The following is a 72,089-nucleotide window of genomic DNA, read 5'->3' on the forward strand; positions in this document are numbered from 1 at the left end:
TATGATGGAAAAAGCCCTCTGGGGTTACGAAAGGAAGGCATCATGGAACCTTTACAACCTGAATTGACCTTCAAAAAGGAATGCTCGAAAGGACTTGGTTTCTTAACTTCCAAGGTCCACACCAAAAGGACAGAAGAAGCTTTACAAATCAAAACTGCCAAAATGCAACAAGAGGATCGCTATTCCACAGATTCTAATGAATGGGAATGGGGTTCAGACAAGTCTTCCAATGACTACGAGCTCAACGAGATATTCAGAGAACCAGATGAACCCACACAAGAAGAGAAATTTTATAACAAGTTCAGAGTTTGTCAAGAAACAACCCAGGAGGATTCCACACAGTCCTTGTCTCAAGGTTCGAGGTTGAAATCACATAGGATGAGAACACCTGTCCCCGAAGGTGCTACTAGTGATGATAATTTGGATTCGCTCATGATCAAGACTGATGAGGAGAGTGCCATCAATGACCTTGATAATTACCTTGACATACCCGAATATAACTCCATCTTCACTCTTAGCTCCCCAAACTTCGAAGACATTAATGCCCTTCCCCTTGTCCACCACCAACTCATTGACTGGGATCATGAAGGACCTGCACAGTTTGATACATTCCAAAAAGATGAAGCTTTTATTGACTATCTTGGCATACGGGATGATCTTCCCCCTAGAGACCATAAAGCGGGATACACAATAGAACTCAATAGCGTGGCATATTTTGGTGAGGGTGTCGAACCTTCTAGTCACAAAAATGTGAAAATAAGAACAAATCAAGGGTCTTACGACGAAAACCACATTGTGGCCCTGTCTAACCCCAAAAAAGTAAAAAGAAAGGACATATCTGAGGGTGAAAACCTCTCTGAGGCACCCGAAGATGGAAGGCTCGACATTCTCCCAGCATCATATGAGGAAAAGTCATCCATGTTGGTAGAGGAGACTATCAAAACAAACATTGGTACATAAGAGGTTCCACACAACATATTCCTAGCTCAATCATTGACAGAGTCCGAAAGGTCAAAATTCATAAGTTTCTTCAAAGAATGACAAATCAAATTTGCCTGGTCATACGCTGATATGCCTGGATTAGATCCGGATTTGGTAATGCATCATTTGACAGTCAAACCGGGGGCAAAACGAGTGAAACAGAAATTAAGAAAAATGCATCCACAAGTGGCATTACTAGTCAAAGCAGAACTTGAGAAGTTATTGGATGTCGGATTCATACACCCAATCGATTATCCTGAATGGATCTCCAACTTGGTACCTGTGAGTAAACCAGATCGCAGCATCAGAATATGTACAGATTTCAGAGACATCAACAAAGCTTGTCCAAAGGATGACTTCCCATTACAAAATATTGACTTGATTGTCGATCTCATAGCAGGTCATGAAATGTTATCATTGATGGATGGATTCTCTGGTTATAATCAAATAAGGATCGCACCCGAGGATCAACACAAAACATCATTTACTTGTCCGTGGGGAACTTTCTGCTGGAATGTCATGCCCTTCGGGCTAAAGAATGCAGGTGCGACATATCAAAGAGCCATGACTACTATCTTTCATGATCTCATGCACATAATCGTAGAAGATTATGTTGACGACCTCTTGGGAAAATCAATAGACAGAAATACACACTTGGACATACTTTCAGTCGTCTTTGATTGGTTGGAAAAATACAAAGTAAGATTAAACCCCAAGAAATGTGTCTTTGGAGTAACCTCCGGGAAGCTCCTAGGATTCATTGTATCCAAAATGGGAATTGAAGTTGATCTAGCAAAAGTCAAGGCCATCTTGGAAATGCAACCACCAAGAAATATCAATCAACTTCGATCCTTACAAGGCAGACTCCAGTCTATCCAAAGATTCATAGCCCAACTGGCAGATAAGTGCAATCCTTTTCAACACCTGCTACATAAAAACATCAAATTCAACTGGGATGATAACTATCAACAGGCTTTCCAGACGCTCAAAGATTATCTTCTAAATCCACCAGTTCTGATGCCACCAGTTCCAGATCAGCCTCTGTTACTATACATATCAGCTACTCCAACAGCACTGGGGGCACTCTTAGCACAACAAATTGCTGAGGGCAAGGAAAAAGCAGTATACTATATCAGTCGCACATTGGTGGGATACGAGCTAAACTACACACCAATTGAGCGTGCATGTCTCGCCGTGGTCTTTGCTTCGCATAAATTATGACATTACATGCTCACTCATAAGACTAAGTCAGTTGCAAGGATAGACCCATTGAAATACCTTCTCAATAAAGCCACACTTACTGGGCGACTGGCCAAATGGGTAATGATCCTAAGTGAATTTGACATCGAGTATGTGGACAGAAAAGCAATAAAAGGACAAGCCATTGCAGATCAATTAGCAGATGCTCCCATGATAGATGACGTTCCTCTAAGTTCAAAATTTCCAGATGAATCCATTTTGATAGTGTCACATGCAAAGCCATGGCAACTGTACTTCGACGTTTCATACACACAGCATGGGGCAGGAGCTAGCATCCTCTTTATAACTCCTCAAGGAGATTCTATACCAAAATCATACCGCTTATCATTTCCTTGCACTAACAATATAGCGGAATATGAGGCATTAACAACAAGATTACGAATTGCAGTTCAATGGAAAATCCAGGAGCTTCGTGTTTTTGGGGACTCCCAACTTGTCATTCGTCAAGCAACTGATGATTACCAAACAAAAGATGAAAAATTAATGCCTTATAAACAAATGGTGGATGACCTAAAACAACACTTCACAAAGATAGACTTTGAGCAGATACCAAGAGAACAAAATCGCGCCGCAGATGCCATGGCTACAATTGCTTCCCTAATTGATTTACCTCCAAACGAGACATGCTATGAGTTCTTGGTGGATAACCTTTTGGTCCCTTCATATGAGATCATGCCTACTAAGACGATATGCGTTGTCGGTCCCGAGTCCCAGTTATATGGTTCCATTTTCACATACCTTCGTGATAATACTCTACCTCTTGATCTATCAAATAACCAACGTCGCACTTTCATTCGCCAATCCTCTTGATATGTCATTTTAGCTGATATCCTATACCGGCGAGGTCTAGATGGCACTCTTCTTAGATGTTTAGAAAGCGACGAAGCTCAGATTGCGTTACGGGAAGTGCATGAAGGGATATGTGGTCCACATGCTAGTGGTCCTACCTTGGCCAAGAAACTCATCAGGATGGGATATTACTGGCCCAATATGGAGAAAGACTCATATCAGTTTGTCAAGAAATGTAAGCAATGCCAGATTCATGGAGACCTCATACATGCGTCAGCACAATAACTTCAACCACTTGCGTCTCCTTGGCCCTTTTGTTAGTGGGGACTCGATCTCATAGGCAAGATTCACCCTCCTTCTAATGGTCATAAATTCATTATTACTGCCACAGAGTATTTTACAAAATGGATTGAAGCCGTGCCTCTCACACAAGTTACGGGAAAACAAATTGCTACATTCATCCTTAACTATATCATTTGTCGATACGGTATTCTTGTGTCCATTATCACTAATAACGGGCGTCCTTTCAAAAATTAGGATGTTCATGAACTCTGTGATCGCTTCCATATCTCTCATCGTTTCTCCACACCTTATTACCACCAAGGTAATGGCCAAGCTGATGCATCTAACAAAAAAATCCTTAAAATCCTAAAGAAGACAGTCGACGATGCTGGTCGTAATTGGCATATCCAACTTAATCCTCCACTTTGGGCCTACCGCACAAGTGTCCCCACACCTATAGGAGCTACACCCTATTCACTTGTCTATGGCGCTGAAACTATCTTGCCTATTGAGGTCGAGCTACCCTCTTTATGAGTTTCTTTGCAAAACATCATCAGTGATGAAGACTATAGGGTCTCTCGCTTACAAGAACTGGAACTACTGGATGAACGAAGACAAACTGCTTTTAATCATCTCAAAGCTTATCAACAATGAATGAGTCGTAGCTACAATCACAAGGTCAAGCCTCGCACATTTGAGGTAGGGGATTTAGTTCTCAAAGAAAATCCTAAAAATCAACAAGACAGAGAGAAGAAGGGCAAGTTCGAACCAAATTGGCTTGGTCCCTACATTATTACAGCAGCATATGGATCTGGTGCATATCATCTCTCAACTACAGAAGGTGAACCTTTGGAGGATCCTATCAACAGCATGCACCTTCGCAGGTTTTACACATAGCTCTTCAGAGTATCCTAATTCAAAAATACAAAAAAATCAAAAATTTCAAAAATACAAAAAAATTATAAAACAAAAAAAAATCGTTACTTGGTGAAAACCTGGTAAACAGGCACCTTGTGACACAAAAAACATTGAAAAAATCGAAAAAAAAAAAGTAAAGAGAAATAATTTCGTCCAACGGTGAAAACCACTTCAGTGGCGCCCTGGGCAAGTACCATGGTGAATACTAGGTCACCAGCGCCATGCGTAGAGACATTGCTCCTCCCTCCTTCAGGATTCACTTTCATCCTTTCACTTTGCACACACTCACAACCTGCTCATTCATAATTAAATTACCCATTCCCATCATGGCTTGTTATTGATCTACCTAAGATTGGTTAGCCATTCATAATAAACCTCCCTTTTCACCTCCCTTTCCATCCATAATAAATCAGATCCTATCTGTGGCTAAGGCAAATCCTATGTCTAGTGGTGGGTGTGGAACTAAGAACATCACATGTTTCAAGGAGTACAGTTTCTTCCAGCTTCTTTCAGGCTATCCGCGCACAATCCACAATAAAGCAACATTTGCATCACAGATCTGCAATAAAGTTCCGTCTTCTTCGCAATAAAGTATCAATTTCATGGATTCAGTCAATTTCAGATGAGACAGCAACAACAATGGGCTTCAACAAATCAAATCTTTCAACAGACTCAGACAACTTTATGGTTCAGTGCTATCTATCCTTTTGTGAAAGTAAACATTGTGACCACAATCAAATAAGACTCATACAAGTGACAAGAGACACTAAACTTGAGGACTAAATTGGATGTTGGTGTCGAGTCTTGGTTTTCTTTTGATTTCAACTTTTTTGGTGACATGTCTTTTAGCTTTTCCGGGATGTCTCTGACTAGAGATTCTATCTCCAGGATGTCTTTGACTAGAAAGGCGAGGATGGGGTATCATCACCTATTTGTATTTGCTGTCTATGGATTGTCTCTTAGTAATGCTATGACTTGTCCAAGGATATGAGGACATTGTGAGTCTAGTATGAACTAGGGCATTCCTTGTTTGGGACTGTCTTATCTCCATGCAAACAAGTACAATGACTTTCTGGGTCGAACATATGTCTCGATTGTCATAACCTACTTGCCATAATAAAGCTCAATGATGATAACGCACAAGAAGCTCTTTCACTTTCATATCTTCTGTCTTCCATCCCCCTTTTTTGATTGACTTCCATTGTCCTTCTCGAGTCCGCGTAGCCTGCTATCACACGACTGAGTATAATGACACACCAAAAACATTTGCATTTCATGTAGTTGCACCTGCATTACCACATATAAGCATTTCATACATACATATAGATATCACAATTGCATCACATCCTGCACACAACAACTGTTACCACAATTTACATTTGCATTATGATATTCATTCGCATTTTATACATTCACATTTGCATCATGCATACACATTAAACACATAAAAGAACAAAAATATGGCATTTCATCATGTACATATTTACATCTATATCACAAACAAACATCACATTACAACATCTCATCATATAGGTACACATGCATATAGCTGCCGCAAAAATGAATAATCTCATATATATAATCATAAAGTGTCATGATACAATGATGTCAAAATCATATGGCTACAAAAGCACCCATAGGTTTCTACAATACAAAAATGGTACAATACTGATACAAAGGGGAAGCCCTCTATGGCTATGATGAACTCCCTCCCTTGGAGCCGCCTGGCCTTGATGGAATCTGAGTCCCTGAAGGACCCGCCCCAGGATCATCCTGCCTGTCTCCTCTATCTGGTGGTGGTGGAGGACCCATAACCCCACCACTCGATGCCTGTCTCCTCCGGCTCCCTCCCGTAGCTATCGCTGTACGTGACGGTCTATGGAAGCTCCTCGCCCGCTGATCCGCTGGCACTGCACCATAGTAGAGATCTCTCCAGTAGGCTATCTCCTCCCCTGCTCGCAGGACATAAGCATAACCTGCCCCTGTATCCTCCGCTGCCTGTCTCCCGGCCCTCAGTGCTGTCTCAGCCTCTATATAGCGCTGGATAGCCTAATCTCGCTCCTGCTCAGTATCTCTGAGTCTCCCCCTGAGACGATCCCTCTCCCTCTCCAACTCTTGGATCTCATCTGCCTGGCCCTGGCAGATCTCCCTCAGCTCTAGCAGCTCATCCTCCACTAGGTCAGCCCCCTCTGCCTCTGCCTGTGGCTCCCCCTGTACGGGTGCTTGCCCCTGTGTCTGTACCTGTATCTGTACTGGTACCTGTCTCTCTCCCTGTCCCTGTATCTGTACCTGTCTGGGACCCTGTGCTGCTGGCACCTATAGCGGCAATCCACCGCGACCCCTCACTACCCGAGCCTGCCTCTCCTCGCCACCCTCCCTCCGAGGTGCAACCCTCCTCTCTCCAACTACTCCCCTCCTCCTCCATCGGCCTCTGCCCCCATCACCTCCACCATCATCATCATCATCACCACCCCCATCTCCATCCAATGCCTCTCCCGGATCCGTCAAGCGTGGGAAGGGATACTCTGCCCAGTAAGCTGTGTACTCGGCATCCATGCTGGCGTCCTCGATCTCTGGCCACATGTCCCAGGGTAGGGGCATCATCTCTACTAGCTGTGTCACTGCCTGATCATATGACAGCAAAGGCCCAAACTATGCCTGATCTCTAACTGTACGGGCATACATGCATGAGCCCCGGGGCATCCTCTGAATCCTGCCAAACTGTCGGCCAACCCTGTCCACAAGCTATCTCTCTAGCACATAGGGCGTCCGCCCAATCAGGTACCTACTTCGGAAGGTGTAGGGAAGCTCAACTACATCATCCTCCCACTGCTCACAGTCCAGGTATGGTCTCCATATGACCATGTCGATGTCGTCTATCACTCGCCGCCAATGCTCTATCCTGCCAATCCGTGGCTACGATGTGATCATGTCATACAAATGAACAAAACTGCGTCCATGACCCCTACGCCTGAAGTGTATCGGTCAGGTAATCGGCAGATGCTCATAGGCCCATACCTGCAGCAATGTCACTCCGCAGCCCAATCCTACGGATTCATGATACACAAACTGATGTAGCTCATAATACAAGTGTGCCAGCACACATGGTCCCTAGGCATATCTGGTGCGCTGTGTCACCAGTATCTCTAGTGCTCCTCCCCAACCCACAGCCAACCCCCGTGTCACCCTATCCGGACACAGGAACCCACTGATTGCTCCTCCTATTACTGTCGGCAATGTTAATCCTATGGCTATCAAGGTATCCCATGCCACGTGTCCTGCCCTCATCTCCAGTCCAAGGTCCTGGAATACTCATCTCAAGGCCTCTCTGTCTCCATCTTGATCATATGGGATCAGCTCTCCATCGATCGGTATCCTCAAAATCCTATATACATCCTCAAGGGTGACTGTCATCTCCCCCATCGGCAAATGGAACGTGCACGTCTCAGAGTGCCATCTCTCAGCTAATGTAGTCAGCAAACCCATGTTCGCCCGAAACTCAGGCACATACAACACATGTCTCAATCCCATCTCCTCGATGGCAGCTCTGTCCTTGAATGACAACTCAGGTCGCAACCTCTGAGTAGACGGGAATCTCTCCTGTGACTCTAGCATCGACAAATACTCCTGCAGTCAAGCAAATCAATCATGTCAGTCATCGTGACATTCACTGTTCATCACAAAATGCTACTTTTTATCCAAATGCATATTGCTATCTACCCTAGTGACACTCACTGTTCATCACAAAGTGTTGCTTCTATCCTAGTGGTACTCCCTGTTCATCATAAAGTACTACGTGTGTGACACTCACTGTTCATCACAAAGTGTTGCTCACATTTGCACTCACTATTCATCACAAAGTGCTGCTCATATTCTAGTACTCCCTATTCATCACAAAGTACTCTATCTTGGTACTCACTGTTCATCACAAAGTGCCTTGATCTATCCTAGTCTTCCTAGAGGACCTGCTTGAGTGTATCCTCTCAGCAGCTTATCCAATCGACAGCGTATGTTCATCACAAAACTGTCGATTTGACCTAGAAGATGCAAAGTCACACTTTTTAAAACACAAACACGCTTACCTGACATAAACGCGCCCAAAGACTGCACAGACGCGCTTGGAAAACACAGACGCGCATGACAAACACAGACGTGCCTATGCTCTGCACAGACACGCCTGGGCGACACAGACGTGCCTTCTTGGCACAAACGTGCCTACACATCACAGACGCGGCCGCAATCGACATAGACGCGGGTTCAGACATAGACGCGTTTGGCACAAACACAGACGTGCCTAGCGAGCACAGACGCACCTGACACCAATGCAGACGCGCCTGGACATTTTTTGACACTTTTTGAATCCTAGTCTAAGCGCATTTATTACCCTAGCTACTATGCATTAATGACAAAATTAAATGCGTCAAAGTATGAGGAGGTTTGGTGGTACTCACCGGCTCTCCTACCTCTGCTGGCCTCTGAAATCGGCAAACGCGATCGAATCTATGAATGAAGGCCATCGCTGCTGATTGTTGTTGCTCTATTTTTGCTCTGCAATCTGCTCTCGTGGATGTGTAGATGACAATGAGGATGTATTTTCCCTTGTGGTCTATCTTATAGCCTACCCTAGCCCTCGCCTTTGTTTCCCGAGTCAGTCTTCTTTATCCCGTGACTCTGTCACTTTATCTGGTCAATCCATTTTAGCCTCTCTTTCTTATTGAGAGATTGTCTGCAATCTTTTCAGACATTTTCATCCAATCTCTCGAGGAGGCATATCATTCCCATCTTGGGGCAACTCTGTATCAGTTCATATTATCTTCTTTGAAACAACGCGACAAGCCGCATTGTCTCAAAGAGGGGCAAAATGTAGACACCTAAAATTGCCATGTCTAATTAAATAAATATTTTATTTATTTAATTATCTAAGCTTAATTCTTCTATTAATTAAATAAATCCTTATTTATTTAATTAATTCATTTATCCTCTTCTAGCCTTATTTCTCATTTAAATAAATACATTTATTTATTTAAATTATCCTTTTCCTAAATTTAATAAATATCTTATTTATTTAATTATCCCACTTCCTCTATTAATTAAATAAATCTTTATTTATTTAATTAATTCATTAACCTTTTCTACCCATGACACATGTCATTCATCTCTTAATTCATACACTACCTTCCCCTTTCATTATTTTATTATTTCTTTTACCTACCCTCTAATCATAGCCGACCTCCTTTTACACCTCTCAATCTTATCCCTCCATTTCATATAGTGTCTTCTATATAAGGAGATGCTTCCTTCATTATCAACCCTAATCAATCATTCTAATCAATCATCCTAATGACCTAACTACTTGATCAATTGACTACTTGGCATATACGATCCTACTTGCAACCACATTTCGTTCTTTGTTGAGCTCTTGTGCACATAAAATCTGAGAGCAAATATATGAAGCAAGATCAATGGAGATAGGAAGAATGGAGATCAAAACCCTATTGGACATGTGATGGTATAATCTTTGTGATTTCATTTGATTTGCATTGTCTTAGGTAATCTTCATATGTTATGGTGGATCTTTGTTGTTGTTAGGCTAGGGTTTTTGTGGTTGAATTCATTTAGCCTTTCAATATTGTTATTCTTGTTATCCATTTTCACCATATACAATATTTAAATATGGTTTCTATTGTTTTGAACAATAATATGATTATGTTTATAAACTTTTCCTTGAAAATCTTCAAATATATTTTCTAGATGTAAAATTATACATTTAACATTAATTTAAATATAGTAATCATCATCTCTAATTAAAAAAATCTTCATGACCAGTTTTCATTTTTTCTCTATTAAACATATATCAAGATGAATATTATTTTAAAAACTAATATTATTAATTTTAATATTCAACAATTAAATCCTAACCATGAACCAAATTGAACCCTAAACCTAAATCTAACTCTATACCAAATTAAATCCTTACTATAAACCCTAAATGTGAACCAAGTTGAACCATAATAATAATCCAATTAGAATCATATTCATAAACTAAAGTGAACATTTATCCAAATTAAAATCTAACCCTAATCCTAATTGTACCCTAATTTTAACACTACCAAATTTAACCCTAAAACTAATCAAAATTTAACCCTAACATTAAACTAAATTGAACCATAACCCTTATAATAAACCAAATTCAACTCTAACCCTAAACCTACTTGAACAATAAATAAAATTGAACAATAAACCTAAACATGAATGACTGGCTTATAGCCTAGAGCACACTGCTCAATCACAAAAGGAGCCTCACTAACTACATACAAATCTAGACTACAATCCAGAGAAATGATTGAACTGCAAAGATAGCATCTTCTATGCATGAATACAGTTCCGGTTAAACTTTGTTTGTTTCAGTTTAACACCCTAAACCCTTACCAGAATAACCCCTTACATAAAGTTCGCATTAGAAAACATTATCACATTATCCTATCCATCCATATTACAAAAATGATCTAATCAACTGACCTATATACCCTTTACAAATTATCATGTCTTATGTCAGCTTACAAAGATAATTACAATATGAATATACATGTCGGCTAGATAACATAAATACATGAATATCAAAACAATTGTCGATGTTGGATCTCCAAAATGATGTCGGCCTCCAATACTGATAACCTAAATGTAAACCATGTCAACTTGCATTGCCGGTAACAAAAGAAATTCATCCAACCTGTCGGTGTCGGTGTCGATGTTGGTGAAGTGTCTGTGAAGTTCCTGCCCGTACACAACTGAACCAAAATATGAAGTCGGAACATGTTGCCATGCTGCCATCAATGACAACATATTGAAACCAACCAATTGAGTGTTAATTTCCAACAATCTCCTCCTTTGGCATTGATGGCAACACTCATGTGAAAAATGATCATGGTTTCCATCTACCAGTTTCATCTTGAGCCTGCTCCCCTTGAGCTGAATATCCATCTGAACAAAATACTCCATACCTCCTGATGCCAAGAATATATTTTTCACCTATACTCCCCCTTTGACATCAATGCCATCAAAAACTCCAAAAAATACCAAAAATCAGAATGAAGAATGAAAGATTGTATAATGAATATCCCAAAATACCTTATCGGAGCTAAATACAATTGAAATTTTCTGGATAGGCCTTCTCCAAAAGCTCTAGGTAGGTATCCCAACCTGATTTGAAAGTGTCAAAAAGAGATACAAGTCCATTTAACCTATGGGAAAATGACTCTTTCTCATTAAGCTTTGTCGGTGTGGACTTACCAACCATATATATACACTTCTTATGTACACTTAATGGATCCAACCGAGGACTCACCAATCCTCTAAGACTTCCAGCTCTCCTTATGATTTTATCTTTTTCTCTCTCAAGAGAAAAAATTTGGGCTTCCAAAACCAAAATCTAACCATCAATAGATGTAGTCAATTAATTTAATCCATCAAAAGAATTGACTATACCTACAATCTCCTCCTGGATATCCTTAATCCTTTTATCTATCTCAGCTGTGAGTAAACCTATGTTACAAAATGCTCTATAAATATTAGTACACTGCCTCAATGCATTATCGATCAATTTCAACTTATCATTAATCTCTTTCCTCCCCGACTCAATCATTTGATCAAATGTAGGTCACTTTGCCTATGCAAATTTCTCTAGTGCTTATCGGTTTGATATCTATTGCAAAGACTGAAAATCTTTGAAATGTGCTTAGTGATTATCTTAAGCTTACCAAATGGGCTTGCTTCATTGTCAAATTTGCACTCTGTGACAAGTCTATGCAAAATAATGATAAACTGATCAATAACACCTTTATCCATAGATCCTTCCTTCATCATTTTCTATGCAACCATCATCATGAGTTCAGTAGAACTCATCTCAGTTATGCTTTTATTTTTAACCTGCAAGGTATCAATTGACAACAATGATGAGGTGACTACCAGTTCCCTGTAGGATTCCCCTTTATTCTCCTCTAATGGTTTAACTTTTATAGCTTCCTCACTTGCATCGGTGGCTTCACCACTTGGTGCAGTCTCAGTAACTGTCAGTTCCTCCCTAGAAACTGTGACCTCATCCTGTACAATCTAATTCGAAAGACTATTATCCTCAACATTAGTAACCTGTACACTTGCAACCTTTACACTCTCTGTATTTGCCGGTATCTGAACATTTTTTGTACATTTGTATCTATAGAGGGCTCAATATCCACTATCTTAATATTTTTCAAACTTGAGGGTGAAGTACCCATAATACCTTTACCTTTCCCTTCAATCGGGATATCTGGAGTATCTGTCTTAGGTTCCAATGAAGTATTAAAACCATGGTTTGTTGCAAAGAACTTAACCCATGCCTTGTGTGTCTCCTTGATTATCTTATTGACCCTACCTAACATAAGACTGAATATTCTATGCTTGTTGTGAAATATTTTCCTATTTGCAATCTCAAGTGTCCTATCCATCTCCTCTAGAGTAATAGAAACACAAATAAATAACAACTCTTTAATCTTTATATGCCTGTCCTCTTCCATTGTTGATAATCTTCTAGCATCTAAAATGACATATAACTGTGCTGGTATTTGGTCTTCAATTTCTAACAAGGCTTTCTTATAAATATCCAAATACAACAAAACTGCTTCCTCTACTTCTCTCTGCTCATCATTATCTAAACGTTCATAATAAAACTATACATTCTTTAACATACCATCTTTAGTTATTTCATCAACTAATTTTGCACAAGTCTTTAGTGGAATAATAGTTACATTACCATATTCAAGTGCAAGATCAATGTCATCCTTCTTCTTTCCTTCTTCTAGTACCGGATGGGGCTGAAGGTGTTTCTTTTGGTGCTCGCTTCTGTGTCGGTACCTCGATAGTAACTTTCTTAACCGGTTGCTTATGAGCTTCTACCTTAGAATCTTTAGTTTTCTTCCTTAATACCCTTTTGAATGCCAAGGGTGTGTCATCATCATATCCAGACTCTGCTGCAATAGGCTCAATGAATATTTCTAGTTCTTTCCTCTTCCTTCCTTTCTTCAGAACAACATCAATTAATGCTTTGATGTCCTGTGAAACCTTTTCAACAAATTTACTTGCCTTTCCCTCCTACTTCTCTCTCTACTTTCGGTTGAACTCAACTTCAACCTCTTGCTTCTTCTGCTTAGCAGTACCAAAGGTTTTTATAGTTTCATCAATATGTGCCTCAATTAGTATTTGTGCATAAGCATCAAGAATCTATGCATGAACTTCATAACCCATTTCGTCAATCCAAATCTTTCGGGGCCTTACAGCGTTCATCAAAGTTTCATCTTTCTTGACGTTGAAGCATATGTCGTTTAAGTCTTCTCAACAATGTGCTTTGGAACCCTCACCCTAAAATTAATAGCCTTCTGAAATGCTTTAATGTAACCCCACACTTTTTCATCTCTCTGACTACCCAATGTAGCAATAGACTGTTTTAGTTGCCTCCCTATCAGGATATCGAATGTCCATTGTCTCTTCCCCAAACCAGGAGTCTCATTGATGAAAAACAACATTAAACAGACAATTAGGTTTCCATACCAGAATGTTCCATTCTTCTCTCCTTTGATCTTTCCTAGGTTAATCAACAACTCATCCAACATCAAACCACATAGATCTAAATTCTCATTCTCCCTCATCATTTAATGAGCTGCATAAGTGCAGGAGCTAGAAACAGAATTTTGTCAGTTAGACTAAGTTACCTTGTAACCGATGACCATGCTTTCGAATCTGATATTTCTATCAGTGATAGTACTAATCCTCATTGATCACTTTTCTGATGTTGCACTGGTGATCTTGTTGACCTGATCATTAGAAACTTTCTTCTCCAGATGTTGTCCAACCTGCGGTAAACCGATGATTGCCTTGATAACCTCCTTAGAAATCTTATACGATCTATCCAACCAGATAAACTATCCATGTACTATGCTCAAAACATACCTAACAATCTCATCTTCAAATTCTAGAATATCCAGAATGTTGGTAAACCCTAGATCCTCAAGATGTTTGTATTCGGGCTTAATCTTTCCAGAATATCCCATTAGCTCACTCATGTACATGTTCTTAAAATCACTCATTCCCAAATCCTCAATATGACAGTGGATGTAAGATCTGACATCCTCACCATACATGAATCCTTCCGAGACACGGGAAAAAGTACCAACCAAATCGTCCAAGGTAGCAACATGCAGATATCGCTTGAAAATCAGCCTAGGATGCTCCTTGACCTCAACTACAGTAGGATTTGCAATAAACATAGGTACAAATGATGATCCCACTTCCATATTTAAAGATAAATACCTGTGAATAGATGTCTGATAAAGACCCTAAAGAACTCTTCCAATCACTAGTGAAATCGCTCAAGATGATATTGATCGCATTGAATCACCTTAGACTTCCTCTGAATTGCTCTGAATGCAAAGTGATCAGAAATAAAGTGAATTCAACCTTTTAACCTTCAAGAAACCCTAATTTGTCATTGATATGAATGACTTCCAGTGGAAGATACCGGATCTCGATCAAACATCTCCATGTCGGATAAGCATCTCCAATGTCTGGAACATCTTCTAGAACCTTTTCCCGGGGCATATGCAACATCTTCGTGAATTTTGCCTACCCCTAAGGCATCTTCCTTAGTTATCAGATGAGCTCCCTGTCGGTGTAGGAGCAACCTCCTTTGTCGATTGAGTAACTGATGCATTTCCATCTACTGATTATTCTTCTGACTTCCTGACCCATCTCTGGGTATGATTTTGTCAGATTTCATTTACCTTCTCTTTTCCTTTCTCATTTGATCCATCATTACCAACTGGTGGATTTATGCTTCTACAAAACTTAGCAATATGTCCAACCTCATTATGTGCATAACATGTAACATTATTCTTTTGTATTGCTTTTCTAAAACCGGTGTAATTGCTTGACCTACACTGATTAGTCATATATCCAAAGTTTCCATATGCATACCATTTAACATTCATTCTTCAATTTTTTGTGACCATACTTATTAAATTTAGAACATTGACCGAGAATAGAATTAGGGTTATGATTTTCTCTATTTCTACATTGCCTATCCATGTGACCAAATTTATTACAAAGAAAGAATCTACCATTAAATTTATAAGCATTAACCTGCCTTATTGGTGCCTTATGGTTTTGATCTTCATTTGTAGTACCGAAACTCTTTCCTTGTTCATATCCAATTCTACTGAAATCTCCATTCTGCCTTTGTCTCTTCAATAACTCATCTAGTTGTACTGAACTAATCTTGAATTTTTCTTTATACTCACTTGCAATAGTTAGATCATCTCTTGGAATTATCATTTGTCTCTCAAGCTCATGTTCATTACTCTGGGATTGTACTAAATCATTTCTCAACATATCATTCTCATGAACTAACCTACCACATTCTTCAAATTTGTTTTTCAGAGATACAACAATATTTTCTTCCTTTTTCTTCTGGTCTTCAATCTCCTTAGACATGCTCATAGTTATAGCTTTCATCTAATTCCTCATAACCATGTTCTCCTGATTCATCTTCAAACATCTCTCATTATGTACATCTTTCTCATCATTATCCTTATTTTGCAAAAGTTCCTTCCTCCTAGCCTGAACAGATGACAACCTCTCCTATAGGACAAGAATGAATTCCTGAGCAGAATTCAATTCATCTTGCAGCTTCAATTTCTTCATCCTTTCAACATCATAATCTTCAAGTTCCACCTCAAGTTGCTTCTCCAAACTCATATCCATGGATTCTAGATTCGGGATCTTCCTCAAGCTGTTAAACTTCCTTCGAGGCACAAGGCTCTAATACCAATTGTTGAAATCCAAGAACACTGAGAGGGGGGGGTGAATCAATGTTCTATCGATCCACAATATCAATCCACTGGCCATATCAAGAGATATTACAAAATATAGGGGCCTACATTTGCAGGAAGGCTTACAACCTAGAGCACACTGCTTAATCACAAAAGGAGCCTCACTGACTACATACAAATCTAGACTACAATTCAGATAAATGATTGAACTATAAAGATAGTATCTTCTATGCCTGAATACAGTTTTGGTTAAGCTCTATTTGTTCTGGTTTGAAACCCTAAACCCTTACCAGAATAACCCATTACATAACTTGTTCACATTACAAAACATTATCATATTATCCTATTCATCCATATTACAAAATGATCTAATCAATTGGCCTATACACCCTTTACAAATCATCATGCCTTATGTCGGCTTACAAAGATAATTACAATATGAATATACGTGACGGCTAGATAACATAAATACATGAATATCAAAACAATTTCTGATGTCGGATCTCCCAAATGATGTCAGCCTCTAATATCGATAACCTGAATGTAAACCATGTTGGCCTGCATTGTCAGTAACCAAAGAAATTCATCCAACCTGTCGGTGTTCGTGAAGTGTCTGTAAAGTGCTTGCTTGTACACAATTGAACCAAAATATGAAGCTGAAACATGTTTCCATGTTGTCATCAATGACAACATATTGAAACAAACCAATTGAACCATAACGGTTACAATAAACCAAATTTAACCCTAACCCTAAACATAATCAAAATTAAGCAAAATTAAACACTAAGACTTAACCTTAAATGACAATAAATCCTAACCCAAATTCAAGCTAAATATAATTATAACCCTTAAACAAATTGTTAATCCTAATTTATTAACATTATGCCCTAAAACATTCAATCATGGCCCTTACACTAAACTAAATTGAACCCAACTCCTTTTTAAACAACCAAATTAAAGCGCAATTTAATTTAACAACAAAAAGTAAACTCTAAATCTAAAATAAGTTGAATGAAAACCTTTACCCTAAACCAAATTGAACCCTAACCCTAGACCTAATTGAATATTAAACCAAATTAACCTTGGCCCTAAACAAAATTGTACCCTAACCTTAATAATATACTAAATTAAACTCTAACCCTAAATTGAATTGAACTCTATCCTTAATCCTATTTGACACTAAACCAAATTGAACCATAACCATAAACCTATTTGAACCCTAACCGTAAACATAATTGAAACCTAATTCTAAAACTAAACCAAATTGAATGGTAAATAAAATTGAACTCCAACACTGTACCAAATTCAGCCCTCACACTAAACCAAACAAACCCTAACCCTATCACTAAAACAAAGTGAACCCTAACCCTAAACCAAACCAAATATAAATCACAAGCCAAATCAAACCTTTAACACTAAAACAAATCTCAAAATCCTAACCCTCAATAAAATTCAACCCTAACCATACTTGTAAACATAATTGTACCCTAACCCTAATAGTAAACCAACTTAAAAATAAACCTTAAAGTAAAACATATTGAACCCTAACTTGAAACAAAATTAAAAACTAAACTAAATTGAACCCTAACCCTTACTAAAACAAATGAAATCCTAACCCTAAATTAAATCATACACTAATTCTTACAATAAACCAAATCAAAATTAACTTAAACAAAATTAAGAATATGGTTCAATTAGTAACAAAGATTAAGGTTCATTCAATTAAATAGTTAACCCTTATTAAATAAGGTCTAATATTTTTATTAAAACCCTAACTCTATTTTTTTATCAAATCCTTACAAATTGAGCACTAAACCAAATTTAACCCCGACCTTAAACCAAATTAAACCAGATTCTAACCCTAACCCAAATTATAAACCATTTATTAATTATAATATAACATTATTATATATGGGCTAGGGGAAGGGTTATATTTGGTTTAGTGCTAATGAAACCCTATTTTAAATCAAAATGATCCTTAATCATAAAGCTAATTAAAACCTAATCATAAATCAAAATCAACCCTAATCATAAAACAGATTGAACCATAACCCTAACCTTAAATCAAAATAAATCGTACCCCTACCTCTAAAGTAAATCTAATTCTAACCCTTAAACAAATTACAAATCCTAAAACTAACATTAGGCCAAGTTAAACCTCAATACTTATAATAAATTAAATTTAACCCTAACTCAAAACCAAACTAAACCCTAACACTAAACTTAATTGAACATTCAACCAAATTAAATCATAAACCTAAATAAAAGGGTGGCTGCAAGAAGTTGAGTCCCACTTTTGGACAAAAAGTGGAAGTGTTTTCTTTGTTTTTCAAATTTTTTGTCGATTGATGTCAAAATTTGATGCACTTAGAGATTGAATCTCAAAAAACTTCAGTAATAGAAAATGTAGTGCTCAGAGTCTATTTTTCAAAGATGTAATTTATTTTAATACCCACATGGTATAAATTTCTTTTTAGTAGGCATGTTTAAAAACCGGTTTTTTCAAAATGCTTGTTTCAAGACCATACCACATGTGTGTACTGTTGGTATTCTGGTATGGTTTTGTCATTGATGTCAACACCTACTAAACACTTATCAACTCTGGAACTTTGGAGAATCAGCAACATTCACCGACAAGCAAGTGACTTATGCACAGTCACCGGTATCTGGTACACCGACATGATATAATGTTCATCGACACTTGGAATAGCATGGAAAATACCTGGTTATGTCAAAGACATCGTCTGGACACTTTGTCTTGGATTTTTGGTCATTGACATATTTCGTATTTGCATATTTGTTGTTACCGGCAAATAGGTCTAGGATATACACCGATAGGTTTATCTTTTCCAGATCAGCATGACACGCTATGGAGATGTCTCATTATTGTTGTAAATGCATCAAGCCGACATGTTGAATCGTTATTGCATCAGACATTGTTTTATTTGTAAATTGATTTTATTGTAATATCCTTTAGAGCCGACCTACTAAAATTGGTCTTAGGTTATGATATAAATGTAAGATCTTATTTGTAAGATCAGATGTGGAATGCGAAAAAGAATTGTGTGAAGGTATATGCGAGAATAAGCAGAGCTATACACACAGACATCATTTGAAGGTTGAAGGAAGGTTTTTGTGAAGACAGTCAGAACTACACTGGTACTGAATCCAACATAGAAAGATGCTAATTTGAGCAGTACATCCTTATTGGATTTAACCATCCAATTGTAGTCAGTCTGACTCCTAATTGTGTTTGAGTAGTGAACTCTAGGCGCTTGGCTTTTCTGCATGTGTAGACCCCATTTGTATACACATACTATCTGTAGTAGTATCATCTGATTGTGGGTAAGGTTTCCCACCGTGGTTTTTCCCCTTACAGGGTTTCCACGTATTTGTATTGGTGTCATGTGTTGTGGAAGACTTTGTCTTTTTGTTTCATGCATTGATCTTTACCGGTATTACAAATAACTGATAAAACTGTCTACCGACATTAAAGACTGGTTTACCAGTATTAAGCATTAAGTTGGTAAAGTTGTTTTTGGTTTGAATTTGTTAGACAACTGATTCACCCCCCTCTTAGTTGTCTCCGGGACCTAACATGTACGACCACCCTTTTTTGATGCAAATAGATGAATTTTTGCAAATCCTTTTGGGAAATGATACCTAAGACATCAAATATTGATGAGAATATTTTTGCTTATTTTTTATTGAATATATCTTTTTTTATTAATTTTTAACTGACAATAAAGTATATTTCAAAACATCGGGTGTACGACCACCATAATTTGATGAAAATTTCATAGTTTTCAAATTTTTTTCTTAATATTCAAAAGAATTGTATGTATATTGATTTCATATAATTTTTTTTTGTAAAAACATAAAAACAAAAAAGTTATTAAAGTTTTACCGAACCTCGGTGTTTTAGGTTTAGGTGCCACTTTTGATTAATAAATAATACAAAAATAGTAAAAATGATCTTATCACTATGAAATTTACATTTTTGAAATAAGGACGCTAAAAACTCTAATGGCTTTTCATTTCGTCAAAAAATTCAATTAGGAAGGCACTGAAAAAATTAGGCCAAGGTAGAAATCTGATGTCGTTTTACCTTAGCCATTTTTTTGGAGGTCCAAGCATAGGACCAAGCCTATACCAAAGCAAAAAACAAGGCTAAGGGTTGTTTCCTGCCCCTAATTTTAAAAAATGGGCACCCATTTTTTAAATTCAAAAAACGGGTGCTCGTTTCGCTTTGTACCGTTGAAAGCGAAACGAGCACCCATTTCATTAAATAATGGGTGCCCATTTATGAAAAGATCTGTTGGGCTAGAATCTGGCCCATAAGTACAAATCCCAATGATTGAATATTTTTTCAATCATTGCCTGACTGGTACGATTTGCAAAGAGAATGTTTAGATTAATCATTCTCTTTTTTTGTCTTATTATCGATTTGGTAAGGAGATCGATTCAAACTCCAAATTTGGTGCAGCCATGGGATGAAATCAATGCAGGAAGAGGAAGAGGAAGGTTCTGACAACTGAAGAGATTGCAACAAAATATGGAGAAGGAGGCAATACGTCAACGAGAGAGAAGAGCAAGAATGAGACAAGGAGCTTCAAGTTCCACAATCGTTTTAGAAGAGGAGAACATTAATGAGACCATAAATGCTGACGAAGGAAACACAATAGAACCATTTAATTCAGGTGCATCTTCTAATCCATTATTGGATACATGTATGTCTTCACAACCCTATGTTTTTTTCTCATGAAGAAGTTGGTGATTTAGTAGAAGTAGATTACTTATTGTTAGCAAATGAATTTGTCACTGTGTTTTCTTTACCAATTTGCCCAATGCAACATTGGATAAACCATCACGGAGAAGGATGATTTTCCTCTGCTTTCAAAGAGGAGCAACTCCCTCAAATGTTAATTTTATATTTCAAAATAATCCCTCCTTTCCAAGAAATAAACAATTGTGACTAGAATAAAATATGAACATTTATTAATAGTACAAAGTCTATAAATAATTTTGATATAATTAATATGGAAAATGAAATAAATGCTTGTACATAGAAACATATAAATGAATATTAACAACACACAGTCTTTCAATATTCATAAAATCCTCTAATGAATAATTGCAAATATTGACAAAACATAGTTTATCAATATTTTCTGCAAATCGGTGATACAAAGCCCACTCTCTTTGATCAACACAAAGACTTTCAAAGATAAATTCATGAGAGAAAGCAATTATTCTTTTATCAAGCCTGTATTTCAACTATGAGCAAAAACAATAAACTCTGGTTACAAATCTCCTTTTTTTTTTTTCGTAGAGGAGAGAATTCCTTCAACAATAAAAAGAATCCCCTTTTAAAGAATTCATCCATACTAGTTGGGTAACTAACCGTAACTTCCCTTTTACCCAACTTTCTTTTTCTTCAATTTTTCCTCCCAATTTTGGTTTACCCACTTACATTTCTTTTTCACTTTCATTAAGATTTCTACATATTTGTGTACAATAACTTTGCACATTACAATAAAAAGTGATTCTTGAAAGAATTAATTTACATGAAAGGTAAAAATCTTTGACTGAATTTCACCTAATTTTCAGTTGACATAATTTGATATTTAACTATTTTGCACAATATGATAATATTTCATTCTTAAATAATTAAATATTAGTACAAAATAATTTATTAAGCCCTTATTAAATGAAAGTATTAAAAATTTATGTCCATTTTTCATAATTAGCCAGTGAAAGGGTTACCTAAGATTTTTTTTTTAAAATCATAAGGTAACATTGGCTCTGCTTGGGGACTGCATTATGTGACAGAATGAAGAGAACTCCAGAATTTATGGTTTCCATTGATGAGTGCCTTCTCCTTTAGGTTGCAGAGTCATTATTTCATGCATTTTCATGTTGGTTTCATAGACGTGACATGAAACTTTACTGAGGCTGTGGCATTCCGTGAGACAACATTTCCTTAAGGCATTTTGTTAAAAATAAATAAAATAATCTAGAAAGCATATGTATGAAGAATATCAGAGGATTGACCTTTTCCCAAACACCGGAACCAAGTGTGCTATGTTCTCAAGAGTTCCAATATTCCCCAACCTGCCGACTAATAATTGTTAAGGATATCTAAATCCACTCGCAGGCTCACTGTTTTGCATTTAACTTTTGAAAGCCTCCTCAACATATCCTTTTGTGCACATCATACAACAAAAAACTGTTGCCAAGATTTTCCTCCAGCACGAGTATGAGAATACCAGTGAACTCTAGTCCCCCAATCTCTTGAAGGCTCTTGAAAAATGGGAAATGTATGGAAAGTTAAAAAAATATAAAATATAAAAAATATTAAAATTATAACTCAAATATTTCCCATTGAACTTTAATGCTTTGGATGCTAAAACCGCTTGAGCATAAGATGTCATAGTCCATTTGGGGAGGGCCTTCATTTCAAGGAAATTTTCAGATTGTGGGTTGATTCATGATAAATGGCAAATTCCAAAACTGTTGTAACCTTGTTGAAGACAAAAACACAACCAACAAAAAAAAAGAAGAAGTCAAAATTGGAAAGCAAAATGGGTTATTTACAATGGAAGGAGAGAAGAGAAAAGGCTAAATTTGACCATTTACAGGATGAGCAAAGTATGAGCCTCTTCTATTCAATTTTTTGTAATATGGAGGAAGAAAAGAAATGAGCAACAACATCAGTATAATACTTATCCCATCTATGAGAGAGGTTCAAGGCATGTGTGGGAAAATAAATATGGATTCAAGATATTCCTCATTGTTTACATTCATATCATCTTTCACAAAGAGAGTCCCAATGTCAATGATTTTTGTCATACCTTGAATATCTTGATCTTGTAACTGCTTATATAAAAATTATTGTGCTGATTCTCCCAAAGGTGCATTTGAGATGAGAACTTTAGAAGTCTGAAAATTACTGGAATTTATCTTTCAAGAATTGTGCTTCTTTTATTAAATCTCCTACAACTTCAATGATTTGATTCTCTTTAAATGATGGTATAAAGAGTGAGATATCTATTTCATTCTCCTTTTTTGATGGAATCCAATCTTTTAGTACTTTTGGATATCTCACAAAGGCCTTCTGGTATTCATCTTCAATAGAGCCGCCAACCTCCATCCTAGGGGAGGTACCTTAAAAATTTTGAAAATTGAATGCACAAGGCACTTCGATCCTCAACAGAGTCGCCAAAAACTTTTAGCAAATGAATTTGTCACTGTGTTTTCTTTACCAATTTGCCCAATGGACAACAACAAAACCTTGAAACATTAGATAAACCATCACGGAGAAGGATGATTTTCCTCTGCTTTCAAAGAGGAGCAGCTCCCTCAAATGTTAATTTTATATTTCAAAATAATCCCTCCTTTCCAAGAAATAAACAATTGTGACCAAAATAAAATATGAACATTTATTAATAGCACAAAGTCTATTAATAATTTTGGTATAATTAATATGGAAAATGAAATAAATGCTTGTACATAGAAACATATAAATGAATATTAACAACACATAGAATTGCAAATATTGATATAACATAGTTTATCAATATTTTTGCAAATCGGTGATACAAAGCCCACTCTCTTTGATCAGCACAAAGACTTTCAAAGATAAATTCATGAGAGAAAGCAATTATTCTTTTATCAAGCCTGTATTTCAACTATGAGTAAAAACAATAAACTCTGGTTACAAATCTCCCTTTTTTTCCGTACAGGAGAGAATCCCTTCAACAATAAAAATAATCCCCTTTTAAAGAATTCATCCATACCTAAAGTATTTTAACTACCTGTAACTTCCCTTTTACCCAACTTTCTTTTTCAACAATTTTTCCTCCCAATTTTGGTTTACCCACTTACATTTCTTTTTCACTTTTATTAATATTTCTACATATTTGTGTACAACAATTCTGCACATTACAATAAAAATTAATTCTTGAAAGAATTAATTTACATGAAAGGTAAAAATCTTTGACTGAATTTCACCTAATTTTCACTTGACATAATTTGATATTTAACTATTTTGCACAATATGATAATATTTAATTATTAAAAAATTAAATATTAGTACAAAATAATTTATTAAGCCCTTATTAAATGAAAGTATTAAAAATTTATGTCCATTTTTCATAATTAGCCAGAAAGGGTTACCTAAGTTTTAAAAAAATAAAATAAGGTAACACTTATTAAATCAAACGTTAATTGAAAATCAAACTCCAAATGAAATTATAACTCAAGTTGAAACTAAAATTGAAATCCAAATTGAAACCCCAAATAAAACTAGATCTCAACTTGAAACTGAAACTGAAACCGAAATTGAAACTCCAAATGAAATTGAAAATCCACCTGCAACTGAAACCAATAATGTGGATGTAGACATGGAAATGCCAATTAAAAATGAAACATGTTTGAATGATAATCAAACGAATAAAATTTTTGAAATTAAAAGTGATGTACTAGACAATCTTCCTAGCTTGGTTTCATGGAGACAGATTAGGACACATGCAAATAGATTGTTTAGACATTTTTTTTATAATAAGAAATTTTGGGTTTCAATGTCAATTAATGGTACAACTAATTAAAATGACTAAAATGCAAAAAGTGATAAAGAAGTTAGGCTTTTATGTCAAACCCAAGAAGAAGGATGAGTCTTTAAAACAAGTTGTATCAACTGTTACGAGCACCTTTGATACAATCGGAAAGAAAAGTCATTCTAAAGATAAAAGTGTGGCACGACGGGCAATAACAACAACTTTAGTAAGCCATGCACAAGAGGACAAAAATGACAATATGAAGGGTAATGAGGAGGATGAGATTCTAGAGGTGGATCGTGGTGAGGACATGAGTACTCAAGGATTGCAGAATGAGGGCCAAGAGAATAAAATAGGAAATCCTAGTGACTGTCATGGGGATAATGATAGTATTAAGGGATTTTGTGAAACTATTAGCAAAATTGTGAAAGATATCAGCAGCCGGAAGAATGATATGAATGTTATCAAAAATGCCACAATAGGTGAGAAGCCTCTTTCTGAAAATGTTAAAGAATTAGTGGTTACTATCAACAATGCTGAAGCTATTGAGGCCATGGTCGGTAAAATTCTTGAAATAGAAAAGAAGGTTAAAGAAATGGAAGGGAATAAAGAGGCGAATGGGCTGGAAACTACCATGAACAACCTGGTCAATAGATTCGACAAGATGGAATTAACTGTGAAGAGGATTCCCGAACAAAATTTCCAGATTCTTAAGGCCTCTGTGGATAATATGAATATTCTGGTCAACAAATTTGATAACATTAAAGATAAGGAGGGCAACAAGGACCAGATGGAGAAAAAGGGTCATGAGAAGAGAACTAGGGCTAACACTAGAAATCAGGGTGATATCAAGGGATGAGAGTTGGAGGAATTTAAAAACTCAGTGGACAACATGAAACAGATGGCGGTTCATGCAGAAGATATTATGAAAAATATTTAGTTGTCTCTGTCTCTGTCTTTGTCTTTGTGTTGTCCTTTTGCTATCCTTTAGTTGTCTTTGTGTGACTTTCTGTGTTTTGAGTTCCCTTTTTGTTTTGTTGGGAACTATTTTTTGATTGGGTGATTAGGCATGGTTTTCTTCCGCTTTAACGCTTTATCTTTCTCTTGATATGTATTAAAGTTCGGGTGCCTTTCAAAAATCAGTTTTTACTTAATCAAAACAACTTTAGTAAGCCAAACAACTTCTAATAAAATAATGATGAGTAACATAAGTGGATATCTTAATATTCATCATAAAAATTTGTCAAGAGTTGTAAAAAGAAGAGTTAACTTTGAAAGTGATCCGGCAAACAATTTGTGGACTTTTAGTGGTAGACTACCAAGGTCTGATATGAAACTTACTGGTGAAGTCAAAACTTTGATCAAAAAATTGTGGCACGATAATACGAGAGTATCGCCTAATGCTAGAGATGTTGTTAAATTAAGAGTTGGGTCAAAAATTCATGATCCACATCCAAAACACCTATTGGACATGACTCAAACTAAATTGTACAATTTTTTTTTGGATGATAAGGTGTTGACTATTAGCGTTTGTCAAAGGTCTTTTGAAAAGTGTAAACCTTGGTATGTTCGAATTAACAAGGAAAGAGTCACATGTTGTTGCAAAACTAATGTTCAATTTCGCTACCATTATGATGTATTTTGATATATACCTGTTACCATGCATAGTAATGGAATGTTACAAGAATGTGGTATAAATATACCACCTAAAACTATAAAGGATTTTATATCAAGTTTCTTTTGTAACCCACCAAATGAGAAAAATTTTCTTTTCAATGCAGGTGTTTTCAGTGTATGTGATATATGTGGAAATCTTGCATTGTTGGATGAATGTTTGCATGAAAATCTTTTAATTAATTTTAGACAACAATTAGTTTATATTAAAAGATTTGAAATTATCGAGTATGAAGGATGGAAAGGTTGGAAGACGGTGCAATCTAATCATTGAAAAAGTTAGTGTTCGTGCATTTATGAATGAATTTAAGAGTGAGATCGTACCTAAATATGTTAAACACTCTCAAAATGCTAGATGGATCGATGGTCAATTTTGAATATGTAAGGATACATTTCCTGTTGGTAGTATACTTTCGTTCGTTGACTTTGCAAAGAACTACAAGCTTGCACCATAAGATGAAGTCCAATCAAAATACTCCAATTTAGTGCAAGTGTCGATTTTTGTCCATATTGTCTATAGGCATGCACCAGATAGTACAGAAGATGATCGTAAAATATTGAGAGAGTACCATTTCTATATAAGTGATAATAAATTGCACTCATCTGAGTTTGTCCAGTATTACTTCAAGACCTGTTTTGAGAATTTGAGGGATAGAGAAATTCAGATGACACAACATCTAATATGGTCAGATAATTGCACAAGGCAATTCAAGAATGCTAGAATGTTTTATTGGTTGAGTAGGATTCATAATCAAACTAATATCGAACACATGTGAAGTTTTTTTTAGACTGGACACAGGAAAGGACAAATGATGGTGTCGGTGAATCTATTAAGAGATTCCTTTGTAGAGAGAAACTCAAATTTGAGGAAAAGGCTAAATTTAAAAATGCAAGTGCAATTATGGATTGGTGTAGTGCAACTTTATCCACAGGATCAAGTCAGAACTCTAAAATTAGATGTTTCTTTTGGCTAGTTAAAGAGCAGAGAGAGAGAGAGAGAATATATAATAAGAGAGAGAGAGAGAGAGTAGGTAATATGTGTGAGAGAGAGAGAAGGTAAGGAATCTTATGATATTAAAGGTCCTACTAAGGGGTAGTTAGGTATCTTAAAAGGTTGTAGGTTATACTAAGGTGTCCTAGTGTTAGAACATAATATTATTAGGGATCACATCCTTATAACATTTATATATAATGTTCTAATATAAGGTTATAAAACCTTATATATTATATGCTTTATAAGCATATCCCATTTGAAATAATTGTAACATAATAATTATTAGATTATTAATTATTTATGAGTGGGGGTTATTGAAAAGGTGTGACTAGTGAAGCTACCCTTCCTCCTATATTTAAGGAGGTTCTCTCTCATTTGATAGTATGTGAATTTGGAGCTTTTATGGTGAGTTATATCACTATTCACAAGAGGTATTATTGACCATGTGGAGGTATTGGAGGAGTATCCCCAAGTTCATGTCTATTTTATGATAGACTATATATGTAAGTGTTTTAATTAAATGATGCTTTATGAGGTTTTTTAAAGGGTTTTCCCAATGTATATCTTGTGTAATGTGTACATTTATGCATGTATGTTTCTCATTCAATTTACTTTATGATCTTGTTTATAATGTTAGTATCCTAAGATCCTAATTTCTAACACCTAGGATATCATTTTAACTTCTAACTATACATGTTTAATATTTGTAAATAACATTGGAAACATATAGAATGTAACATTTCAACACATGATCAATTTAAAGTTCAATTTAAACATAAATTAAACATCCAACTTTTACAAAAGAAACTTAATATTAAATACAACATTTAGAAATATAAATTTAAACATTCAAACTTTTACGCACGATTAATATAGAGACAGAGAGAGAGGGAGAGTAGGTAATTTGAGATACGATTTAGAGAGAGAATAGATAATGGGAGATAGAGAGTAGGTAATGATAGAGAGTGTAATTCCCCACTAGGAAACCCCGAAGGGATAAAGCTAAAACACAAGAATAGAGTGCAATTTTTTTTTAAAAAATTAAACACAACATAATGATACAATGAGTTATCATAAGCTCAGATTACACAACGAAAGACTTAAATAACACCTAAAAAGTTTCCCAACATGATTACTTGATTCGACACTTAATTTAACTCATGCTAATTAATCCAATTAAGTTGATTAACTTAATGACATGATAATACTTTAAACAAGGATACATTTCATTTGGTAAGATAAAAATATAGATAACATGAGAAGTTCATCCATTAAAATTTAACCATACATTACATCCAATCTTACATTCAAAGCATATGTCATGCATCTAATTTCCTTACATATTTCAATTGCATTAAAACTAATGAATACTTTCCATTATACCAACCTACATGCTTCATGATCCAAATTACTGCATTTAATAAGATAACTACATACATGCATTTAAGATTAACATCATCTAAACCACATTATACATTTTATCCATAATGCCATCCATACATGCTAAATAAAAAGGAAACAAATGAACACAAACACCACATAACACCGAATTGATATCAGAGTTCACCCCTCATAGGCTACATCTCTGGGTTTGCTCAACTGCAAGACCCCTCTGATAAATAATAGGGTGAAGAATACATAAGGTTCACATCATTTACATCCTACCATCAATGCATACATAAACCAATAATACATACGACCACATCGGTCTAATAGATACATGAATGATCCCTGAATAGGAAAAGGATCCAACTGAACATGATAAGAAACAAATAAAAAGATCAACAGGAGCACCCACAAAACTAAGTCTTCGCAACCCATCATAAGAAACCCATGGTCTAACATGAATATCAAGTTCTCCCAAGGGCATAAACAACAATATACAACTCCACAATAGTGCTCATATCAAAGACAACACAAACAACACACTAGCAAACATAAGGGACAAGTGTCATCACATAACTTGGTATGGTTACCATGACAAGCCTCCATAGGTTCTGGCCCCATCTACTGGATTACCTTGACAACCTATCCCGAACCTCTGGCCCATCCAAGTTTCATGTGGAACTAACACATCCTTTCGTGAAGACAAGGTTGTTGGTTTGCCATTTCAGGCCTTCTCACTGCATGTCGAGTTTGTACTAGCACTCATCCCATGCGTGAGGCACAATTATCTTAGTGTTTTCATTAAATAAACTCTCTAATATGTTATTAGGTTATCACTTATTTAGACACACTTTCGATGGGTTACCCTGCAACCACTTTGGGTGCGACCCCCACTCGAAAGCCACTTTCCCATGTGACACTAGACCATAATCAAACGAACTTCTAAACCAAGGAATACACCAGGACAAACATACTGAGTTCAATACGATAGGAATACCCACATGGTCAAACAAGTCTTCATATGAGGTGCACTAACTAACAGTTCTCTAACTAGAGACATGACCAACTATGGTCAACCACATACCAACATTTCAACACTGGCATAAAGGACATGACCAGATATAAAACCATCACATAAAAACAGTCAATACTCAAGGTCAAGGACATAAGCAGATAACCAAATCGACATATGACAATATCCAAAAATCACTATCAAGGACTTGCCATTTCCTAAGCAAATACGAATACAGAAAATTAAACATGCATAGGCATTAATTGGAAATGACAATCTTCCTCCATATTGTTTAAACATTACAATCGATCCAGTTTTCTAATAGATCTAATTAAATTGCAATTTGTCTACCTTGTCTAGGTACATGTCGCTCATGGTTTACTAACTCACTATAGTTAATTTTGCATCATAAAATAATATAAATACTTCATCATGAGTTTTAAACCAAAATCACATTAATATAATTATAATATATGCAAAACCTCCAAGGATATAATTATATAAACATTAATCAACTAAAATATGATATTCATTTTTCAAAATAAAATATCATTCCATACTAGTTCGAAAACAATTTTTGTAAACTTATCTTTTCCAGAACCAAGTTACACTTTTCAGAATATGGAAATATACATTTAAAGAAACTAAAATAGATAAACATTTCCCAAATTAACAAAATATTTCCCTGCGTATATTTAAACAAATATATAAATTAAAGATATTAATTAGTACATATATCTCTATATATATACCTTAATTAATAAATTCATAAATAAACAACAATTAAAATTATTTATTTAAAATTTAGTTTTATAAATTTCAATAAATTAATTGTTTATATTATAAAATACGTAGCTATATATGATTTAAAAAGAATAAATTGATTATATACTATCAAATATAAATATTATTTCAATAAAAATAAAATTATCTATGACAGGTTTTGTGGCTTCGGAAAATCCGTCAAATAAATGTTTTAAAAAAATAAATAGAAAAGGATATCTGCTTTTAGGTTTTAAAAAATAGATAAATCATATTTGCTTTTATTTCAGCTGTTGACAAGAAGAGAAGATATTTTAGGGTTTTGATATGCTCTGCCCTGTTAACCGCAAGAAGATGCAGATGATGCACAGCTTGAAGATATTTTAGGGTTTTGATAGGTAACTTCTCATAACAAATTCAATGTTAAGCACTTACTCATTCCATTATTGGCCTCTGTAAATCGGGAAACACAAACAAGGCCTAGGATCTCTTCCACTCAGCCCTAATTAAACACTGTCCTCTCGATGTCGTATCCTTCACTGCTCTGTTAGATGGCCTTGTAAATTCTGGTGATCTCTGTAGAATCAAACCCCTTCTTGCTGAAATGGGAGAGCTGGGAATACATCCAAATGTTATCACTTATAGCACCCTCATAAAGGCTTTGTGTAAACGGAATCAAATTGAGGAAGCGCATAAGCTCTTGCAGAGAATGAGGCATGGTCATTGTTTTCCTGATATTGTTACATTTAACACTCTGATAGATGGAAACTGCAAGAGTGGTAGAATAAGTGAAACTCTTATTTTAGTAGCTGAAATGATACAGGACGACCTTTCTCCTGACAACGTTACATACAGTACCCTAATATGTGGTCTCTGTAAGGTAGATAGGGAAGACGAAACTATCAGATTACTAGCTGGAATGAGACATGGGTACTGTTCTCCACATATTGTTACATATAACAATCTGATAGATGGTCTTTGCAAAGTAGAAAGAGTAGACAAAGCTCTAGAATTAGTAGCTAAAATATTACAAGACGGCCATTTACAAGGCTTATACATCCATACTTACACTAATCTGATAGATGGCTTTTACAAGGCTGAAAAAATAGACAAAGCCTACAATCTATTTGTACGCATGATGGAGTTTGGTCCTCTGCCCGATCAAGTGACATTTAATGCAGTTATTGATGGACTGTGCAAAGATGGCAGGATGGACAAGGCTTGGGATTGTTTTCATATCATTTCCAAAAAGGGTTTACAACCAGATGTAATTACTTATAGTTCTTTGATGTGCGGCCTTTGCAAATTACATGAGTTGGGATAAGGCTCAAAAGTTGTTCAAAGAGATGCTAAGGAGAGGTTGCTCCCCAAATGTTGTTACCTACAACATTCTAATTGATGGTTTGATTCAGGGTAACAGGGTAAAGGAAGCGTTTACACTTATTTCTGAGATGGAAAAAACAGGGGACATCTTTCTAATGTAATTACATATAACACACTAATAGGTGCATTCTGTAGAAGAAGAGACATGGATATGGTAGGCAAGCTGTTATAGGAGATGGCAATGAGGAATATGAAACCTAACGAAGTGACATACAACACAGTCATTGGTGGTCTGTGCAAGGCAGGGGATCTTTCTACAACTCATTCACTCATGAATAAGATGCCTGATGAAGGACTGACACCTAATGCAATCACTTATAACTGCCTGATTGATGCCCATTGCAAAATTGGTGAAATAGACAAGGCCTTGAAGCATTTTTCAAACATGAAAGTGGTTGGCATTTCTCCAACTGTTGAAACCTATAATATATTGATTATTTTTTTCTGCAAGGAAAACAAACTTGACATGGCTCTCTCAATGCTGAAGGAGATGAGAACAAAGGATTTGGTTCCAGATGTTTTTACTTACGACAGCTTATTTCGCGCCTTCAAGCAAAGACATGATCTTGTAAAAACATTCTGGTTGATGGATCAGATGAAGAAAGAAGGCTGTGCTCCAAGTGATGCAATTGTCAGGACACTTAGCTGGCTGGTTGATGTTGGTGAAATGAAAAAATTAAGTGACTTTGTAAATGATGATTCTTTTATTATTTCTAAAGGAGCGTAACTCACATGCCGTGGTAACTGCTAGCCATATCTTTGGAGTGTCCGTCATTTTCAGGTAATTGTATCTCATATATTTTAAAATGAGTTGCAGCAACCCAGAGTTTTGAACTTCTGTTTCAAGAGATGACTTCTGCTTCAAGTTTTTTTCTGTTAATAATATCTTATTCTATGCTGACTTCTTTAACTAAAAAGATTCCTAATGAGCAAAATATTATGCTCGGGTGAAGTTTAGTATGTGCATCATAGAGAGCAGAACATCACTGTCCTAATTGCCACACTAATTGCCACCATTGTTGCATAAGAAATAAGCCACCAGATGTCCATTAGATGAAATATAAGTATTTAGGGTATGAACAATTAAATGGATTAGAGAGCTTATTATTGGAGATCGAGGATACCTTACCAGGGCACATTAATTTAAAAGAGTTTTGGGATTGCGTTAAGAACCTTAACCGACATTTGGTCACATGGAAGCTAGTGGAGAGTGAAGCGGCAACATTCTTATAAAGTAATGGAATGCATCAACACTAATTGCCACCATTGTTGCATAAGAAATAAGCCAGCAGATGGGCATTAAAATTTTTATTGTTCACAGTATTAGGGATTTCAATTTCATCATCCAAAGCGGCCAAATTAAGGGAGAAACACTGCCCCTTTCTTTTTTCCTTTTTTTTAATTAATTTATTTTATTTTATTTTATTTATAGATTTGAAAGATAATTCAAGATGAAATATAAGTCTTTAGGGTTTGAACATTTAAATGGATTAGAGAGCTTATCATTGGAGATCGGGGATACCTTACCAGGGCACATTAATTTAAAAGAGTTTTGGGATTGCGTTAAGAACCTTAAACGACATCTGGTCACATGGAAGCTAGTGGAGAGTGAAGCGGCAACATTCCCGGGTGGTAGATGTCCATATAAAGTAATGGAATGCATCAACAAGTATGATCCTAGTACCCAGGAGATAAGTGATGACAAAGTTCTTATAACCCTGGATCAGGCCATAATTTAGAAAGGAGAAATAACTAACATAATCGTTTTTGTACACATATTGAGAGGTTATGTAGACGCTTTCAATTTAGATGAGTTGATGTTCTTTGTAAAAGTTGCATGTGAATCATATTTGGACTGGGCAAGTTTAATTAGTGATAGATTGGATTCTATGATTATTATTATATTTTGTCTCAATAAGTTCTTTATATAGCATCCTATTTATTCTCTGTCTGGGCTTGCATAAGATATCGGTATGGTCTAAATCTTGTAGAGCAATATGATGACAATATTCAAATTTATGATTTTTTAATCTAGATTTGCAATTGTAGAAGAGTTACTTCAACATTAGGAGATTGAACAATGTGATCACCATGAGATTGGTGAGAGAGTTGCAAGGTGATTAGGGGAAGAGGATTTTATTAGAAGCAACTAATTTGGGATATAGTTTCAGAGGTTCGCATACCCTAGGATAGTAGGATATGACAGTTTTCCTCAAAAGCTTCCCAAGTATCTAGAGCACAAATTTGTCCTAATAGAGGTGTGCAGGCAAATCTGTGAAATTAATAAAATATTTTATGAAAGAATGAAAGTTGGCATTCAATACCTTATTAGATTGGGTAATTGTAAAATATAGTCTCATGCATTGAACATTAAGAGGGATATTGTCAAGTATAACACTACAACCTATCACCACCTTAGCTTACACTTTGATAGCAAGAACTTTGTTAAAAACAATCTACATCTAGGTCTTCCATTCAATCATGTTCATCGCCTAGAGGATTACTAGGTAGAATGTGTTGATCATTATGAAGTTTGAAAAAAGAATTGGATGAGATTAAACCTTTAGCAAATAATTACTTATAAATTGGGTTGGGATGTAGAAGGTGTCGAAGATGATGAGTTTGATTTGGTTGATCCTATTTACACAACCAACGTCCAAATGTAATCCTTAATCCCTATTGATTGGAGTTTGCATGAGAAAAGAGATTTGGAGACTTGAGGACTGCAGTGATTCTAAAGAGAGCTCAAAATTGTCTTGCAAAGAAAAAAAAAACTTTAAAATCCAATCCAAAGAAGTAAAAAAAGGAATGAGGCCAAAATAACCTAATTCCCATAAATGCTCCTCCTTCAAGAACATCTATACAAATGAAGCCAGTTGCTACACCAAGCGAAAGAGGGGGAAATGAGTTGCCTTGTGAAAATAAAAGCTATGAGAGAAAACTTGTGGATATGACTCAAAGCCTAATGTAGGGGTGGAAAAAGAGAAGGAAAAGGGAGAAGATAAGAATTAGAATAAAATGAGAGAAAAAGGTAAGGGAAAGGAAGTAACTGGGAAACAAGAGTGAATATACATGAAAATTGATGCTAATCTAGACATAGGCCCCAAAAGCGGCGAGTCCAACACACCTTTCCCTTTTATTTTCCGAACTATAGTGAAGACCCCATCTGTTAAAATGACTATGTTGTTTATCCACGACTCTATGCAAAGTGCTATGAAAAAATTGTCTTCCCCATTTTGGTTAGAGACATCCTTGTATGGAAAAAGGAAGATTGAGTCTTCTAGGAAGCCACCAAAGGATATTGTGTCACAATTGCTTCAATCCACTCCTTCTCCAAAGGCCAAGAAACTCAAGATTGTTGCAAGGATAGTGGAAGATGAAAAACCAAATTACCTGTTCTTGGAGATTGTTCATCCCATTAGGAAAAAAGACTCAAGTCAAGCCATTAGCTGATTTTAACATGACCAAGACTGGCATGGGGCTTCCTAACCAAGATGTGAATTCACACAACTTCTAGGTGACTACCACTAACCTGACAAAGAAGAGTTAAAAGCATTGGTAAAAGCTCAGAGAAATAGAATAAACATTGTCGAATATATGATAGTAAATTTCATTTTGGAAGAAGAGAAAGAACAAGCCTAGAATCCCATGGTAGTTTTTGAGAGGATGGTGTAAAGATTTCCTCATGTGATTATAGCAAGAAATCTCGTTCCTCAAGTAAATTAGCATCGAAGATATGAAAAGAATTAACCCCAAAATCAAGAACAACAAAGGAATTAGTCTATCAAGATAACATACTATTTCTAATCTTTATAACACCTTAGAGACTGAAAGATTTACTAGAAGTGCATGCAATAGGGGAGATATTGATCCAACTTTTCAAGCATTACAAGGAGTTAATTTTTCTGACATTCCTCTCCCTTCTAAAACGGCAAAGAGAAGGTTTCCAGACCACTTGTTTGAATCACTACACAATCTCCTAATTTATAAGCATTAGTGCTACATGGAACTATTCTTCCATCTTCCATAAACTTTGTTCCAGTAATGGCTTAACTAGTACCATGGGGAGTGAAGATTGGTCCTCTCAATTTGGGAGTACAATTGAATGACCTACTCAAAGATTCTAGAAATAATCTACCCAAATTTAGGGGTGATGGGAAAGTATCCATTAATGAGCATTTGGCAACATTTTATGTTGCATATGGGTTCCTTGGTGTATGGTGCAGGAGCACCTATGAAGACCTATGAAGACAAGGTGCACTAGGGTCACTGATAGGCACTATTGAGGATTCAATGAGGAAAGGAGTCAAAAGAGACCTTTAAGGTCTTCAATCAATGTAATGTGACCATTAGAGCCAATAAATGATATAAAATGTAATGAAAAGATCAAAGTTGTAAAATTGGCAAAATTGGCAATTAGGCCTAAAATAGGCTATTTTTGGGTTTATAGGGTAGAATAGGTAATATAATGAATAAAATCATGTAATAATGTTTAAAAGGTCATTTAATGACCATTTGAGTTGGTTGGGATGGTTAGTTTTCAAATTGTCAAGTTGACAAATGAAATTGTCAATCTTGACAACTTTTTGAACAACTTTTGTTGCTATTTTGCAAAATAAGGTAGTTATAGGTAGTTGAAGGTTGGTTTCAGCCTTAGAAGGCTTGGAGAACTATAAAATAATGTATTTCAATCCATTTTAGGAGAGAGAGTTGATGTATGGTCGAAGACAAAGTGTTTTGAGCAATAAAATTGTATTTTAATTTGCATTTTCTGAGTTTGCACGTTCTTACAGTCTGTTCTTTGACATTTTTGATGGATTTGAAGATATATATATTTAAAAGAAATTTTTTCTTGAGATGATAGGTAGATGAGTTAAATTCATTTTGGTGGTAGTGGCATCCAATTTGGTTTTCATTTGTTAAAGTTATTAATGTTTTTGTCAAAAACTGCCAAAACCCTTGTTTAGGGCATACAGTGATAATAAAAATGTGATTTCTTTGTTTGGTTTGCATTTAAAGACCCCAAACTTGGTTAGGGTGTCAGAGGAGATGTATTATAACTTTCCTAAAAATTTCAGGAAGCCATGATAAGTTTGACATGAGTTATGGGTGGAAGAAGTGAGTAGTTTGCAGAGGGTGACAAAATGACAGTCACAGAAAAATGTAGCTTGATGCAGGGGCCATATCTCGGAGTTAAACCGTTGGATTTGTCTACTTTTTGGATATGTTGTTTCAAATAAATTTCTTCAGAATATCACTGGAGAGATTGAGGATTTTTGAACCGGTTCAAAAGTTATATACCTCTGTGTATAGGTATATCTAAGAGGACAGCAAGAAGGTAACTTTGGTTTTATTTAATCAAAAAGTCATTTTTGATTAGCCTAATGGTATGATGGAGTGTGAAAAAGCCTAGGGTGAGTAGTGAAGTCATTATAATTCTTAGAGAGACCTTTGAATGGAGGGTTTGTGTGTTGGGTTTGTGAAGGTTGCAATTGACTGTCATAAAGACAACATAACAGTGTTTTGTTTGAAGTTGTTCCAGACCTAGTTAAGGTCATGGTTGGGTGTAAACCATCAAATACAATCTTTGAATAGTCTACCAAGGTGTTAGGGTATTGAAACCCCAAGTGCAAGGTGTGAGTCCTAGTTGTGAGCCTAGGGGAAGTGAGTAGGTGATAAACCTTGTTATTGCAATCAAGAGGCATATTGTTGTCATGATCAAGAAAGGTCAATGATGGTGTTAAGTTAGTATGTGGAGTTTGGTGGATTAAGGATGCATGCTTTGACCATTGAAAGGTCTTGATAGGTGATTTGAGCAGGTGTGTTTGAACCAAGCAAGGTTGAGGGGTAAGGTTGTCCAAGATTTTTTGTTGAGATCCACTACTCTTTGCATCAGTGTATAACATGAAGACGTTGTTGTAAGGTTGTTTGTCAAATCTTTAATTAAAGGTACTGCAAAATGGTTTTACCACTTGACCACCAAATCAATTGATTCATGGGACACTATAAGGACAAAATTTGAAGATAGTTTTAAAGTGCTAAAGATGAACATTACTTGTTGGCTTAGTTGACAAAAATTGAGAAGGATATCCACAAGCCTAGGAAGGAATTTCTAGCAAAATTTAATAAAATCATAAATCAAATTTCCCAAGCAAAGAGATGAACCACTAATAATTATAAAATATTTCTTTATTAATTCAATTCCTCCAAATATAAGTTTTTATTTAAGAAGGGCTAGGGTGGTAGATTTGGTTATTGCTCAAACTACAACTATTGAACTTGAAGACTACTTCATAACTGTGGGAAAGTGGAAGAAAGAACTACAATAGCTAGGAACACCCAACCCTCAACATCTTTAGATATTGTAGTCTAAAGATTAGCCAATAATATTGTCAACCCTTTTATAATGGTGATCCTTTCTACCTCTTTTCTCATTTGAACGAAAAGCTTTGTTTATTATTGCAAGATAGGCTCCATGAGATACATGATTTGTGTATATCCATATGAGAAACCTTACTTCTTTGGTTTTCCTCCAATGATGTGCCATGTGTTGACATGATAGAGGAAGAAGGTCATACATTATAAAGGGCTCCCCGAGTCTTCGATGATGTGCCACATATGGTGATAGTCCAAGTTCCAACTCCAACACTCTTGGCTAGATGTCTTTGGGTCTATGAGGAGGGACTATGCAGAATTTAAGGCTGCCATGACCTAATACAAAAACATGACACAACCCATGTGTTTGGCATGCCATTGATTTTAAGAAGAATAGTAAACTCACAAACTTTCCAACACATTTGTGGACAAACACTGCCATTCCAAATCAGATCTTTCTGAACGATAGTTAAATGAAAATTTTATCCTCCCTGTAGAAGGCTATAAAAACTAGAGACCGGAAATGGTAAAGAGAGGATTTTCTTTTCAGAAAAGAATATGATCTAATGGGATCCTATTTTCTTCCATGTTCTCAAAACTGAAATGTATTAGCTTTAGAGAGAGATTGAATCTTTGTGTAAGTGATCAAGTTTTCTGAAAAATCTTGTGAAAAGTACAACTAAATGAGATGATCCAATTCGGTTTCGTAAAGTCTCTGAATTGGTAGTTGAGCCTTAATATTATTCTAAATACCAAATTGTATCATGTTGCCTTTCTTAATGTTCCTAGTAATGTTATGTGCTAAGTTTACTCACTAAATTCTATCTGTGTTTTTCTTGGATTCTTCTCTATAGAATTATGAATCATGTGCACAAAGCAGTCCTTCGTGTTCATAAAATGAATTTTAGAATATACCATCCTTGCAAAACCATAATTGGGTCTTACCATAAATCATAGGATTGTCTATTGAGGCTCTACCTTTATAGGCACCCTCCCTCAATTGGATTAGAATGTTGTGTCCTATGTTAGAGTTACTTTGAATGCTTTATTCTTTCTGATATTTTGGTATTGTGATGTATTGTGCCTTCTCCGCTCAATAGTTAGCCTCAGTACCTACTGTTTGCAGATGTTTTTTGAGGATTTCCCTACTTTTCTGAGTTTCCTTTGTGATTTCCAATTGAGCTAAGTTTAGGCGACCTTCTTTCCCCTTTCCAACTCACCTTTCCAAAATAACAAAGAGCCATCTTCTAAAATCCCAGAGGTCGTTCCATAGGATGCAACTGATCCCACCCCTATGGAACTCCTCGATTGTTTCTCTTTAATTCTTTGCGCCTAATTGGGGATCAACAGTATTTTCTGGCATGCTCAGTGGGACCACCCTAAACAACCCTACTTTGGGATGGTTTTCTCAAGAAAATATGATTAAAAATTACTCCTATTATTTCCTACAAGAGAGCTCATTTATGGCTTACCCTCAGAAGAGGAGGTTAACCCGACGGTCGAAGAGATATTGTGTGATGTACAAAAAATAGTTAAGGGCCATTAATGTAGAAAGAATGTTGCATCAGTCTTACTAGGCCAAGACTCCCCAGTTTCAACACCAAGAAGAGGAGAGAGGAGGATTGCTAACTATAGTCCCCAATTAATCGAGCAGGGATGTTCTTGTGGAATAGGATATTACCTCTAAAGAGGAAGATTCTATCTATAACTACACATTTTCCCTTCCTTTCTTAGAAAAATGTCTTCTTTCCAATTTCACTCGACCCAAATGATTTCACTTTACAAGGACGGACCCATAGTTTGGAGGTCAAACTGGTCATCTGAATCATGAGTGGAAACCTTCACGCAAGCCTCAAGTCCCGATGGCCAAGTGATAAGAGATGATGGCAATAATGACAAAGAGATTCTTGTATCTAAAAAGAACAAGGAGGCCACCCAAGAGACCTACAAAGATGAAAGCAATATTGATGATTCTAATTTCTGGGAGGAGATCAAGCTATTCTGCAATTCCCTAGAAGCGAGCCCCGAACTTGTGAAATACAAAGAGCCTCCTTCTAAAGGACATCAATTGGGCTCAGAAGAGGTGGAAGTCAATGGTGACTTGATAACTCAGTTGAAATGGCCCATTGTAACCATGTGTGGATGCCCTATAAGAATTATATAATGACAAACATGTAAAATTGTTTTGATTTTATCCTTTTTCAAACACAATGATGACTTATCAAAGGTAAGGTCTTTTACCTAGTTTTCATTATATGATAATACTTCCCTAATTTTTTTTCCCGTTTGCAGTAAGGCCCAACGTGCTGAAAATTTAGTCCTCTTTTTATTCTCAGTTTTTCCTCACAAATAGAAAAGTTGTATAAGATTAGGAAGAAAGATGAGTTATTTTCAGAATCCGATTCATGGATTTATTTATCTTAAACTTTTTAAAGATTCTAGAAGTAGGATAGTTTTCTTTTCCATGAAATGCTACTACACAATTGCCCTTTAAGGTTGTGTATAGTTTTAATAAAGTGGTTTTTCTTTTCTTTTAGGATTTGCACAAGTTTGGTTATTACAGCACAATTACTTCAAATCTCTGAAGCTTTTTCCAACCATAGGTGGTAAGTATGGAGTTGGGTATTTTTTCTACCCATTCATCGGTTATCGTATAATGTGTGTGTCTGTTGCCCTTGTAAATCATTCAGGAATAAGAGTTTCAATAGTGCATAGAAAGCAAAAAAATTCTACCTATCTTTTTACCAACTTAATATTGTTGGTAGTTTGGTTGTTGTTGACCTCCCAAGATTTAAGCATTTGTATGTTGTTGAAATTGAGTGTGTTGTTGGTTTTGTTGTTGTGCTCCTAAATTTTTATATTGGAAGGCAACATTTTGTTGATATTTATCATAGTTAGTTCCTACAATAATAGGTCTCAAGACGGTGATTTGCAAGAGGTATGATAGCAACTTAGGTATGCAAATATGCCCAAAGGTGTATCCACTAGTGACACTATAACTTGAATTATTGGTCTATTTAAATTGTGACACATCAAATTGGTAGGTAGCTTGGTACCTTGTTGGGAAAGTGACATAAAGTAACAATTTGAATTTAAATTCAGCATTGTCTCACTATCAAATTGTTCACCTAAGCAGTCATACTTCACTGAAACACAAATGTGTACCACAAAGACTATCACTAGAGATCCAAAAGAACCAAAATAAATCATTATTTTCTATCTCAATTATGTACAAGAAATCTCCATACATTGGCACATCTTCTATACCAACTTCCTTTCACCACACTATACTGAACTACATTAGAACCCAAAACATTGCTAAGTAACACATCTAGACCAAAAAGTTTGACATCAATGACAACATGAACTCATATTTACAATAAAGGGGCTATACAATCGTTACCGCCATATTTTTTCGATAGGATAACTATATAAAATTCTCCAACCAAAATATAGGGTAAAGAGCCAACTAAAGAACAAACAAATCTTATATGGTTTCAAAGAAAGACCTTATTCAAAAGCTAGTTAGAGGATAAACATTACTAAGCATTATCATAACCCTAGAATCAAAGCAATAAGATTACAAAGAGATTGAATTTCTACCTTCATAGGCGACCAAGAAAAAATCATCCTATTATAGTTTCAAAAGCAAGCCAACCCCACAACAAATCATTGCATACTAGTACGAAGACAATTGCTCCCTCTCCAAAACTTAGCATAGATAATTTCTATATATTTAATTAAATCTTTGTTTATTAAATGAAAATAGTTTTTGGCTCATGAACAAGAATAAGATATGTAGTAGCACTTGATTGAGGGATCCTTCTCAAATCCCTCACATTCCAAGAAATAACAATATTGTATTGATAACACTATATAATTCATCAGCTACTCTCTAATCAATTTGACCTTTTTTATATTCTTCCTCCCTACTTTTACTCCTTTACCATTCCATCCTTTCTTGATTTTTATTTCATACACCAAGAAGTAGAGGTACTCTCTTTTTACCATTTTCTTTCTTTGCCTATCCTTATGAAGGATTTGAATGATCAACCACTACAAGATGCCCCCCGCTTGTCTTTCTATCATGAGAGCAATTCTATTGGTGTAAATAATTATTCATCTTGGATATTATTACACTTTACTTAAGTTTACTTAGGAAATGCATTTCATAGTAGTTTGGGTATGAGACACTTGGGTGTTTGTGCCACATTGGGATAGTGTGTGTAAGAGAATTTCCACCTTTTATGGTGTTGATCTTGTTGTTACACTCCACCTTCAGTGGTTGATCCACCTCATGTGGAATATTATATTATTTCTCCTACCTACCCACACCTATTTCCTACCTACCCTTGTTTCTTATTGAGCCACATGTCATGTTTGTGTGCTCACATATCCCTAGCATTGCCTATATAAACAGGCTCATCTACGTTGTATGTAATGGAACAATTGATCATTTATCCATTGATGAGAATACAGTTTATTCTTATCCTATATTTTGTCTCTCTATTGTAATTTTAATTGAGCTCTTGATCTTGGCAAAATCTCACATGGTATCAGAGCCATTGGGGCTTCATTGATTGGTTTTTGGAGACATCGTGGAAGGCTTCTATTTTCGGATATGAGGGACTGCATTTTTTGGAGGCATCTTAGAGCGTTTTCAACCTCACCATTGTGTCCGGGAGGCCATTTCCATAAAAATCGAGTATAAATTCAACCTATTTTGGTGAAAATCGATTTTTGGGTGTGGAGGAAATTTTTTGCCCAATTTGGGCGGTACGGTACGGAATTTTCGGATTTTTTTTTTGAAAATTATTTTCCAGTTTGAAAATTTTTTTTGAAAAAAAAATAAAAAAAATTGGAAATTATTTTTGGGATCCGTACCTTTTGCCCAATCAACAACGCCACGTCAGCAGTCCAATTGGCTGCCAAATCACCCTGCCACGTCAGCAGCCCAGTTGGCTGCCACATCACTTGCCAAATCACTTGCACAGTCAAGGCCACATCAGTGCCCAGTCAGCCGTGAAGTTTGGGCGACGGTCATACGGTCGTCAAATTTAACCCTACAGTCCGCTGACGTCATCATTTTTTCAAAAAATTTGCAGGCCCCTCTCATTGAGCTTTTTGATTTTGCAGTTCAACTTCAAATGGCCATATCTTGTTCATTTTTGCTCCTTTTTTGGTGCAATGTTTTTTGAAATGGGCTAGAATTTCATGTACTTTCACATGGTGGGATTAGTTTCTGATTTTGATGGACAGATATTTCATAATTCTCAGTTTTTGGTGACTGTACCTGTCCAATCCCCTTTTCTGCAACTTCCAGGTCTCCGTTCGGGCTCATACGAACTCCTTTTCAAGTGCCATTTTTTTTGAAAGTGCATTATTTTTTGTCTACTCTCAGAATATGCTATCAGTTTGAAGTAATTGTGGGTAGAAATTGTACTTTCATCATATGGTCTTATTTGGCCAATTTGGCATTTGTATTGCATAGGTCTATCTTTTTGATATTTTTCTTTGAAGTTCTCAGTCTATTGGGGCAATTGTAAAACAAAAACAGAATTCTACCTTGCCATTGTTTGCAAGTGGCTTATTGTACACGCACTACATATAAAGTGCCAAAATCATCATTTTTGGGGGGGTACTTGATTGAGTGAATTTGGGGGGGTGTCTCTTGTTCTTTTGTGCTCTTGTGTTCCTTCCTTTCTACTACTATGGGTTCTTCTAAGTTTCCTCTCTTAACTCCTCATAATTATGCTACTTGGAAAATTGATGCATGGAGTAAACTTATGGAAAAATGACTAACTCATTACATTGATGGAACTATTGTTGCTCCCACTGATCCTAAGGTTGATCCAGTTGGTCACTTGGATTGGCTCACTAAAAATATCATGGAAATTGGTACCTTAAGAAAGTATGTATCAAAGGATCTCATTTTTCATATTGAGAAGTGTACTTTAATCAAGGATGCTTGGCAAAAGTTTCAAGACTTGTATGGTCAAGTTGATGAGATTAGGGGATATCAAATTGATATTGATCTCACCATGTTAGATCCCAAGAACTTTGATACTATACAAGATTATGTCACTAAGGCAAATGAGCTGAGGGCACAACTCAAAGATTGTGGCATTGATAAGAAGGATACTCAATTGATATTCAACTTGATAGGCAAGCTTCCACAAGAATATGCAACATTTTTTTCTAGTTTCCAAATCAATAGGATGACAATGGGTTCAAGCTACACAATGCCTACATTTGATGCTTTCAATGAAATGTTGATGATGGAACAAACTAAGTTGATAAGCATGGGCATTCTTAAGGCTTCTAAGTCTCAAGCATTAGTGGCAAATCAAGGGAACAAAGTAAATCAAGGAAAGGACAACTCAAACAAGAAGAAATGGCAATCAAAGTCTAAGGACAAAGCACCATCTTCTCCACAACAAGGAGATTCATCCTCTTCCAAGAGGGATAACTCACCAAAGACGGAGAGACCTACTTGTGCTTATTGTAAAAAGTTTGGTCATGAGGAGCATTGTTGCCATTCTAAGAATATTGATGAGCTCACACATATCATCAAAAAGCATAACATTGATTTGCCTAATGCCTACAAGAAGGATGATTCATCAACTTCCACTTCCACACATTCAAAAGGAAAAGGGCAAGCATTCATGGCTTCTACAAGTGGGAAGACTCACTCTTTTGGGACAAGAAAAGGAAAATCTCTATGTGCTACTATCAGTCATGATTTAGAGAGATGGCTTCTAGATTTGGGGGCTTCTCATCATATGGCATCTTTGCAGTCTATGTTCTCTACATTTGAGCCTTGCACCATGCCGCAGATTTTGATGGGCAATCATACATACATGGATGTGATTGGGAAAGGATCTATTGACATTGGGGATAACTCCAATAATGTGTTGTGTGTACCCCACTTGACAAACAATCTCCTTTCTATCTATCAAATCACACATGGCGCAACTAAGAGAGTTGTGGAGTTCACACCTGAGTTAGTTTTCATTAGAGACTTGGAGACTAGAGCTATCATTGCGACTGGGGTGGTTGATCATGCATCTCGGTTATACTCCTTTTCAAATTTTGTTGATGATGATAATTTCACATTTGATGATTCTACTCATGTTGATCACACTTCTTGTGATGGTTCAGATTTTGAGAACTTTGGGCACTTGAACATGGGGATTCTCACATGTGAACCCATTCTTGAGTCTTGTATTCCATCTTCTCATATTGATATCACATCACCTATTGCACCTGATGATGCGGATAGTGCGATAGTTTTGCCTTCATGTGATTCAGTGCAATAGGATATTCATTGTCTTCCAACTTCAGATTCATGAGATGATTACTTGACAGACATTGCAGGTTTGTTTGTGGAATCCTACATTGCAGATTTGGGAGACATCATTGATGACATTCATCTTCTCTTTGATGAAGGTTATCCTTCTTCGATTGTTGCGAGGGAACACTCTGACCCTCTTGTTCATTCTCTACATGATCATTCTTTCGAGGTTGACATGATTGTGGATACTTATGTACAACAGTTGGAGGAGGTCTCTTTATCTTTTGAGGAGACATGTGAGTCTTTGGGACATGTTCTACATCCATCTCCACTAGATCTTGGAGTGCCTTTTTCAGCAGTGTGGCACAGTTTACCACCTTTGGAGGGGGTATCTTTCAGCATCGACATGGGGACACTTGAGCAGTTTTTAGAGATTCCTTTCACCATGAGTTTTCTTCATACATCTTCCCTTCATGATTGGGGAGACTTCATGGATACACCTTTGGTTTTGTTTCTTCCTAAGGGGAGGAATATTGTTCGACGTTCGTGGAGCAGTTTCTTCATACATCGAGCTTCTATCATTGGTGCAGATTCCACATTGAGGGGGGGCTTCCTAGCTTCTCTTCTTCTCTCATATGGGGGGGGACTTTTTCCTCACATGGGGTTTTGTTCCTTCATATACTTCTATGAGAGTTCTTTGTATCTAGTTTTTCATCTCTCTTTTGGGGGAGGGTTTTTTCCCATTGGGTTTTTCTCTCTTTCCCCACTTTTTGAGAGATTTCATTGCATTGGTTTGCATGCATTTGCATTTGTACATGGGTACCTAACATGGCCTAGTAGCCGAGACCCATCTTGCATTGCTTAGTTGCATTGTAGACTTAAGTGCATTCCCCTAAGTTGCACTTAAGGGGGGGTGTTGGTGTAAATAATTATTCATCTTGGATATTATTACACTTTACTTAAGTTTACTTAGGAAATGCATTTCATAGTAGTTTGGGTATGAGACACTTGGGTGTTTGTGCCACATTGGGATAGTGTGTGTAAGAGAATTTCCACCTTTTATGGTGTTGATCTTGTTGTTACACTCCACATTCGGTGGGTGATCCGCCTCATGTGGACTATTATATTATTTCTCCTACCTACCCACACCTATTTCCTACCTACCCTTGTTTCTTATTGAGCCACATGTCATGTTTGTGTGCTCACATATCCCTAGCATTGCCTATATAAACATGCTCATCTACATTGTATGTAATGGAACAATTGATCATTTATCTATTGATGAGAATACAGTTTATTCTTATCCTATATTTTGTCTCTCTATTGTACTTTTCATTGAGCTTTTGATCCTGGCAAAATCTCACAATTTCTAATGTCTTCAAGTTGTAGATCTATAGTTTCTTCTTGTTTGTAATCTTTGCCTATATTAGTAGAAGTTGAAAAATTCCTATTGCTAAGTTTACCTATAGCTCTGAAAAAGGATTTACAGAGGGAGGGTTGGGAATCAAAATTGATTATAAAAAAGAGGTATCATGGCTTGCAATATTATTATCATGATCTATCATAAGGACATCCTCAAAGTTTTCAAGAGCATTGAACTTGTTAGGAGCATCTTCATCTTCGTGAGTTCCATATTTCCATTGTGATCGAGATTTTACAACAGTGAAATCATTTGAGTTTATCATCTTAGGTTGGATTAAGGCATTTTCTTTTACTTTAGTCTCTAAATCTTTTGTGGGACAACATTGATTTTAGGACAATTTCTATTGGTGGTCATATTCATGAGATGAATGGTATATATAGGGTAAAGCTTCATAATCAATTTGTTATATTTAATCCTAATCTCTTTGGATTTAGGAATTTTTTAAGTAATTTAACATAGGGATGAGCTTAAGTATCTACCTTTTGTTCACATCTTGTCTATTTCACATTTGTGTTCTTGTTGAAAGTTGATCTATATTTAGTAAGGTTTATTTGACATGTTTCAGAGAGAGACCAATCCACATTCACTCCATTGAAAGTGTGAGGCAATGTTGAAATCATTGTTCAATGTGTTTGAACCATTTCTTGGGCAAGAAGGTTTTGTAGATTAAAAAAGAAAAAGGAGGGATCAGTATTGTTGATTGACCAGATAAATAAGTGCCACTATTATTTGTAGTCCACAACATCTTCTTGTTCATAATGTAACGGGATAGATAATCATGCTACCTTCATGCCTAAACATATAGCCAAGCATACATTCACTATTTGTGGTTTGTAAGATGTTCATTATAGTTTGCTAACTATTTTCCAACATTTAGTTCCATTATAGATTGTATTATTGAAGATCCAATCTATAATTTGCAAACTATTTTTCAACATTTAGTTCCATTATAGATTGGATTGTTGAAGATCCAATGTATAGTTTTCTAACTATTTTTCAGCATTTATTTCCATATGAACCGATCTATTATATATTTGGTTCTTTTTTTTTCAAATGTGCAACTCACTGACCTTTGTAGACCCATCAATCTAGGTGCTCTTTTTTTATTTCTATTATAAAGCCTTTATTACATGTGGTAGTTGTTAAAAATTGTATCCTCTTGCTATGACATTCTTTAAGTTTCTAAGTGCAAATTAGAAAAAAAATCATTATAATTTTTTATTGCCTTCTCAAATTAGAGTATTTCTTTTGTGAATGTAAATAATTTGTTGCTTCCTTTGTTAGAAATGATATCACACTAAATTATATAGTGTCATCTTTTTTCGATCCATTGAAATTGCCAATGCACTAAAATATATAAAGTGTCAAACTCAAGGGGGCATCAAAATGATAATTGAGGGTTGTTTTCATTGTGTTCTACCTTATGCACTTTATATTCTCTTACATTTTTTTATTTTAAGTTTACAATCAAAAGCATTAAGCCTAATTAAAAAGAAACACCTTAGGGCCTTATTAAAAATATGTTTGGGTAGAGATTTGCAAGTAGGTAGAAAAACATAAGGGAGGCAATCAAGTTGGCTTTTGACAAGCTAGGAAGAGAAATTGGAAGCTAAATACATTTGTAGGGAGCATTCTACAAGGTCATATCACCCTAAAATTACCAAGTTGTAGATATATCATCACTATGTTTGCTCATTTTTCTTTATGGCTACCTCAACATGATTAACATATACCTCTACAACATTATTAGAAATGTATCATGCATCTCACCCTTGAAATAGTTTTTTTTAAGCTTGAATAAAAGATGATAGACGAAGTTTATAGACAACTATATTTTTAAGAATGTTATATTTAAAATTATTATCTCTAGCAACTAGAATAAATTGATGATAGGACAAAAAACTAAAATGGTATAGTGTGAATTACTCTTACTATAAATGTGAATGTATTCTGTGCAACAATAACTATCCACTCTTCATTTAATGCTATTGTTGATATAATGTTAAGGGCACATTGTTATAGGCCTCGGTAATTTGTAAATGAAAAAGAATATACTAACCAAAGAAAATAATGGTGAAATTCTATTCATTATTTATATACCTTTCAAAGAGACATGATTATTATAACAAATATTATACTAACCAAATAAGCTAGTGGTGAAAATCTATTCATTCTTTATATATCTTTAAAGGAGACAAGATTATTATAACAAATATAAAGATTGCAGAATAATGGGAATTCATATTGTTGACTAGAAATGAGACTATAAATGAAAGATTGATAGCACTAGTGTTGAATTAGGAGACAATGAATGAAAAAAGTTCTAGTTACACATGTCCCTATTTACCCATGTCGATAGTGTGAAAATAAAATTCAATAGGATTTTCAGTAGCTCTTTTAGTTAAGAGGACAATCACAATTCATTTAAAAAACCATTATCCATTTATTTGTAAGAAATATGCTTGGAAAATTGTGTCACTACCTTATTGGATTAGTAGTGGCTGAAATAATTCAAAGGGGAAGCACATGGAAGTTGGATTTAGATAATCAAATGGCAATTGAAATATCTCAAATTGTGTTTATATTTGCACTCCACACAGGGGTGGGATGAATTCACTCACATGGAGCCATACACCACCTAGGAAAATGAAACCTTGCCCATCTCATGCCATTTCCATGAGGCTATCAAAGTCTCTCCTCCATCCTTCTCAGATGCAATTCTCTACCACCCATCGAACTATCTCCTTCGATTCCAACTCGAAACACCACATCGTGAACATGGATGCCACATCAATATTGCTACGATACTTGAAGGTGGCATTCAAGTATTCCTCTCCCAAAATGTTCTTGACTCGTGTCAAGAAATCCCTTTCTTCAAACCGAAAAATATTTGAAACTCTCTCATCTGATATCAATCCCCAAAAAGCCACCATTGGCTTTGAGGCCCTTAGTGAGAAATCCGCGTCCATCATTTTATAGAGAGTGACATTCTTCTTTCTGTGTCTCATAGATTTTTCGACCCTACACTCTGAAATGAAACTAGCATCTTCTTAAGGGAGACTCACGACCCAACGTACTTCCGCCACCAAAGATATATTAATGATAAATGCTTTGCAATTAATGTCTCATTCCTCTGTAGCCTCGCAACAATCATTGCACCACGGGGTGAACCCATGTTTATTATATTGTTATACATCTTATCCTAGAAAAATATAACAAAAGAGTATCAAATTATTATTTAAAGATAAAAATGCATCTCTTGTTTAGATGTGTCCTTGTATATCAAAATTTCTTGATTAGTAAAATTTGAATTTAACGAAAAAAATAAGAAATAAATGAATTAAAAAATTACTATATAAATATTTAAACAATTTATGTCAATTTTAATTGATTTTAAATTATTTATTTAAAAATTAGTTTTATAAATTTCAATAAATTAATTGTTTATATTATAAAATACATAGCTATATATAATTAAAAAGAATAAATTGATAATAGACTATCAAATATAAATATTATTTCAATAAAAATAAAATTATCTATGACAGGTTTTGTGACTTTGGGAAAATCCGTGAAATAAATGTTTTAAAAAAATAAATAGAAAAATCTGCTTTCGGGTTTCAAAAAATAGATAAATTATATTTTCTGTTGACAAGAAGAGAAGACATTTTAGGGTTTTGTTCTGCTCTGTCCTCTTAACCCCATGAAGATGAAGATGGAGATGATGCACAGCTTGAAATGGATACGATGCCCCTCTTTAAACAGGTAACTTCGCCTCATTCTTCTCATTTTTCAAAACAATACTGCAAAACCTCCTCATCTCAACACACACTCAAGCAGGACAAACCCCTCAAATTTAATGTTAAGCACTTCACTCAGTCCATTACTGCCCTCTGTAAATCGGGAAACACAAACAAGGCCTGGGACCTCTTCCACTCAGCCCTCTCGATGTCGTATCCTCTCGATGTCGTATCCTTCACCGCTCTGTTAGGTGGCCTTGTAAACTCTGGTGATCTCTGTAGAATCAAACCCCTTCTTGCTGAAATGAAAGAGATGGAAATACATCCAGATGTTATCACTTATGGCACCCTCATAAAGGCTTTGTGTAAAGGGGATCAAATTGAGGAAGCACATAAGCTCTTGCAGAGAATGAGGCATGATCATTGTTTTCCTGATATTGTTACATATAGCACTCTGATAGATCGAACCTGCAAGATTGGTAGAATAAGTGAAACTCTTATTTTAGTAGCTGAAATGATACAGGACGGCCTTTCTCCTGACACCGTTACATACAGTACCCTAATATGTGGTCTCTGTAAGGTAGGTAGGGAAGACGAAGCTATCAGATTACTAGCTGGAATGAGACATGGGTACTGTTCTCCAGATATTGTTACATATAGCACTCTGATAGATGGTCTTTGCAAAGTAGAAAGAGTAGATGAAGCTCTAGAATTAGTAGCTCAAATATTACAAGACGGCCATTTTCTTAACAGCCATACTTATAATAATCTGATAAATGGCTTTTACAAGGCTGGAAAAACAGACAAAGCCTACAATCTGTTTGTAGGCATGATGGAGTCTGGTCCTCTGCCCGATGAAGTGACATTTAGTGCAGTTATTGATGGACTGTGCAAAGATGGCAGGATGGACAAGGCTTGGGATTGTTTTCATATCATGTCCAAAAAGGGTTTACAGCCAAATGTAATTACTTATAATTCTTTGATGTGCGGCCTTTGCAAATTACATGAGTTGGATAAGGCTCAAAAGTTGTTCAAAGAGATGCTAAGGAGAGGTTGCTCCCCAAGTGTTGCTACCTACAACATTCTAATTGATGGTTTGATTCAGAGTAACAGGGTAAAGGAAGTGTTTACACTTATTTCTGAGATGGAAAACAGGGGACATTTTTCTAATGTAATTACATATAACACGCTAATAGGTGCATTCTGTAGAAGAAGAGACATGGAGATGGTATGCAAGATGTTAGAGGAGATGGCAATGAGGAATTTGAAACCTAACGAAGTGACATACAACACAGTCATTGGTGGTCTGTGCAAGGTAGGGGATCTTTCTACAGCTCATTCACTCATGAATAAGATGCCTGATGAAGGCTTGACACCTAATGCATTCACTTATAACTGCTTGATTGATGCCCATTGCAAAATTGGTGAAATAGATAAGGCCTTGAAGCATTTTTCAAACATGAAAGTGGTTGGTATTTCTCCAACTGTTGTAACCTATACTATGTTGATTAAATATTTCTGCAAGGAAAACAAACTTGACAGGGCTCTCTCAATGCTGAAAGAGATGAGGACAAAGGATTTGGTTCCAAATATTTTTACTTACGACAGCTTATTCCGCGCCTTCAAGCAAAGACATGATCTTGTAAAAACATTCTGGTTGATGGATCAGATGAAGAAAGAAGGCTGTGCTCCAAGTGATGCAATTGTCAGGACACTTAGCTGGCTGGTTGATGTTGGTGAAATGAAAAAATTAAGTGACTTTGTAAATGATGATTCTTTTATTATTTCTAAAGGAGCGTAACTCACATGCCGTGGTAACTGCTAGCCATATCTTTGGAGTGTCCGTCATTTTCAGGTAATTGTATCTCATATATTTTAAAATGAGTTGCAGCAACCCAGAGTTTTGAACTTCTGTTTCAAGAGATGACTTCTGCTTCAAGTTTTTTTCTGTTAATAATATCTTATTCTATGCTGACTTCTTTAACATGAGTTATCAAAACTAAAAAGATTCCTAATGAGCAAAATACTATTGTCTTTGTGTTTTTTATTCATAAAGAAATTGATTGGTATGAATGTATTGTATTCTTATCTGAAATTTTTTCAGCAGTTGTTAAGTGCAACCATTCTTATTATTTAATATTTAATTTTTATGTCATTATTTTTGTTTGAGAGAACAAAACTGAAACTTCTTTGTTTTTTTTTTCAATTAAGTAATCTAGTTTTGAAGTGTCTATATTTTGACAAGTAATATTAGTTGTAATGTTTATGAAAAAAAATATTTTGTTGTATCAATATTTTGAATCAAGCTCTTTGCTTCGTTATCTAAAAGAGATTTTTCTAATAGATTTTAAATCTAAATTCTTAAAAGAAGAATAGAGGAGAGCATAGAACATAAAAAAGAAATTGTCACATTCTCACACACTATTTTACTTTTGTGTTAATTGCCTAATGATGTAATTTGGACTAAAATAAAGACTCACGTGAAATTTAAAGAAAATTAAATCCAAATTTTACAAAAGGATTTCTAGAGAACATCAACTATTAGAATAACCAAAATGTAATGTCCCCAATTTTTAAGGTGACATTTAGTTAAATTGATTCTTATTAAGTTATCAAAATATAAATAAAATATTCATTGATGACTTTATATTAATTAATTTAATTAAATAATAAAATAATATATTGTCACTTTATTAAATAAAGTTCCCATTTTTCAAGTCTCCCTTATCTTCTAGAAAGTTCCTGGAGGTCTTTATAAGAGGCTTGCTAGGAGTTGCAATGGATGCTTTTGGATTTGATAAATGCTTTATGCTTTCTGGGGATGAAAATCTTCATCAGTTTAATAACAAGGGCTAGACGGATATCTAGTTCTTTCAAAGGATGGATTCACTATGAAACCTACATCCACGTGAGACAAATTTGCAGATAAGTCTATTATAAGATTTAATAATAATATTGAATTAGGTTTTTTGAGGAGTTTATAATCTAAGTTGGGCATGAATATATGGGAGTTGAAATCTATTCTATTTGGCCGATATATTTTATGAAGGCTAATAATCTCTTCGATTATTAAAGAGCTTATTATATTTGGGCCAAGTATTCATTCTTCAGAACTCTGTTATATATTATTATTGTGTGATGCTGAAGGCTATTACTTTTTAATTAATAAAAGAGGCTCTATCTATGCATTTATCACTATCGTGAAGCCATGAGGACTCATACTATTGTTATGTATTATTTGCCAAAGATATTGAATGAGTCGGTTCACTAAGGGCATATAAAGGTCCGATATTAAAGATTAATATTATCGGGCTTACAATAAAGATTGGTGATAAATAATATCCAAGTCTTGGCATTGTCTATTTTTATGGGAATTCTTGTGTGGTCTGACGAAGCAAAGAACTTAATAAACATGGAGTTCTAAGGTTGCAGTTATATAAATTTCCAGTCAAATATTTCATCGCAACATCATTGTAGTCCTGTGGATAAGAGTTTCAAGAGATTTTGTTATAGTTTAATGGTTGAGTATGAGCACACAGACAGGGATTGCAAAAGTTTGATAGAAATCAGTTAGGAATTTTATATTGGTATCAGAGTTAAAACCTCGCCAGCTTGTCATATGTTGAAGTTGTTTACAGAAATGGAAGAAAGGGATTGCTTCTACAATTTCTAGATGGTATAATAGATATTAAAAGATGAAGGATCTATTAACATGTCAAGAATATCATAGTCTGTCAAGACTTACTATACCTGTGAATGAGGAAGTTATCAATTTTTTTTATAAATACGTAAGTGAACTTGAGGAGGTTAAGGCTACCGAATCTTTTGATAGGTACTATGGAAGGAAAAGGAAAGAGGAATTGTATCCTGAAACAAAAACTCAACTAGAGTCAAAGAAAGATCAAATTGCACCTACTCAAGAGGAAGTTGATGTTTGTGGAGAAACTAAAATGAATGAGAAATGTAAACAGCTAAAACCAAAAGAAAACTTAGATGTCATCATTAAAGAAAGGGAGGATATGGACCAACAAGAATCAACCATTGCGCCTACCAATGGAGAACACATAAGTCTTCATGATAACCAGGTAGAAGAAAATTCTCTATTGGGGTTGGCCAAACTGGCATTGATTGATCAACTATGTGAAGGTATGAATCCTACTATTGTTCCATTGCATGAACCAACTCTACATCTTATTGGTAAAGAATCAAATTGTGATTTGAATAGTGATGATGTTCATAAATATGAAAGCAATACACAAATTTGGTCATGTAGTGAGATTTATTTTCCTTGCTTCATACCTCTAATTACATTGGAGAAATACATGTCAAGACCATATGAGGTATGCTGTCTTAGAGAGACGATTATGGAGACTAGGATATTGCCCAACAAGAAGATCCTTCGGTTTGATAACATTTGGTTTGTCATGGATACATCACCATGGAGTTGCTTGGAGGAAAAAAACAACTTAGCTTAGGAGGTGCGGGTGTGGATTAGTTTAATGGAAACTAAGGCAGTTAGGAGAATATGTGACTTTCAACTGGACACACCTCACAGACTAGCACTTATGGGTTAGCAACCTACCTTTAAAGTATATGTAATAAAGGACAACAAAGACACTTTGAAGAGGCATGCACACGATTCTAATTTCTTGGGAGTGACTAGTAGAGTTTGGCAATAGGCTACAATTTGGGCATTTACCAGATAAGGACAAAATACTTTAACAACCTTGACTAGACCATACGCTTGTTTTTCCATGATTTCATACTTCAACTCAACAACTTGTAAATGTTGGTATTTTGGATATGTTGATATGGTTTTGTCATTGATGTCAACACTTATCAACTCTGGTCAGCCTACTAGCACTTGGAGAATTGGTTATGTTCACCGGCAAGCAAGTGACTTATGCACAGTCACCAGTATCTGGTTCACTGGCAGGATATATTGTTCACCGACACTTGGAATGACATGGAAAATACTTGGTTATGTCGAAGACATTGTTTGGACACTTTGTCTTGGAGATTTGTTCATTAGTATATTCGTGATTGCATATTTGCTGTTACCGGCAAATAGGTTTAGGATAAGCACCGACGGGCTTATCTATTCCAGATCAACACGACACGCTATGGAGATGATTTATTATTGTTGTAAATGCATTAAGCTGACATGTTGTGTCGGTTATTGCATCGGTCATTGATTTACTTGCAAATTGTTTTTATTGTAATATCTTTTGTAAAGCGGACCTACATATTTTGGTCCTAGGCTTTGGTATATATGTAAGATCTTATTTGATTGAAAAGTGAGGAATGCGAATGTGAGAAGGATTGTAATTCGGTATATGCGAAATAAGCAGAGCTATACATGCAGACATCTCTTGAAGATTGAAGGAAGGTTTTTGTGAAGGCATATCAGAACTGAACTGGTACTAAATCCAGCATATGAAGATGCTATTTTGTGTAGTATATTATCATTGGATTTAATCATCCAATTGTAGTCAGTGTGACTCTCATTTTGTGTTTGAGCAGTGAACTCTAGGCGCTTGGCCTTTTTGCATGTGTAGACCCCATTTGTATACACTTACTATTTGCAGTAGTATCATCTGATTGTGGGTAAGGTTTCCCACCGTGGTTTTTCCCCTTATAGGGTTTCCACGTACAAATATTGGTGTTTTGTGTTGTGGATGTCATTGCTTTTCTGTTTCATGCATTTATCTTTACCGGTACTACAATTAACTGACAAACTGTCTACTGACATTAAGTTTTGGTTTACTGGCATTAAGCATTTAGTTTGGTTGAGTTACTTTGGTTTGAATTTATTAGACAACTGATTCACCCCCCCCTCTCAGTTGTCTCCGAGACCTAACAATTGGTATTAGGGCCTAGTCCTCTTTTTGCAGAAGTTTAGCAGCTTGAAGAGATCCAATGTCTTCTAACTATTTCAGGAAGGACAGTCCTAAACTTGATGGAACCAACTATGGTATATGGAAGATCAGGATGAAGACACATCTGAATTGCATTGGAAAGGATATCTGGGAAGTTACAAGGAATGGCTATACTGCTCCTACTCAAAGTCAACCTAATCCACCAAATTTGACTAAAGATGAAGAAAATGATTGCAAAGCAAGAGAAGCACTTTTGAGCGCATTGTTAGATCGGGAAATTATGGGATTATCAGATAGATCTACTGCTAAAGCTATTTGGGACCATCTGGAAACATTGAATGAAGGAGATTCCACAGTCAAAATTGCAAAACTTGAAAGCTTTTGGGTCAGGTATGAAAATCTAAAAATGGAAGAAGATGAAAGGATTTATGCTTTTATGGAAAGCGTTAATGAAATTGTTTTAGGTATTAAATGTTGTGGAGGAACCGTAAGTGAAGATGAAATTGTTTCAAAAGTTTCAAGAGGATTGCCACTGACATACAAAATGAAAGTTATTGCTATAAATGAGTTAAGAACAATGCTTAATACATTAGTAACTAGGGACACATTAATTGGAAAACTTCCAGCCTTTGAAATTGAGGAATTTGGTCTTGTTGCTACTATAAAGACAGATTTAGCTTTTAGGGGATCAACATCATCTGCATCATCATTTGACAAATCTGATTGGAAAGCCTTTTATGCAAGAGAACTTGAAGAAAGCAGGAGAGAAAATGAAGAACTTGAAGAACTTGAAGCACTATTTGCAAGGAAAATGCCTAAAGGTCTAGTTGGAAGTAAGTATGAAGGTAAAACATCCTTTAAATGTTTTAACTGTAATAAGATTGGTCATATGGCTTCAAGATGTTATGATAGACATGCAAGATTGAAAGAAGAAGCTAGAAGAACATACAAGCCTAACCCTGAATATCAGAGATCTAGATTTAAGAAGAATAAAGACAAATCTTGTTATCTTGCTGATGAAGGAGTCACTGATGATTTTGATGAGGATCCGACAGACAATGGATGGGTCTTTGTTGCTATAATAGAAGATCAACTAACACCTACTGTTCAACCGGTAGAGCAGGCACTGGCAGCTGAAATTGAAGTTAAGGATGAATGGATCATTGATTCAGGATGTTCACATCATATGACTGGTGATAAAAGTAAATTTTTGACTTTTCAAGAATATAATGGAGGTCTAGTAATATTTGGAGATGATAAAGCTTGTTTGATCAAAGGAAAAGGTACAATATCTCTTGATGGTAAGCACAATACTGACAATGTTTACTATGTTGAAAGTTTAAAGCATAATACTTTGAGTGTTGGACAATTAGTTGAAAAAGGATCTTAGTTACAATTCAAAAATGGTAAATGCAAAATTATGAACAAAACTGGTTTGGAAATTGCAACCGGTAGTCAAACTAGAGGTAATATCTTTCATTTGAACAACAATGAAAAGACATGCTTAATTGCACATATTGATGAAAGTTGGTTGTGGCATAAGAGACTTTGTCATGTAAATTTTGACTGCATTGTGAAAATTAGTACAACTAAAGCAGTTAGAGATTAACCTAAGATTGTTAAGCCCCATAATCCGGTATGTAAGGAATGTCAATTTGGAAAACAAGTTAGAGCATCTTTTAAAAGTATTCCAGAAAAATCCAATAATGCTCTTGATCTAATTCATACTGATTTATGTGGTCCAGCTAGAACTAAAAGCCTACAAGGTGATAGATATTTCATGCCAATCATTGATGACTATTCTAGAATGTGTTGGGTTACTTTTCTCAGAGAAAAATTAGAAGCACTTGAGAAATTCAAACTATTCAAGGCAATGGTAGAAAATGAAACCGGTAAGAAAATCAAATGTCTGAGATCAGATCAAGGAGGAGAATTCACATCCAAGGAATTTAATACATTCTGTGAAGTAAATGGAATCAGAAGATAGTTATCAGCACCTCGGATATCACAACAGAATGGAGTTGTAGAAAGTAAAAATAAAACCATCTTGGATGCAGCTAGAAGTATGTTATCAGAAGCAAAACTACCACATGTATATTGGAGAGAGGCAGTAAGCACAACAATCTACACATCCAACAAAGTTCACATCAAAGGTGAAACTGGTAAGACCCCTCATGAACTATGGTTTGGTATTACTCCTACTCTTAAATATTTCAGAATTTTTGGAAGTAAATGCTATATTAGAAGAGATGAGTATATTGGCAAATTTGATCCTGGAAGTGATGAAATAATATTTCTTGGTTATTCATCTAAGAGCAAGACATATAGATGTTTTAACAAAAGATTGCAGAGAATTGTTGAGAGTACAAATGTAAAGATTGATGAACAATTTAGAGGAACTTCAAGGTATATAGACTCTGAACCGGCAACAAAGATACTAACAAATGAGCCTACATTGAACACACCGATACATAATGAAGATCCAGTTACACCGCCATCATCTGAAATTCCACTGTAACTGAAGAACAACAACAAACAAAAACACACCGGTATGTAAGATTGAACCACTCTGAAGATCAGATAATTGGGAACAAATATCAAGGAGTTATGATAAGAGGAAGACTAGCAAATGAAGAGGTATGTCTTATTTCTCAAATTGAACTAGCATTAATTAATGAGGCATGTGAAGATAATCACTAGATTAAAGCTATGAAAGAAGAATTAGAACAAATTGAAAAATAACACATGGACATTAGTTCCCTGGCCTAAAGACAAAAATGTAATTGGAACTAAATGGGTATTCAGAAACAAACTCAATGAAGATGGTAAGATAATCAGAAATAAAGCAAGACTGGTGTGTAAGGGATATTCACAGAAAGAAGGAATTGATTACAATGAAACCTTTGCATTAGTAGCTAGAATTGAGGCAGTTAGATTATTCTTGGCTTTTGCATCACACAAGAACTACAAAGTATATCAAATGGATGTTAAATGTGCACTTCTGAATGGAGATCTTGAAGAAGAAGTTTACATTGAGCAACATGATGGATTTTCTTTGACAGATAACAAAGATATGGTTTGCAGGTTAATGAAAGCTTTGTATGGGTTGAAGCAAGCTCCAAGAGCTTGGTATGCTAGATTGGATAAATATCTTTTGAAGATTGGTTTTTCTAAAGGTAATGCTGACAACAACTTATATTGTAAAGTGAATAATGATGACATCTTGGTTATAGAAGTTTTTGTTGATGATATAATCTTTGGAGGAGAAGGTGGATTATGTAAAGAATTTTCTATTGAAATGCAACAAGAATTTGAAATGTGTATGATTGGAGAGGTAAAATTCTTTTTAGGATTGCAGATTTCACAGACTGATAAAGGTATATTCTTGAGTCAATCCAAGTACTTGAAGGAGTTACTAAAGAAATTTGGCATGGAGAACTCTAAACCGGTAAGCACACCTATGACTACAAATGACAAATTATCACTAAGGGATGAATCAACACCTGTTAATTTGACTAGGTACAAATCTATGATAGGAGGGCTACTATGTTTGACACAAACAAGACCTGATATTATGAATGCAGTATGTATTGTTTCAAGATTTTAGAGTAATCTTAAAGAAAATCATGAATCAATAGTAAAAAGGATTTTCCGGTACTTACAAGGCACTACAAATATTGGCTTATGGTATCCTAGAGATGAAAACTTTGAATTATGTGCATACATAGATGCAAATTGGGTAGGAGATGTAGATGACAAAAAAAGCACAATCGACGGAGCATTTTTTCTTGGAAGCAGATTAATTTCTTGGTTGAGTAAGAAACAAAGTTGCACATCTTTATCAACAACAAAATCAGAATATGTTGTAGCAACAACTAACTGTACACAGGTATTATGGCTTAAGAAAATGTTGAAGGACATAAAGGTAAAATGCAAGGAACCTATATTTATCTATTGTGATAATACAACAACAATTGATATATCTAAGAATCCGCTACCACATTCTAAAACTAAACATGTTTCTATCAAATTGAAAATTTCTGAAAGAGAATGTTGAAGCAAAAGAAGTAAAACTGGTTTATGCGAATACTAAAGAGTAGATTACATATATTTTCACTAAGCTTTTGCCTAAGGAGACTTTTGAATATCTCAGAGATCAGCTTGGGGTCATACCCCCACTGGTAGAAAATTAGATAGTTGATGTTTGTCATCAACCGACAAAACTAACAGAGAAATCTTTTACTCCAATTTTGATGAGGAGAGCTACTTCTCAGGGGGAGTAGTTGGTATACTGAATAAGTTGGTATTTTGTATGTAAACCGATTTTTGTATTGCTTTGGCATTTGATGTCAAAGAGGGAGAAATTGATATGGAAAAACACATGTTACTCCTAGGGGGAGAGATTGTTATTTTGGGAGAAATTGATTACTCTCTGCATCTGAATAATTTTGTTATGATCTTTTTTGGGAGATTGTTGATTTTTGGTATTTGGCATTTCTATTTTGGCACTTTGATGGTTTTTCCATCTTGTGTTGCCATCAATGCCAAAGGGGGAGATTGTTGGTATTTTGGATAAGTTGATATAGTTTTGTTATTGATGTGAACACTTATCAACTATGGTCAGCCTACTGACACTTGGAGAATTGGTTATGTTCACCAGCAAGCGACTTATGCATAGTCACTGGTATCTAGTTCACCGGCAGGATATATTGTTCATCGACACTTGGAATGACATGGAAAATACTTGGTTTTTTCGAAGACATTGTTTGGACACTTTGTCTTGGAGATTTGTTCATTGGTATATTCGTGATTGCATATTTGCTATTACCGACAAATAGGTCCAGGATAAGCATCGACAGGCTTATCTATTCCAGATTAGCACAACACGCTATGGAGATAATTTATTATTGTTGTAAAGCATTAAGCCGACATGTTGTATCGGTTATTGCATCGATCATTGATTTACTTGTAAATTGTTTTTATTGTAATATCTTTCGTAAAGCCGACCTACATATTTTGGTCCTAGGCTTTGGTATATATGTAAGATCTTATTTGATTGTAAAGTGAGGAATGCAAATGTGAGAAGGATTGTAATTTGGTATATGCGAAATAAGCAGAGCTATACACGCAGACATCTCTTGAAGATTGAAGGAAGGTTTTTGTGAAGGCATATCAAAACTGAACTGATACTGAATCCAACATATGAAGATGCTATTCTGTGCAGTACATTATCATTGAATTTAATCATCCAATTGTAGTCAGTGTGACTCTCATTTTGTGTTTGAGCAGTGAGCTCTAGGCACTTGGCCTTTCTGCATGTGCAAAACCCATTTGTATACACTTACTATCTGCAGTAGTATCATCTGATTGTGGGTAAGGTTTCCCACCGTGGTTTTTCCCCTTACAGGGTTTCCACGTACAAATATTGGTGTTATGTGTTGTGGATGTCATTTCTTTTCTGTTTCAAGCATTTATCTTTACCAGTACTGCACTTAACTGGCAAACTGTCTACAAACATTAAGTTTTGGTTTACCGGTATTAAGCATTAAGTTTGGTTGACTTTATTTTGGTTTGAATTTATTAGACAACTAATTCACCCCCCCTCTCAGTTGTCTCCGGGACCTAACAGTAAAGGTGTGCTATAGAAAGCAATTAGATGCTCATATCCTTCATCATCCTTCTGTAGTAGAACTGCAGCTACTGTGTGATAAGAAGCAAAAGAAAATAATGAGAAAGGTTTACTGTAATCAGGTAATTTTAGCACCGGTGCTTCCTGAATAGCCTTCTTAATTTTGTCAAAAGCATGTGCAGCTTCTTCATCCCAAGAAAACTTTGCATCTTTCTTCAAAAGCTTCATAATGGGTTTGACAATTTTAGCAAAATTTGCAATAAATCTTCTGACAAAATTCACCTTGCCCAAGAAAGACTAAATCCCTTTAACATTCTTTGGCCGAGGTACATTATTTATAGCTTCAATCCTTTTAGGGTTTATCCTAACCCCTTCCTTGGAGACAATATGCCGTAATAATAATTTTCCTTCAGTCACTGCAAAATGACATTTTTTCGGGTTCAAGGGTACACCAAACTCTAGAGCCTTGGAGAAGACCCTTTCCAAGTGACCGCAGTGATCAAATGCCTTCTTTGAAAAACATGTCAAATCGTCCTAGTAAACAACCATTATGATGTTGATAAACTCCTTAAAACCTACATCCATTTCTCTCTGAAAAGTAGCTCCAACATTCTTTAAACTGAATGACATTCTCACATACACATAAGTCCCCCAAGGGGTAGTAAAAGCAGTCTTAAATTGTTCAGATTCTTTTACTAGTATCTGATTATAACCTAAGAACCCATCCATCATTGCCAATAGATCACAACCTATTACCCTTTATAACATGGCTTCCATATTTGGGGAAGAATAATTATCCTTTAAAGAGGCAACATTCAGATTTCTAAAATCTACACAAAGCCTTATATCCCCATTCTTCTTTTTGACAGGGACCAAGTTGGATACCCATGAAGAATGTCTTATGGGTTTAATAATCCCCCCTTCCCTTAACTTGGTTAACTCTTGTTGCATTTTGGTCTCCAAAAGGGGGTTAATAGGTCTTTGCTTCTGTCAAAAAGACTTAGCATCAACATGCAGAGGAATTTCATGTTGAAATAAATCTTGTCTATATGCCTTTAGGTCCTCATAGGACCAAGCAAAACCATGTTTATACCCTTTTAATAAGTTAATGAGGTTGGTCCTAACATGGGGAGACAGGTTCTTCCCAATATATGCCAACTTAGGGGATGCTTATGTCCCTAATTTCACTCATCCAATTCCTCCAAATTCGTAGATGATGTTGTTGGCATTATATGAACCGGTATGAGGACATGATGACATTGTATGTTGTCATTGATGTCAATATGCCGAAGAAGAGAGAACTAGTATGTTACCAAGAACCGGTATAACATCATGAACCGATATATGTGCCAAAGTGAAGCGGTGTGTTTGTTCAAGGTGAACCAGCATGTGGTTATGGGAACCGGTACATAGAAGCTTTGTGTGACAACCGGTTGGTAGTCTCAACCTCAGGGTTTCCAGTTGAAGTGCCTCAAGTTTGTGTGACTCAATTGGTGATTTTGTGTGATGAGTTAGCATTGTAACAAAGAATAGATCATGTTGCCACATCATCCTTGTGTGCGTGAAGGATCTTGCATGAAGGAGATTGTCCCTATCTACCCCGGGAATGTGCGAAGTCTGTAAATGGTGATAATGTGTGATGGGTTATCAGCCGCCATGAAATCCGTGGAGAACGAACAATGGAGAATATCTTGAGATTTATTCAAGACTGTTGCAGTTAATGCAAGGTGCTCAATTGTCAGGATCGAATCGTTTGAATTGCTTAACCTAACAGGTTTAGGGTTTAGGGTTTAAGCTACTGACCTATCTGTTTCCTATAAGGTCGATGTTGTGTTTCTTTCTGAAGGGATTGGCAAAAGTTGTGTGTGTGTATCCAAGTGAAGAGATACGAGATTCTTGCCAGACCAAAGGAGAGAAGTGATACCTGTAGAGTGTAAGTGCAGAAGGTGAAGAGGAGCTAAAGCAGATCTCCATTGGCATTGAGTGTTGTTTCCAGATCATTGTAAAACCTATTGATCTTTAACCATCTCAACAGTTGGAAAATCCCTTAACAGGGTAGCTCTAACCAGTTTACTGAAAATCCTTTAAGAGGGTGACTCAAATTCATTGAGTTCATGAAATCCTCTAACAAGGTAACCTTTAACAGGGTTTAACCCTTAACCGAGTATCTTAGCCATCCCTTAACCAGGTGATCCCTAGCAAGATCAATTCCTAACAAAACTTGTTGTAATAAGTCTTTAACCAGACTAGGCTCCTAACAGAGCGAACTTCTAAAGAGTTCAAAACAGCTTGTGGGATCTGTGTGTCATGTGTGGTGTTATTCATGTGATGGTTTAAGTGATTTGGGTCTGAAGGTAAATCATGTTGATCTAGCTGTTTATATATGTTTGATGATAGATTACCTGTTCATGTACTAGGGTGAAATGGAAATGAATTATTAGATTGTATGAAAAGATAAGTGTCAACCGGTTTATGCTTGTCTCAACTATTCTGGGTTTTACCGGTTGTACTCTGTTTAAGACCGCTGTTACTATTTGTCTGCCAAAGCACAGTGTTTGCTAACTAACTGGTTTAAGGATTGTGTTTTTGTCTGTACTGATTCACCCCCCCCTCTCAGTACCGGTTCGGTACTATTTGTTCATCATTGAGTTATCAGATGCTTGGTGTAAGTGACCACCACTGTAACTAAACATACCCTCTAGTTCAACTAGTCCCCTGGGTATTTCATTTGTCTCTAGCTTCACTATGTCACTTCCAAGAATGGTTTCCTATCCATCTACAACTTCCACCAATGCATTATAATCAATATTTTTACCCTCATAATCATCTATGCATTGTACGAATCTAAGGATGTCTTCATCATCCTCAAAAACTTGCCAATTGTACACATTATTTGGGATGACTAGTCTGGCTTTTGTCTCAATTATTGAAACTCCACTCAATGTTACATCATCATTCTTTAATACAACATTAGCTAAAAAGTCTTCCATAATATTTTTAGACCTTTCAATCCAATCAATAGAAAATTTATCAAAGTGTTCAATGACATCCCAAACAACATGCTTATATCTTTTTAACTTATCATTTTTAGATGCATTTCTTGACCTTATCTAAGACACAACAAGTTTTGAGTCTCCATAAACCCTTAACAATTTGATCCCATGTCTTTTAGAAATTTCTAAGCCTAATAACAGAGCCTCAGACTCAGTTGTGTTGTTTGTACATTGGAATGCTAATAGAAAAGAATACTTGAAGGTAATACTCAATGGGGAAACACATAACACTCCCTCTCCAGACCCTTCCTTAGAGAAAGCTCCATCAAAGTATATCTGTCACAAGCCTTCTTGTTGTGATTCCAACTCATTAATAATAGGATCAATATTCTTTGACTAAGTCTGAATGGGTTCAATCCTGAAGTTATCAAGATCTACATCAATCATGCAATTAAGCATGTTCGGATCAATTTTTTCAATAACCACTGGGGCACGTGGTTCTCTATATAATTTTATAGAATTCCCATTCACTAGGATAGTTGCGTATGACAAATCTAGCTGAAGATGCCCTCCAACAACAACATCTCACTGTCTAGATAGAAGCATGCCATAATGTGGCTTGGTGTCTGTAACAATTACACCCATTTTATAAGTAGCTTCAAGGAAAGCTGCTACTTTTACTTTTACATCTTTCATAGTACCCACAAAATACACTTATCTATTATCCATAGCATAATACCTCCCATACGAAGTCTGTACAGACAAACCTAGTTCTTTCATAACCCCATAAGGCATCACATTAACAGCTGCACCAGAATCTATCATGCAATTTTTAATCAATTTGTTATTAACTAATAGTGTGACATAAAAGGGATCTATTTGAGATGGTTCCTTATTGATAGTGGTGCCCACATAAACTTCTGGGACCCCTTGTTCTTGATCCTTCTCATCTTTTGCAGTTCCCCTTGTATGCGGGAAAAGCGGGTCAATGAAACTCAAAATGCGAAAAGTGAAGCTCAAAGAGACTTGTCCACACACCCACATGACTTCTTGGTGCAAGCTATGGAGTCATGAAGGATGACTCAACTTCCCAAGGTTGGTTCCATGGTTTTCTATCTCACAAGGTCCCTCAAACCAATGCCTTTGCTCTCAGATCATTGAGCAAAGTGGTTTAGGGATGACAAATGCAAGAATGAGGGATGCTTTTGATTGATTTTAACATGAATGCATCTTATATATGCATGATTCTACAAAATGCAATAAAATAGATTATAAGATTACAAGATTAGTAGTAATACTATCCTAACATGATATACTAGTTATATGATTTAAGCTAATGATAAAGGAAATATTCTAAAATGCTATATTAGATTAATTCGTATTGCAAAGAGAGACTAGATGTGCTAAAATTGAGCATAAGTGTGATACTAAGAGCTTGCATGGATATTTAGATAATAGATTTCTTAGATTCATGGATCCCCAAAATGGAGGAAGGAGAGCTCTATTTATAGTGAAAATAGGACAATGGATGGTCAAGATTGAAAGAGTTAATCAAAGGTCAAGATTGAAAGTTGTCAATCCATGTTTTCAATTTTCACCAATGAAATGGTGACAGTTGTCAACATAAGGTTGGTTGAGAGGAGAGGTAGGAAGCATTAAATGCTTGAGAAGATATGATGGTTAACCTAGGAGGTAAGGGTTAAGGTTAGGTTAAGATTATCCATTGGATAAAGATTTTACCCAAGGGGTAAACTCTTGTGCAAAGGATAAAGGAATAACTATGGTCAAAACAATAAATGCTTGATGAGACCCTGGGGTTTGATGGAGGCTAAGTTAGGCAAAAAGTCTCTAACCATGCCACTAAGGGTTAGTTAACCATTAATGGTTTGAAGACTTTGGGGACAAATTTGTAAGAGTCCTTCCAAATTTGGGGGTATTCAACAAGTAATGGATAAAGGCTTTAATGCATTTTGAAGACTTACTCCAAATTTGAGAAGTGACCTCAAATTTAGGGAAAGGGGATAATGAATGGGTTTGGGTTAATTGATTAGGATTAGATGGATTCTAGAAGAAATTAGGAAGGGGGTTTAGAAGGCAAGTGGGAGATGTAGGAAAATGCAAGTGGGTGGGGGAAAATAGAATTTAATTAAAATAAAATTAATTTATTTCAATTTGGTTGCAATTTGGGAATTTGAATAAATTGGATTTATTCAATTTGGGGTGAACTATTTAATTAAATGTAAATTTAATTAAAAGTAGAGAGAAAGGGATTTAATTAAATAAAATGATTTATTTAATTAAATAATGCATAAGGTTTTAGTGAACTTAACTAAATAAATTGAGTAATTTACTTAATTAAATAGAGGAATGAACATAAAATATTCATTTGGGAATATGGTCATTTTTATACGTCTACATTTTGCCCCTCTTTGAAGTGACGTGTTTGCACATGTTGATTCAAAGAAAATGATGTGTCGTCATGATTTGGTTGTGATCAGTGTGATGAATTGTTGAGATGTTCATGTCGTGCCCCAGATTTGATAAACGATGTTGATAATGCCCCCTTAGGAGATGAATGAAAAATTTTGAAAATTTTATTTGATTTAGACAAATTTGATAAATTTCATTGCATTGTACAATTTCATCTATGTTGAATGTGGTAATTTGATTCATCTCCCGATATTGCCATTTGGTAGGGTTGTAGGAGATATTGCAAGCAATTTTACTCATCCCTCCATGTAACCCTAATTTTGATTTACCTTATATAAAGGGAAAAAGTGATTTCATTTATCTCATTTGTGCTTGTTGACCTTGGAGATAGTGACATTTGGAGTGAAGTCAACATGCCGATTCCGTATTCTTCTCATCGATTTGAGTGCATTAGGAGGTATCGGAGGCCTGCCGCATATGGACCACCGGTAAGTCAACCTTTTTGACCCCTGTTTGATTTTTGATTTTGTCGTTTTTTGTCATTTTTTGAATTTTTAATGCGGATTTTTACGTTTTAGCACGTCGGGTCGAAAGGGTAGCGCATATGAAAAATTTCATAGTGCGTACGGTTTAACAATAGAGGGTAGCGTTCGAAAATTTTAGGCTAGCGCATCGTTAGGTTAGGGTAGCACGTAGGATTAGGTTAGCGCACCAGGTGCACAGGGTAGCGCAGAGGGTAAAATGGGTAGCGCATAGAGTAGAGCTAGCGCATAGGGCTTCTAGGGGGTGGCATGAGCAGGTCAAGATAGCGTGTAGGTGTGACCTAGAGCATAGGGATAAATGCGTAGCGTGTGGAGGGGAAAGAATAGTGCATAGGATTTTTTAGTGCGTAGGGTAGTTTAGAGGGCGTATTCGAAGAAAAGGGTAGTGCATAGGGTTTTTTTAGCGCATAAGGTTGATCGAATGGCACGTGGAGAAAACAGGTTAGCGCATGAGAACCAGTTTAGCGCTTAGACAAGATGTTTTAGCGCATATAGGAAATTTTTTGGTAAAGTGGGATTTGTGAATGAGAAAAGTTTGTAGGTTGATGTCAAGTTTGCTGGGATAAGTGTATTTTTGCTAGTCGTCGTGTCTGCTGTTATTGATGTGATAAGTGTGTCCAATATGAGTTCTAAGATAACTTGATTTGATTTGCGATGTTTCAAGTTGATATAAATTGGATGTGATTTTGATATGATGTGGAACTTGATTTAAATTTGTTCAAAGTTTTCAAGTTTTGGATATGAATGTGTCTGATATGAATTGTGGAGCTTGAGTTGTGTTACAAGCTGCATTGATTGTGGAACTTGAGTTGTGTTACAAGTTGATATGTTTGTGGAACCTGAGTTGTGTTACAAGTTGATATGATTTGAAACTTGAGTTGTATTACAAGTTGATATGATTTGATGATTGATATGATGTGAAACTTGATTTAGATTTGTTCAAAGTTTTCAAGTTTTTTAGATGATTTTGATTTTGATATCTATGTATTGATGAGGGAACTGATACTGGACTTGTGTTGTTTTTGACAAGAGCATCTTGGAGTAGTATAGTTGCGTGAGCGATTTCCAAGACCATGGTCATTGATACCACTATTGACACAGGGAGACAAAGACATTATTGATAGACGTGGTCTGACCTCTTTGTTAGAAATGCCTCGGTTTATCGTAAACCGGGGTTTATTGACAGCATTGGTAGAGAGGTGGCATAGCGATACAAACACCTTTCATTTGGTGATAGACGAGATTACAGTGATGCCTGAGGATTGTTATCAGATTTTGTGGATTCCTGTAGTAGGTGCATTTCTCCCCTACGAGCAGACTGAGGAGGGTGGGACTGAGGCTCTTCGCCGGATCTTTCAGGATGACACTATTTGCGGGTATGAGATCCTCTGGTAGGAGTTTTTGGATTTGGATTACGCTCCTCTTCCATCAGTTCTAGTAGGTTTTATAGGTGGGTTCTTATGTCCCGACTGGAGGTCGAAGGGACTATTCGTGGGATGGGGATTGGTTTTGGAGGACATGGTGACGCAGGGTCATCAGTTTGCATGGGGGTCAGCGATGCTGGCCCATTTATATAGGGATTTGCATGAGGTAGTGTACTTGGGTTATGATAGTTTATCAGCCGGTGTGACACTACTACATGTATGGGCATGGGAGCATATCCCCGCTGCTAGGCCACTGGCGGATAGAGATAGGCCTGTTGGAGGCAAGTATGCATATGGGTATAGAGGGATAGTTGTCCAATGTAAGCTGGGAAAACTAGAGCATTGGAGGAGAGTGTTGGATGACATTGATATGGTCATTTGGCGACCATATATAGGTTGTGAGGTATGGGCTGAGGATGGGATGGGGATGCCTCACATTTTTAGTGCCAGGTATCTGATAGGGCGGATGCCCTTTATGATAGAGAGGTTTTTGCATAGCCGGGTGCTGCGACAGTATGATTGACAATAGGGGATACCATAGGGAGCATGCTTATATGATCAACGGAGACAAGATATCCCAGATTGGGGGCCTACGATTGACAACACGACGGTAGTGGAGGAGTTCTTTCACTTAGCCGGCTAGATTTGGGATTATGCCCCTGAGATCGTGGATGCAGGGATGACTGACGAGTTTGCATCACTCTTCACAGCATGTGCAGTGGCTAGGATATCTGATCGAGTTGAGATGATTCCCACGTTTGATGTCGAGGAGGAGGTAGATGAGGGAGGCGGTGATGGAGGAGGAGGGGATGGCAGAGGAGGTGGAGGAGGTGGCCGAGGTTGGCGAGGAGTTAGAGGGAGATTGGAGTTGGGGAGGGGAGGAGATAGGGGTGGAGATAGGGCGATACTGAGAGAGCTGTGCGGCGGGTGGCAGTGGATAGAGGGAGAGGAGGTTTGGTGAGTAGAGATGGAGGGGAGGAGCAGGTTGGGGAGGTGATAGCGGCAGTGGGAGGGTATGAGGATGTGTGACGACCGGCCCAGAGGAGGAGGTCAGATGTGTTACCTCCACAAGCATCGAGGACAGGTAGGGGGATAGGGGGTACCCCTTCATAGATACCCCTGCAGATGTAGATTCCTACACATGTGGAGGATGCACAGATTAGATCATTGTAGTTGTCAGTGCAACATTTGCAGACATAGATGCTAGAACATCAGCATCAGATTACATAGCTGACCACAGAGCGGGATACTGCTTTGGAGTGGTTGGGTCAAGACGAAGCTCGAGCAGAGGTTTTGGAGAGAGCGGCAATAGGTGGCCCAATGAGAGACATCTTGAGAGAGCTGGCTTTGAGAGCCAAGGAGGCTAAGTATTACAAGAGACATTACGAGGATGCGGTGCCTAGGGAGCACCAAGTGCAGAGTTTCACTCAGTCGAGATCTAGTCGATCCCGAGAGACGGGGTTGAGGACGGAGAGTAGAGGCATGACAGGGCCTCATAGACAAGATCCACTTGGAGATCCAGGTGCTGGGACATCTGCAGCGAGACCGTCTCCCTCAGGAGATAGTCATACGTGAGAGATGTTTTCTCCATTGTATTTTGATTATTGTATTGTACTTGGCACAGACATGACATATTTTATATATTGATCATTTGTCGAGATATATATGACACCATTTTCTTTGATCTTTATGTGATGTGTTATGGATGATGCGTTCTATATGCTTTTATTTATTCTATGATGATGCAATGCTTAGATAGATGTATGTGATGCAATATTTGATGAATTTGATGTGATAATGCATGATGTTGTGAGATGTATCTTGAAAATGAGATGTATGATATGATATGCTGTGAGATGTATTTTGAAAATGAGATGTATGATATGATATGCAACTAATTGTAAAATGATATGCAACTAATTGTTTTGGAGCATCCTCATTCTATATTTGTCATCTCTATATAGCCACATGTTGTTTGCTTTCTATGTATGTATCATCATTGAGCATTGATTTGTTTTGGGATATCTTAAAAATTTATACAAGCATAATGGTATATTTGAACCATAATGACCTGAGAAAAATTGACACGATGTTTGATTTTGCAAGATAGCACAAGCATCAAGGTATAATTGAACCAAGATGACCTGAGTGCGAATTGCGTAGAAACAGACAAGATTAAACCATTTGTATGCATAAAGTGGAATCATGTCTTCAGTGATGTGAATCACGTCTTGAGATAGGTATTTACATAGTACAAATGATTGCCTCACAGACAAAAAACTAAGAAAATATTGGAGTCGCCCGATGTTCTCTAGCTTTGAAGCATTGTGGAGAAAATTTAGAGTATCCAATAATTCAAAAAGTTAAAGTGTAAAATAGTCAAAACTTTATGCAAGATGCAACATTTGATACTTCAGAAAATCATCCATCGTATTTTGTGAATCCTGTTAAGCGATCAATGTTTGGCTTTGTGACTGTGTGAGCTTTTGTTGCTAGATATGAT

The 72,089-nt window shown here is 36.0% G+C and overlaps 1 protein-coding gene across 1 annotated transcript; it reads left to right on the top strand.

Annotated features, from left to right (window-relative positions):
* Nucleotides 1–30,770: 30,770 nt before the first annotated feature.
* On the top strand, nucleotides 30,771–52,611 carry LOC131073207 (pentatricopeptide repeat-containing protein At1g62930, chloroplastic-like). Its single transcript, XM_059213272.1, has 4 exons — nucleotides 30,771–31,788; nucleotides 31,939–31,954; nucleotides 32,030–32,580; nucleotides 50,648–52,611. Exons 1-4 carry the CDS (start codon nucleotides 31,079–31,081, stop codon nucleotides 52,488–52,490), a joined length of 3,120 nt encoding a protein of 1,039 aa, XP_059069255.1. The 5' UTR covers nucleotides 30,771–31,078; the 3' UTR covers nucleotides 52,491–52,611.
* Nucleotides 52,612–72,089: the final 19,478 nt, after the last annotated feature.

This window comes from Cryptomeria japonica, chromosome 2 (genome assembly GCF_030272615.1).
Source record: "Cryptomeria japonica chromosome 2, Sugi_1.0, whole genome shotgun sequence".
Taxonomy (NCBI): domain Eukaryota; kingdom Viridiplantae; phylum Streptophyta; class Pinopsida; order Cupressales; family Cupressaceae; genus Cryptomeria; species Cryptomeria japonica.

Coding starts and splice junctions, on each gene's coding strand:
- LOC131073207 (XM_059213272.1), top strand. CDS start 31,079: ATGGGAGAGCTGGGAATACATCCAAATGTTATCACTTATAGCACCCTC. Junction 32,581..50,647: donor TTTATTATTTCTAAAGGAGC/GTAACTCACATG, acceptor TCTGTCCTCTTA/ACCCCATGAAGATGAAGATG.